Below are 72,089 nucleotides of genomic sequence, written 5' to 3'. Positions count from 1 at the left end.
CCTTCCATGAGGACATTAATTAGAATGCTAAAATAATGAGACTCCATGCTATAAACAAATCTGAGTTTAGTGAGTTGGAACAAAAATCCTACACTATTTCAACAAAAGATTGGCAGTAAACAGATCAATCCAGAGAAATGAGAGCAGACTATAAACCCCCTTCCCTCCTTTTATCCAAAGATGCTCATGATCTGCAACTTTGGAATACACCTTGCCATCTTCTCTTCCTATGACTTGGTCCCTGCTTACCTCTTTAGGCTTATCTGCAGAGTTTATCTGCTCACTTAAACATAGAATATAACTTCTTTAGCCCAGTGGTGGTCCACTTCCCTTCCTTAGGTGGAACTAAAGGGATTGTCCTGTGTTTTCTTTACAGCCACTGGATTTGCTTTTTCAATTCCATGGGCTTTCAGTGACATGGCAATAAGGCAAATGGAGAAGAAAGTGGGAAAACAGTATGAAATACAACATTAATCTGCACCAATTTCAGCAGTAGAGACCATTTTCTGAACAAGGGCTGTGTTCTGGGCTAGTGGGCTAGATGAGTGATACAAAAATGGGACACCTGCCCATGATACTGAGCTCAGTGGTAAACAGCTCATTTTCTGTGAAACTCTTCCTTATTCTCTCACCTCCAGTTCTGGAATTTCTGTACTATCCTCTTAAAGAGGAATTCTTCTCCAAAACCGAAACCTTTTCAGTGAAAATTTGTCTTTGTAACAAACGGTTAATTGTTGAAAGGTTTGAAATTTTAAAGTTGAAAAATGGATATGCATTTGGGATCTATGCTTATTATTGCTGAAATGTCTGTGTGGCAATATAGCAATTCTATTTGAGTCTGGTGCCTGCCTCTCCAGGTATAAACATTCAAAAGCCACAGAGGCAACCACAAAAGGCAAAGAGCAAACTAACAGCAGGTATATGCTGCTGTTTTCCATAAAAATTTGCACTGAGATTGCATGGAAATAAAAAAGAGAAGCTCAATCTGTAAGGGGTATTTTGCTTTCAGTCTCCTTACTCAATATACTATAGCCCAAAATGGAGTCACTACATTTTTGATTACTATTTTGTCTTCTCTGGTTATCTCTGCATTGCCTGATATATTGTTTTTGCATGGCCTGGATTTTTGTAGGGGTCGGGGCTGCAGGGTTGGCTTCTGTGCAAAGCTGCTAGAAGCTTCTTCCATGCCCAGCAGAGCCCATCTCTGGTGCTCCAAAGATGGACATTCCGCTGGCCATGGTAATAAAAAAAAACCCAAAAAGTTGGTTCACACTTTTAAATGTGGTCAGAGAAGAGTGGAGTGAGAACACGGCAGGCACCAAGGTCAGTGCAGAAGTTGGAACAGGAGATGCCCATGGAGATCCATGGGGATGCAGGGATCTGCCTGCAGCCTGTGGAGGAGCCCCACACTGGAGCAGGGGGTGCCTGAGAGGAGGCTGTGAGCCCATGGGAGACCTGTGGAGGGAGGGGCCCTGCTCCTATACTGGAGCAGCCTGGCCTTGAAGGACTGCACTGCATGGAAGAGTCACCCATGCTGCAGCAGCTTGGGCATGGATTGTATTGCCCATGGGATGGAGTCACACTGCAGCAGGTCACAGGGAGCTGTTGCTCATGAGATGGACTCACATTGGGGAAGTTCATGGAGAACTGTCTCCCATAGGAGGGACCCCATAGTGGAGCAGGGGAAGGACTCCTCTCCCTGAGCAGCAGAAGTCATGGGGTATGAAGTGACCATAACTCCCATGCCCTGTCTCCTCATGCTGCTGGGGTAAGAGGTAGCGCTGAAAGGAAGGAAGATGTTTTTTAAGGGCTTAATGTAATTTTCATTATCTTGCTCTAATTTTATTAGTAATAAATTAGTTTAATATCTGTAAGTTAAGACTATTTTGCCCATGATAGTATTTGATGAGTGATCTCTCCCAGTCTTTATCTCAACCCACGAACCCTTTGTTACATTTGTGATATATCAAAGGGGAGTCAGTGAGCAGCTTTGGTGGGTGCCTGGCATGAGGCCAGCATGAACCCACAATACCTGACAATGCAGTCATTATTGTTTTTAGACAGTACATATTGACAATTAGGGGCATGGTTTTATGGTACACTTGGCAGTGTGAGGTTCACAGTTGCACCGAATGATGTTAAGGATCTTGTCCAACCTAAATGGTTCTGTGATCCTCATAATCCTGTCAGTCAGTGAAGGCCAGAGAGAACAAAGAGGTTGCAATGGATTAAGATGGTTGAACGGGTAGAATAAATAAGCAGAAAATGGGTTGGAGAAGGGGCTGATGGGACTGAATACCGGGAAACAAAGAGTGAAGTTTGATAAGTGCAGCATTTTTTACCATGTTGAGAAAGATCAAGGAAGAAGACAGGGAGAGAGGAAACCTACTTGCAGAGCACCAAAAGCAAAGCATTAGTTCTACCTTATTTAGCCCACATACAGAAATCTGTGGAAACTACATGGTGCAATGTCACACAAATACCTGCAAACATAGTGAAGCATTTTCAGATTTGTTTGGGAAAAAACTCCTGATGACCAAAGTGATAGTTTGTCTTTCTCCAAATTAAGCAAAACAATGGCTATATCTGTAAAATCAGAGTTCTGATTAAGAGCTTTGTGGTTGGGGCCCATGTGTTACAGAACAGGGTGCCCTGTACTGCATGGGAGTTTTAAATCATAATTATAGTGGTTATTTTTTTTCATTATTTGATGTTAAAATAAACTTGCAGTCCACTTCCTTATCTTTTAGACAGCATAAGATCCATAAATCCTCCCTTTTCTGCCTCACTCTCTAACATCTGTATAAGGATGCCTGTGTTCTGTCAGTTCTCCAAAGGCATTGAACATGCTCCAACACTGAACATGCTCCAAGCAGGGCAATTGAGTCCAGCAACTCTGGCACACCCAGATGAGGGGATGCTCTGTGAGTGATGGTATAATTATTTGCCTCTGTTTTCAAACTGCAGCTTCCTGAACTGCTGCATGATGAAGTGGAGCACCTGGAAGTGCTCAGGATAGGCAGGTGCCTGAACAATACTGATCTAAACACTAAGGAAGGGGGTGGCAGTTAAGCACATTCAGAAGTAAGAGTGGATTTAGACACACCCCGATGGAGAGACACAGGGCTGCCTAATACTGAAGACAGATTTACTTCCTTCCTTACTCTCTTGCCTTACTCCTTGAATCATGTACATTGGGTCAGACAGGAAGTGATCAGCACAATGGGCAGCAAAAAAACCAACTGGAATATTTACCTGCATTCCAATATTGAAGTATGCAAATCCTGATAAGGTTCTTTTCAGCATGGGAGTCAGTGCTGCTAAAATTATGGCTCCCAACTAAAAGTCCAGCTTTGTATGCAGAGGAGCTACAAACACGATTCCCTAATCCAACATCTTAACCTTAAAATGAACAAAATTTCTGCAAAATGGAGTTTCTTCCATTTAGTACAATGATAGAGGCCTATTTGTGTTGTTCACTAGAAAGCAGTGAAGTTTGGAAAAAATCATATGTGTGGAAGCCGCCCAGCAGTGAACTCATTAAAACTCTTCAGATTTGTCTTTTTGGAGTTGAGACATGTTCTTATTGTGTATAATAATCTGCAAGCACACACACCAGACTGTGTTGGCACTGAAGTACCTGGGATTTTTGTTTTGCTGCTTGGTTGTTTTACTGTGGTTACTTTATTAATGGATCCATACCACGTGCAACATATGTGCATATGTTGCACCTTGAAAGATCGTAGCTGGAGGGAGTGACATTTAATTATAAAATTAGTTTTGATTGCTATTATTGATATGTCTCCCAGCACATATGTTTAAAAGAAGGTGCTCTTGAGAATCCTGGTAGATTGGGAAAGAAATCAACTAGTTTATAGGCATGCATTACATTTTTTTAACTTTTTTAGGAGCTCAGATAGCCAACAGATTTGCAAACTCAAACTCTGTTAAAGTGCTCTAACGCATATATTTTCATCCAATGGCTAAAATTGCATATTGAAAAGTATTTTTAAAAGAATCTCTAAGGAAAAAAGGTCCTCATATTCTGTCTTATTTCCTCATCCATGAAAGAAGCTGGTTAGTGTTCTCACATATACCAGGCCATTTTTAACTAGCATTTGCACATGTGCAGCCAGCAATTACAGAAAGTTGCAGGACATCCAGAGACACATAAGAAAGCCTCTGCCTCTTCTAGTAAAGCAGAAATGGACTCCAACAAACAAATATTTATTCAGATCTGTGAGTCACAGATGCTTTAACTTCAGGTTACAGCTTCATCTTCAAGCCTGTAAAGTTCATCCAGTTCATATTTGCCAACTGCAGCACTGCTGTGTGTGCTCTTTTGCTTTGCTCCAAAAGCAGAATGACTTTGATTCCAATTGATTCAATGTCATAGGAATCGTTTATGTAGAGAATTTGATTAAGTACATTTAAGAACTTATTTAATTTTTCCAATATATGACATAAAGACAAAGAGCAAGATTTCGCCTCTTTGTTGTTTCTGTGCCTAATCTGAATTTGACATATTCTTGTACTCAGGGACTGATCCAACACCTGCTGAAGTTAGTGGAAGGATTGTTTTCCTTTTTCCATAATAGATTTTCTCAAATTACTTTATTTGTGATGTGCTAATGTAAAATAATTTCTCTTGTTAAAAAAACAAGAAAATTACTGTATATAGAAAAAAATTCTTTAAATGTGACAAAATTTAAAATTCTTAAATCCAGTTTTTTCCAAGGCATTAAATATACACAATCTTCAAAAAATTAGTAGTTTAAAATATTCAGATGGTTCAGAAGACATGGCTGTGTTCACAGGGTATAATTTTTGGTGATGTGGTACAAGAGTTGCTGTCTATGGGGTGTAATGATCTGTGACCACAGACAAACTGACCCCAGGATCATCAGCCAGCCACAAACACAGCACTGGGATTTAAATGTGGCTTCCAAAACCACAGACCTCCACCCAGTGAGCTAAAACAGCAACTCTCCTAGATCAGCCAATAGAGGTCTGATGAGCAAACAAATGAGGAGATGCATCTTGTTTTCACTGCAGCACATGTGTACTTCAGTGATCACATCATTAGCAGGTACCAGAAGGTTAAGCAAAATAAAAGCTTCTCACACAGATCTATATTTGACAGCAGCCTTGGGATATGCTTGGTCTCTTTTGAAATAGATGAGCATTCTTCTTGGCTAATGGCTCCTCTGGAGTCTCTTCTCAGCCCTGCCTAATTCATAATGCTTCAGTGTTTCCCGTCTCTGTAACTAGAGGTGGAGTGCTGTGATAGAGCCAAATAAACAGGAAAGTAATGGGTGTACTGTAGAAAACTGAAAATGCAAAAGGCAAAGTAGCAAGTCTGCTAAATCCATGACTCTTATGTGATGGAAGAAGAATAAAAAAAGAAAACTAAAGAGGGGAGAAAGGGTATAATTTTCTGTATCACACAGCATTATCAGCTCCAACAAAGAACTCCTCCCCTGACAGGTTTCCATAAGAGCATATTAAAATTGGACAAAGCAAAATGCTTCATCTGGGTAGCATTCAACAAGAGCCTTTGTCATTCCTGTCAACTCACTTGTGGAGGTATTACAATAAAGTTACCCAAAGACAATATTTACAAATATTCAACATCAACATTAAATATGAAGTGAGAAGGAAGGTGAAAAACAAATCACATTTGGTGGAAACACAGAAAAACAAAAAGCAAATTATGCTATGATATTGTAGAAATGTGACTGGCTGGAAATTAAAAAAAAATTTAAAAGTGCATTTACATTCTCTCTTGATGTTTACATTAAAAGTCTAATCCCAAAGGATTTGGAATGAGTTTGTTAATCTTGTTCAATTAGCTCTGTTCTGAGTTTTGTTATGAGACATGTTCCTTAGATACATTTTTTCAGAAAGCTTTCAAGTAATTTCAGGGAAAAACATAAAATCAACAAGTAAGAGTCAGATCTTCAATGGGTATGAAATCAGAACTCTATTAATCCTGTCATTCTGGATCAGAAGAACTACTCTTAAAAAGATAAAAACAACTCCAATTTTTTTTCTCCATGCATCCAGTCTTCTGACTGCCTGTTAAACTGTTATCTGACCATTAGACATTCAATGGCTACTTAAGCATCTAAATTCAAGAAAAATTTAATCTCAAGTCAGTTCTGGCAATCACAAACCTAGGACTACCAAAACCTATCTCATTTGGAGCCTGTACTTCCATTGCTAATGTTGCCATGGAACTGAAACCGTTTTCCTGGGTCTGTACATATCTGCCTGAAATCTGGCAGCAGTAGACTTGAGTTCCTCTTTCAAAGCTCAACTCCTTCAGGACTCATAAAATGCACATTCCTCCACTTCTCCCAAAATACACTTTGATTTGGTAGATGGTCATACTTATCAACACTTGCCCATTCCCCCCTTCCCACACATTCCCAAGCTAGCTGAAAGAGTAACTCCTGTTTTACTCAAGAGGCCAGTCATAAAGCTCTGGGTGATTTTAGCATTTTTCATCCCTCCTTCATCAGAAGTTTCTTCCCACTCTGTAAACAGCCAGGCTGGGGTGTATTTCGGGGTTATCTGTGTGTCACTATGGCAGAGCCTGGCGCTAAAGTTTTGCATTACCACAGCATCCTGGAGCTGAGGTTTTAATCACCATTCAGGTAGGGGCAGGGACTAGACTTTGAATCCAATCATCATGCACAACACAAGGATACTGAGAAGTGACACAGATCTCTACTAAAATCCTGTTCTTATCTGATGTTTTGGGAAGGACTGATCTGTTCACATTATCCACGAGGATTAAATATCAACCAGAAAAGTCTTGAGAATTTATAGCTTTGCCTACAGTTTATATTTAGAGTCAAGTTATTTATTCCAGTAACAATAATTTTTTTCTGGCAAATGGAGTTTAAAAAGGCTATTTTTGCTGATTTTAACCTCTATAAAAATAGTCAATGTATTAATTTGTTTTGGATTTTGTTTTTGAACAAAAGTCTCTACATCAATCACTGAAAAATATGGAATAATATTTTATATACATAATGTAACATAATGTGTGTATACTGTAACAAAATAGTTCTCTAAAACATTGGATACATGAGGAGCAAAGGCAGAATTATTCTTGCATAGAAACATAAGTTTTCCAACTGAAATAGTTTGGACCATACTTTGTTTCTGGGTTAGCAGAGGAAATAGCAACAAAAACATTCCTTTAGAAATTGGGAATGATACCTGAGAAGTTCCAGGAATTTGCTATCAAATACATTCAGTACCTTCTAAAAGAAATTAATGACATAAATCTCAGATCAAAAGTCTTTCTCCCTCAGGAATGGTCCCTGTCTATTCTTAAAAGATGATTATTTCTGCTAAATTCTGCTTTTCTACCTGTTAAACCACAAAATTGTGACTATAAAACTCTTCACTAATGCCTCTACAATGAGACACGGTAATTCAATGCCATGAAAGGTTTGATATCACTGATGGTTTCCTATCCCTACAAAGAGGTTTAGAATTTTTGCAGTTGATGGAAGTTTTTTTCCCCTTTAATGAGCATCATGTTTATGATGTCCTTCTGCCAGCTCCAGGGATGAAACAGCTGCAGATTAATGTCAATCTCTCCATCAGAGGTGCTGGAGTAATATTAAAAGAAGCTGTCTCCTATTCAGCACTGTAAATGAAGTTACATTGTGGAACTGCTGGGCCTTTTCCATATCTTGACTGCCTGGAGTTCCCCCCAGTCTTGTGGTGAGGGCACAAGGCAATTGCCAAGGAGCTAATGATCTTGGATACAAGGGGAGGGGCCAGTTAAAATAACAAAAAAAAAAAAAAGGAAGTGTTCAATTAACACCTATTTAGCTTTCATAATAATTCTCAGGCATAATTATACTGCTTGGTGATAGATGTATGTGTCTCGTTAACAGCGTTACATATATTTATGTATGTTTTGGCAAGAGAGATAGAATCCTAGAATTTTTCATAATGACAAGCTTGCAGTTTTGCAGTTGTTAACTTCACCCTACATTCTTGTGATGGCACTTCATTCCAATATATTCATACTTCTTCTCCTACAAATAACTCGGTTGGAAATACGAGATTGTTTTGAAACCAACTGTTATTTTCTGTTGAAAATAAACATCTCTTTGTGTTTCTCAGTAGGAGACTTGCTTTGAACTTACTCATGGTTTTCAAACTATTCCTTCAGAGTGCCTCAGGTCCAAGCTTTCTTTGCCTGCAGCTTGATCCTCAAAAAATGGAGCACTTTACAAGCTACACTGAAAACAAGCAGTTTCAGACTCCTAATGCAACTGCTACAGTACAGCATGTTTTCCCTGCAAATCCACACATGCTCAGATGCAATGACCTCTTCACAGAGCTGAGCAGATGCTAAAATGTCCCTATGATGCTCTTACAATGATTTCCGAATTCTGTTCCCTGTGGCTTCAACAAGCCCCTCATGTAACAATCAACCATGAGAGGAAACTTTCAGGGCAAATTTTGGCATAAAACACTGATGTCAAAGAAAGAAATATCCTTGCTGTAATTTTTTCATAAAGGTCCTATAATTGGTCAGATGTAATGTGATCAGTAAGAATTTCATTTACTCGGCCTTCTTAAGGAATTTGGACCCTGAGTAAGCTCTTCCCTCTTAATGTTCTAGGATGGGCTTCTTACCTCTTATGCTAGCATTTCTGGGGCACATAGTTTAGCAGTAACATGGTGGTTTGGGGACAACAGTTGGATTTGATGATCTTAAAGGACTTGACCAACGTTAGTGATTTTTTGATTCTTTTCTCAATGGACATTTCAGTTCATCACCTAGCACAAGCTGTTTCTCACTCCCAATGCACTCCTCAAGTGACTGAAAGCAAGGCCTTAAGTTCTTCAGGAAGGATGTTAAAAACACTGCAGTGTCCATACTCAATACAGCGCAATTATTCTAGTGGGTCCTCAGTAAATGGGAACACAGGGTCAAGTGTCCAAGGATGTGAGGTATTCCAGCAGCAATTCCCAAATTATGTGAGAAGAGAGAAGAGAAACAAGCAGAAAATTCCACCCCATGGTGGCACATAGACAGGTCTAGTAGAAGGCAGCAGCAACCATTACACTCTGTTACACTTCTCCCACTCCTCACTGTAAAGTCAGTGTGCTTCCATGCTGCAGAAGTGAGTTGGAGCCAGGGTTCTGCTGCTTCAAGAAGGCCAAACTGTCCTCTTTGAGAATAGTACAGCTTTGTCTTTTCACTCACACATGGCCCTTGGCAGGTGAAAGCCTGCCAACTAGCAGTGTTACAGCTGCAGGGCAAACAGGGAAAGCAAGAGTTCCCACATGCAAACTGAGTGTGGCTGTTGTCTCTTTTGCAGGGTAGAAGAACCTCGAGAGATTGGAGAGATGGACAGAGTACTGTCACAAATTCAACAGAGACAAGTGCAGGGTCCTGCCCCTGGTGTGGAATAACCCCACATACCAGTACAGGCTGGGGGCTGATCTGCTGGAAAGCAGCTCTGCAGAGCTGAGACTCCTGGTGGACAATACCCTGTCCATGAGATAGCAGTGTGTCCTTGGGGCCAGGAAGGGTGATAGTGTCCTGGGGAGCATTAGGAAGAGCAGTGCCAGCAGGTCAAAGGAGGTGATCCTGCCCCTCTACTTAGTCCTAGTGAGACCACATCTGCACTGCTGTGTCCAGTTCTGGGCTCCTCAGGACTATAGAGACATGGAATTTCTGGAGTGGTTTAAACTAAGAGCAACAAAGATGACTGGGGGACTGGAGCATCTCTCTTATATGGAAAAGCTGCAAGGGTTGGGCCTGTTCAGCCTCAGGAAGAGACAACTGAGAGAGGATCCCATTAATGTCTGTGAGTATCTGAAGGGATGGTGTCAAGAGCCTGGAGCCAGGCTCTGGTCAGTGGCAACAAACAGTAGGGGAAGAGGCAATGGGCAGAAATTGATGAACAGGAAGTTCCCCCTGAATGTGAAGAAGAGCTTCTTTACTGTGCAGCTGAATGAGCACTAGAACAGATTGCCCAGAGAAGTGGGAGAGTGACCCTCACTGGAGATATTCAGGAACCATCTGGATAGCAATCCTGTGCCATATGCTCTAGGGTGATGTTGCTTGAGCAGTGAGGTTGGACCGGAGGGCCAACTGTGGTCGCTTTCAAACACCCAGTCTGTGATTTTTTGTTTCAGAGGACTGCTGTTTGACAGGATCTTTTAGAAGAATCACCTGGGCTTTCACAGAGGGCTGGCAGACAAATTGTTCCTGTAAGGTGTTGGCAGGGAATTTCTAACCAGACTGCTAAAACTACTCTCATAACTCTTTGCTCTTCTACCATGTTAACAGAACTTTTGTGTTTATTTCATGAAAAATGGTATTGTTCTTACAGAATAAGTACTAAGGGTTTTACAGTCTGCCATTTAATAGGATTTTGCAATACTTGATTATAAGATATGTTAATAAATAATGAGAGGAAATTTAAACTAGTGAAATTTGAAAATTGCAAAACTACAATGACATAGCTGGAAGATACTCAATCGTTAACACTGCAGGAGTAGCACATTGTAAAATACATTGCATAATCTCAACTTTTTGTTAGTCCAAAACAAATATCCCACAATTACGCAGCAATAAAGAACCATATAATATAAACTTTGTCTAATACAGCTTCTGAAAAGATAATTCATATATTGTCTGACGATGTGATGACAGCTGTAGCTCTCTATTTGCACATAGTTGTCTAGAACACTTTGTTTTAAGGAAGAAGGGTGGGTGGTGAAATTACCTTTGTTTAGTCATACTGATTTCCACATGATCTTCAAGATACTCACCCCTCATTAAGCTGAGAACAAGAAGGCTCATTATGTGGTGAAATCTTAGTTTAGAAACTTTGGGATTATTTTCTTCACATTTTCAACTCATATGACTGTGATAAACACTATTCACTAAAGATGTAGCATTAAAGCTTTCACAGATGGACTCGTGTTAGTAATACAGCATGAGAAACTGGCCAGAAAACACAAAAATAGACTGAGAAACCTTTTAAATTTAAGCTGTCTAATAAAGGGCTCTTTTGTTTAAAAGTAGCGTATTTATATTAAAAATATTTCAATGTATGCCACACTGATTTTAATGACACTTTTTTCAAATGTGTCCATGTCCACTTCTCCAGTATTATGGCTCTCTCCTTCTCATTCCTATAGTTCCCCCCAAATCTTGAATCTGTCTTTTTTAATTAATTGACTGAATTCAGATAATAGGGGTTCACAGAGACTAGCTCTCCCAGCTGTATATATAACTCCTTCTGTCTATATAAAATGGATCTTATTAGTTTCCCTTTTCTCTAGAGGAATGCCGACAGTGGAGGGAAGGTTATATGTATCAGACCATGTCTGGATGTCGCTCTACTGTTGATGACAAAGCTGTCAGCTTCTCCCCTCTGCTTCAAGCAAAGCCCCACCACCACCACTGTAGGATTATGAATTTTCCTCCTTCCCTGAGAATCTTTAGTAGGCTAAACATCTCAAAGTTCAAGTTTGACCTATGTTTTGTTTTCTAAAATATGGATTCATTGATTCCTTGAAATACTGCTTAAGAGACTGACTCTATCACATCCTCAATAAAACTCCTTTGACTGAAAGTTGCTATAATTCTTATAAAGTGTTGAATAAAAGTTGGAACTGGTTTGAATTTATCATTGTCAGTTCCTGAAGGTTGGCCAGAAAGAGTCTCTTTGTCCCACCAAGGGCATTGAGAAAGTGCACTCCAGTACTGATAAAGAGGTGAGAAATACAAAATGTAGGGAGATAATAATGAAAAGTACTGGGATGAGCAAGATATCCCAGATTAGAAAAAAAAAAAATTGGGTTTTATTATTTTAAGTTATTCAATTTTGCAATAATGAGCAAGGACATAGAGGCATTCTCCATGTCTGTGAAGCAGGATAGACTCAGTCAGAACTAGGGGTAGGACACACGAGTACCTGAGGCAATGTTCCAGCTGTGGGAATGAATGACAACTGCTTCCTATGGCAGAAAAGTGGGTATGTGAGGCTGAATATCCTCAGGCCCCAGAAATATGTGCTGCATATGAATTCTGCAGCAAGAAGATCAGTTAGCAGAGAGGCAGACAGAATATCTAGATCTGCTCATTTTCTTCTCCTACAGGCGAGGAAACCAGGGACCTTTGTGCTGAAAGGAACAGAGTAATGCTTAATGGTACAAAAATGGTGTAGGAGGAGAAAAATGTGAAATGAAAAAGCCAAAACTCCCCTTCATTCCCTTTAACAGGAGCTGGTTTTAGGGGAAGGAAGCAAGCCAACTGCCTGGAAAAAAAATACAAAAAAAAAAAACCCAAAAAATCCCGTGAGATTTCTTAATGATAAAATTAAGAAGCAATACATGTTGCCCAACATGCATGTAGAAGGAAACAGAAGCCATGCCATGTCCTTTGCCCTTGGGGGAAGGCGGGTATACATCGCAGTCTTGCTTTGTCTTCATTTTTACCCTTAGATGTTTTCTCACTCTTAGAAGAGGTACAAAGAGTAGAAGTTAGAACTTTTCTCCCCGTGAAGGGAGGACAAGCCTAACATGATATAACTTTTTGCTTTTGTTCAGTAGTAGTCATGTGCTTCATGCAACCAACTTGTCTTGTACCTTCACTGCATTTTGAATAAGTGTTGTGTGTTGGAACTACTCTCCTGCACTTTTCTTCTGTACAGTTTGGCTTCTATGATCTTTTTTTTTTTTAAAAAAAAAAGGATAAAATAAATCTTCTCTCCCTGACTGGCTATTAGAGGGCTGAATGTTTTTCAAAAGGAAAAGTTGAAATAACAGTCATAATGACAGAGTGATACAGAATGTGGGAGAAAGTTTATTTTGGTATGCAAAACTGGGCCATAGAATTACAAGTTAGAGGGATTAAAAATGATTTTACCAAAAATGGTTTATCTTTGCCAGCAGATAATATAAGCTAGAGGTTTCTTTTAACTGTCACTCCAGTTAAATCTAATGTGCAGGTTTCTATCATCTTTGTGTTTATTCTGCCTCTTACTCTTTCAGCAATTCCTCCTTCTCTCACTTTCTCTGATTTCTGCATTCTCTTGGCTTTCTGCTATATGCCTGCTACATTCTCATCCTGCTTTGCTGATCAGATCCTGCAGTCATATCCCTACTTCTTACTTCTCCTTACTTGTATTGATCTACCAGGTTCATTTTTATGCAAAATCTATCAGCAATTTAACCTATGTACAAACAGTTCCCATATTTTTTTATTTCTTCCTCAAATTCTAATCCCTATATCCAGTCAGATTTATATATTTTATTTTGCCTTTAAAATCACCCGATTCAGGGACAAGGTGAGAGAAATCACAGAAAAAAAAATCAGTTGGATCTTACTTTCCTTTTTTTAGAATATATGGAGTCCAGGAGCACAGTTCAGATGTATGCAGATCTCAAGATTCTGAAATAGAAAGGAAAGCTACTTGCCAAAGGAAGTGGCAGGCAAGTTTTTGAAACATATCTGAGCATGCCCATGTCAATCTCAGAACTGATGCAAAAGTATGAACAATAAGATTCCTTCAGCTAAGTGAGCTAGTTTCTCTTCTCAAAAGATGCTCAACTCAAAAAGACATTTTCATCTTGATGAAGGAGCAGGAAACCAGTTACGAAAAAATCTGATCTGAAGGTTGTTTGGTAGAGTTTTGTCTGTTTGATTTTCAGTGGGCCATGTCAAGAATGAGACCAGCCCGATGCTAAGAACTGTCATCTCTTACATTTTATCTATATAAGATATTTATCCAACTGTATTTCATCAAGGTTTTTTTTCTGTTGCTTTCTTAATGAACATGCTTCTTTGCAAACTATTTCAGCTGCTAATACTGCCATGATGCCATCCATTGTACCTACAGCCAGCTTACATTCCTGATTCAAAGTGAAGTGACTGATACAAAATTGATTTTTTAAGCCAAACAGATTTACAATCCCATGTTTATGACTAGAAGGAAGACCAAGGGCACAAGACAGAGAATTGGGTTTGGATGCCATCTCTTCTAGCACATCTTTGTGCCACACAGTTTAGTAGAGAGCAACTATTTCTTTCTTCATTATCCCTAAACATAACAGTTTCCTCAGGGTATAGACTCCATGACTTTTTGTACAATATAGTTTTCAAAAACTTTGATTCTGCCTAATAATTAATTCTGGTGGCCAGTGGTTAGTTTTGCTGTTGGAGATAAACTGGCAAATTTTTCATCATCTTCACAATGTCAGATGTGCTGGTTTTAATACCAGCAGGAAATTAAACTCTAAATCATCCATTCCCTTTCGCCCACCCCTTCTGATAAAGGAGGGACAAAAAGGGGTGACTATGGGTTGAGATAACTATTTACTTATAAGCACAAAACAAGGGAATAAGAGCAGAGAAGAAGAGTCAGAGTGTTAGACACTGTGAAAAAGGTAGTTTGGGACTGCACAGTAGCAAGATGGTAGCCTTGCTCTGGATATCCTCAGATATCATTAGTCTTTTGTTAGTGAAATTTTGGCCTTCTCCATGTATGTTCTATCTTCTTATCAGCTTTCACAGACATGGTGGCATGACATGACAGGAAAGGGAAAAATCTGCAGTCCTTGCTCCCACCACACACACTATTGGGAAGAGCTGAACCATCTTCTGCTGGAGTCACTGGCAAACTTTGCTACCTGGGGTAGTGCCAGATCAGATACATGGAGGTGAGCTTAATTGAAAGCCATTTAATTTAAAGGATGGGATAGAACAAGAAAGAACACCTCTGGTTATTAAAGCATCTGCACAAAAAAAAGAAAACTCAGCTGGTACTATAAATCAAATGGCAAATAAGGAAAATGTGTGTTTTAATTGCAGGAAAACCAAAATCATCCTGTTGCAATAGTAGCAAACTGATTGCACTTGCACTTAGATTTTCTGATGGCACATTCTTTTCAATATAAACTCTGTTCATGTTTCTGCAGCTTGCACAAACCTAGGTGTCAAGGGTAGGAGTGGAACAAGCCTCAGTTCTCACTGTACAGCTTATGGGTAGGTAGAGACACACAGAGCTATTTTCTTTGTGTTTATCAGACCATGCTTTCATTTGGCATCATTTACAGACATGCTTCCCAAAGTGTTGCTTGCAGAACACTCAGTGGTGGTCCATGAAGAATTAGCTCATCACATAGTGCACATTTTGCTGCCTTTTCCTTTCTTCTCCTTTCTAGTAAGACAGCTAAGTCTGGATTCAGTGCTTTGCTAGCGCTCCTTCTCAGGGTAAGAAAATACTGTACTACTTGCTGGAATGTTACAGGTTTCTGAATGCATTGGTTTGAAAAAGTTTATCAGTTCTTCTACAGGCATCTCCTGAAAGCTAACAGCTGGCCCTCCTTAGCTATCTGGCAAGCACCTGGTGCACAGCAATATGAAGTTATAATACTTATGTTCTTTTTTTAAAACATGACAAGGAGGCAATACAAAAACAAATCACAGTAATGTACAATTATTCCAGCCTTGGTTTGTGCACAGTCAGCATGCTGAGATCTTCCAAGCCAAGAGGATTTTTTCCTTGCTTTTAAAGAAAGATTTATTCATAAGGGTGAAGAGGGCAAATTCCCAACATTTCAGCCCTCAGCTGGCTTTTGTCAAGGGTTTCTTATGCACACACATGGTGAATCTTGGCTAAGGTGCAGGGGAAAAAAGTTATGAAGTAAATTCTATGGATTAATATATACTCTCTGTAGTAATGTTAAGGTTTGCCAAACTTTTCATGGATGAGGAATGTGAAAGCTTAGGAATATATGCAGATCCAAATATACTTTTACATGCACAGATAAATAGCATAGTCTTTGTTTTTCTACCATGACTTTACCATTGTATTATCTTACTTTGCCATTAATCCCACTACATAAAGTCAGTAACCCTTTCAACTACACAGCTGCAATAAAAGTAGCAAAATCTCAAAATCTGGCCTTCTGTGACCCGAGAACTACAGAGCTCACACCCGTTCCTCCCCCACCCTATCTGTAGGGTAAGATCCATGCTTATCAGATGAGGCTCTCCTTCACTCTAACTTTAGAAAACATCCCAGAGAGTGCACTCATGATGTTTAAAAATCATTCAGATTAATTTCTACTTCCATTTTTGAATTTTTTCTGCATGAATAACACACACTTCAGAGCTGGCTTCTACCTAGCAATTCTGGGGACTTGCTCAGCCTATGCAAGGTTTAGAGATGAAGTGATACCCCTACACTCAGGTAAGATGCACACTATTCCAAAGCAGATGGTGGATTCGAGTCTGTATTCCTTGAAATTATGCATTTTACATTCTATCTTTAAAAATAAATTAATAATATTAGACATTTTGCATTGCATAGTGTTAGACATTTTGCATACCAAAATCACTGTCCACAGCAGCCACAGTCCTGAGAGCAGGGGCTGAGATTTGTAACTCTTCCAGTTAGGTATCCAAACCACCACTTTTGTTTTCCCTTGGGCCTCTTACATGGCTCTTCTACACCTGGCTGTGCAGTTGTAGATCCTTGCCAATGATTTTTGACAATGCTCTTCTGCACATACAGAAAGCTTTATTTGGGAGTCTACAGAAAGTGTGATAAAGGGCTTGAATCCCCTCTGGACAAGGATGAAAGTAACTCTGAGGCTCCTACTTCTTGTAAGGGTTATCTAAAAAATAATAGTATGTAAAAAACCTAAACATTTACATAAGCAGCACTTTCTGCCAAAACTTCAGCCTCTTCTCTTCTTCCTAGACAGCAAAAGGAACAAACTCTGTGCTCTGTAGCTCTTCTGAGCCCTTTGTTTCTTCTTCTTCTAGGAAGCAGGCTCTAGCCCTCAATACTTGGGATGTCAAGATTCAGTTTTCCTTTTACCATTGAAAACAGGTGAACATGCTCTGCTTCTATGCAATCTCATCTTTATAAAGACATTGTCAGTAGAAAGTAGAAAGAAAGAATTATCAGCCACTTTCTTACATGTAGATACTTATTCTGTCTAAGTAGCTCTTTAAATAAACAAGTTACCTTCTACTTTCTGGAATTTTCCCTTTTGCCTTTTTAACCCAGCTGTTGTTGTACCATGTGGTGCATGAACTATTGTTTCAGTATTTCAGTACCTCACATTCTTAGTGAGGAAGTATGAGATTTTTATTAATATAAAGGTGAGAAATTTTGAATATATATATATATATATATATATATATATATATATATATATATAAGCAACACTCTGAACTACTAGTTACAACTAATTTAATACATATTGTCTTGAAGGCACATAATTTATATGAAAATAGAGAGAAAAACATGTGCTGCAGTTTTAAGAACCAGTATTTTCTGACTGGCAGACTCCAAAGACTGTTTTATCATTGAAAAGGACATATCACAACAATAATAAAATAAACAAAACTATAGTTAAAATGTAATTGGAGAAATTTTGTTTAACAAATACAATTGTAGGAATTTGGAGTAGAAACTAATGTCTAGTGTCACTGGTTCACTGGTTTTACAGTAAATAAACAGCATTTTTTAGCTTAAGAAAACAAAGGCCCTTAAAGAAGAAGTAAATTTTTTACCCAAATCACATATTTTACTTATAGCATCCTTTTCAGTTTAATGACTCTTATTGGTTCTATTTCTTTTGTAAATGCAGCTGGCAGAAATAAAAGTATTCACACTTAAAGTGTGTTCCACAGTATGACATCTTCAGCATATGCTAAAGTAGAGATTTTCAAAGACTCTGAGTTAAAATTATCTTTTCTATTTGCATAGCTTCATTCAGCTGAGATTCTACTCTTTCTGATGGATTTTCTCCTTTTTCTAACCTTGCCCTCTCTGTTACATGCTCATACACCTTTTGAAGAAGAGGATAAAGCTTGTAAGTATTTCTAAAGTTCCTTCACTTGCTGAAGAAAAGCAACCCTTCTTTAAACGGTTTGTGCTGTTTTTGGTTGGGATAGAGTTAATTTCTTCATTGTTTCTGGTATGGGGCTATGTTTTGGATTTGTACTGGAAACAGAGCTGATTATATATGGTTGTTTTTATTATTGATCAGCATCAAGGCCTTCTCTGCTTCTCAGCCCAGCAAGCAGGTGGGCCTGCACAAGGGAACACAGCTGGGACAGCTGGCCACAACTGACCAAAGGATATTCTATACTGCTTGGTGTCATGCTGAGCATTTATAACCGGGAGAAGAAGGAGGAAGGGCAGGTGTTGGGAGTGCTGGTGTTTGTCTTCACAAGTCACTGTTACGCAAAACGGAGCTCTGCTTCCCTGGATCATTGTGGAGTCTCCCTCACCAGAGATATTCAAGAGCCCTCTGGACACAGTCCTGTGCCATGTGCTCTGGGATGATTGTGCTAGAGCAGGGAGGTCAGACCAGATGACCCAGTGTGGTCCATCTTGCCTATCCTGTGACTCTTGACTAGCTCTATATCTCTATAGCAGTACATGCACCTAAATGGCATTATTCCAGAGGAGAGTGCTTTAGAAAGTATCACTACATGAACCTCTGTGAAAAAGCTATTAGCATCCATGAATACTAGGACACTCGCTTAGGAGAGGAAAAAGATCAGAAAATAAGAAAAAAAATCAGAAAATATGATCTCCTGGGAGAAGCAGGGAGAAAGTTATGCAATAAAATCAGCAAGGTTCAATAAAATCAGCATCCACAGAGCATGAGTAACAAACTGTAAAGATGACACAAAAGAGAGATCGTGTTTGAGGGCAAATTGATAACCTAGTCTTGAGAGTAGGGAATTATCTGACTCAAAAAATGTATGGGCCACCATAAATCTCTTGAAAACACCTGAGGAAGAGATAAAGATAAAAAGAAAGATAAAAGCATAAAGATAAAAAAGAAATTAAAATACCTTTTATGGAGGAATAAAAAGCTGAAAAGAGCCAACTAAGTTGAAAACTTATGCTTATATCAATGATTGCAGACCATAGTTAAAACATTTTCTTGTCATGGAAAATAACAAATGGATAGAAATAGAAGGAAAGATAATTTTTTAAATGTAGCTTCTTTTTTTCCTGAAACATTCCTCACATTTTTTTTCAGAGGACCTACAAATAATAGAAGATGAGTGGATATTCAGGTTGAGTTTATTCCTACAAAAGAGTAGAAGAATTACATGCCTAGGTGACTAAATGGTGGCAACCGTAACTTCAATAGAAGCTGAGTGAAGAGCGTTTTTATTTTTCATTAGAAGTATGTCACCCCATTGGTCTTATGAAGAAACTTCATGCTTTAGAAAGAAAAGAACTTAAACAGGTAAGGAATTTGACACTTTCCAGAGGGAAGGATCTTTCACTGCTGTGCATTCTCCAGTCAGGCTGTTCCAGCAATAAAACAGATACTTCCCACCTATGACTCCTGAGTTGCCATAGGAATTACATTTAGACCTTTAGCTGGAGCTTTGTCAAACAAACAAGGCTTCTTCAGTGTGATGGTTTCATGATATGGCTTATGGGAGACAGTGAAACAAACTCTGGAGATGGAAATGTCACAATGTCATCATCAAGTCCAGCTCTGGGGCCCATGTAGACTTGTTTAGCAAGGAAATAAAAGTATTGTAGGGCTGCCAAAGACATCTTCTGTTCCTGAGCCACCCTTGGAGCATTCCTTGCCCTCAGCTTACTGGTCTATACTGTTCCCAGGCATTAGATTTTGGTATATAGCTCCAGGTGACTACATTGGGGTTAGAATAATGGATAAAACAGATGCACTCACTTAAAACTAGTGTGCTTATTTTGCTTTTGGACATACCCAAAATAATCAAACAGATATGTAGAAGAGGAATATTTTCCACTACCTGTGAGGGGAAAAATCCTTCAGGAGATGGCCAATGACAAACATTTTTCCATGTCTGATATATCAGCAGGATTCTGGCAGTGCCCATAGGAAAAAACCCCACATGTCTGTGCACATTCAACACACCCATAGGAAGACACTGTTTTTTTGCAGACTGCCATCACAGTTATGTTTGGCACGTATGTTTTTCATTAGAAAATAAAAAATGTTGGTGGTATACGGCACACTAAACAGTACACTTTCTACTGGGAGGAGAATGAGATGAGAATGACTACAAGATCATGCAGCTATGGGAAAAGCTGGAGATTTTGGGTAAAGCTAAACAAGTAAAACCAATTCTGTATAATGAAAATAGCAAGAGAAGTTTATATGGCAAGATCTGCAGGTAAATCATAGTAAGTATGAAGAATTTACCAACACATCTGATGCTGTAAACAAGGAGGCAATACATAGACTCTTTCAAGAATGATGCAAAAAAAATGGGGACAAAATAAAACCCAGGTTCAAGGATCCTACAGTGCCAAAACAGATGTAGACATAATAATATTTTACAGAACATGGAATGTTACTTAAATGATGCAGATTATTTATTCACCCTCTATATGTACATTAGCACATGCCTCTCTGTGTTCTGTCTTATGTTCTAGTACAACAGTATGATCAAGTATAGACTCAGCTGCCACGGCTGCTAATGAAAGGGAATTTCAATACATTCACTTAAAGAGGAGACTTCGGATGTTACCTGGGTGAAAAAATCTCCCGTTGTTATTCAAGCTCCTGGTTGGCTGAAAATATCATTGCCTCAGCATTGCCAATATCTACAAAATGCTGTAAAACAGCACTCCAAGGCTGTAGCCGCAGATGTATGGACTGCAAATTGGCCAAAACCTCAAAGAGTTTTGGGCTTACAGACATATTTTCAAACTTTTTTGACAAAAAAGTGCAGTGGAGCAAGTCCAGTGCTAGATTTCACAGACAAAATCAAATAAACCTGTCCTGCCTCAGATGAAAAGAGGATTCAAAATGATGGAGTTAGAGCTCAGGATGAAATCCCACAGAAAATAAAAAAAGCCATAAGGACTGCCAAGTTGAGAAAACACACTCTCAATTGCTATTATCTATTTAGAACTCTTTATGTTGTTCACCATTACATGTTTTCATGATGTTTTTGTAAAGGCCTATCAAATGTGTAAGGAATGCAACTACTACAATTGTTTCCCAGTGAAACACAAGGCAATATGTTAAAGAAAGAGGAAAAATTCATCTGGATGAAAAAAATAATTTTCACATTATTGTTACTAATATGAAAAAAACCCCAAAAAACCAAAACCAACAGCAAAAAAGTCCAAACAGGAAAAAACCCACCAAATTAGAATAAATTAACATCTCTGATGTCAAAGTCACAGGGGACTTGGAGAATTAGAGATTAAGGCAAAACTTGTTTTAACTGGGCTCTCAGGCACCGCATGATTGCATGAAAAGGAAGATGTCTGCCTCTCTCCTAGGCTGTAAATGGCTATGATGACACATTGACTATCTGTAGATATACAGATATATCTGGTTATTACCCTGTGGACACATACTCTGTTTGCGTGGTAGACACTTTCTCAAAGAAATAAGGAAAACACAATTTCCTAGTTTAATTGAGAGTTTCTCAGCCTGTCCATACCCATTGTGCAATGACATAAAGGCCCACCAAACCATGGCACCACAATGAAATGTGGACTTGGTGCCTCCTGGTGAGAGTGATGTAATTTTTCCTGCTGTAATCACAGCTTAGAGCACCTCATTACATCTGAACTGTGGATTCCATAACCGCTTTCAAACTCCCACACTCCATCCTCATCTACTTTCCATGCTGGTGAAACATACACATCAGCTTCTCCATGTTTTGGTTCCTCCTGGAGAAAAATCAATGTGTGAAGGCCAGATAGAAACCATGACTAGAAAATTGGAAGACTGAGACATGGCACTAAGTAGAAAACTTCAATTATCAGCTCTGTTTCATTCTCAGATCCAGATAAAAGGACAAAACAGAGAAAATGAAAAATTCTCTAGAGGATTGATGTGCCTTAGCATTGTCTTTCCAAAAACTGCAGACCAATTCATAGATCATGAGAAAGAAGGGAGAGAGACAAGACAGAAAGAGAGAAAAAGAAACAAGTTTGTTGAGAAATAAGAAATTAGGCATAATCATGTTCTTTTTGTCACGGTCCAAACAATACTGGGCTCAGATGAAGGAGAAACTAACAACACTGAATATTGTTGCTCAGATACTAACATTTGACATAATCCCATTACAATTGCCCAGAGACTGCCAACAGCTTGTGCTGTATTTATTCAGTTGTTCATAATATTAACCCTAAATTTCTTTAAACTTCTACATCAGAAATAGGTGTGATAAAAATAATGAAATGTCATTACACAAAAAATAGTATACTAGGAAAAATGCATGGTGACATTCTGAAAGAAGCTGATCTTCCTTCTATCCTTTCCTATATTCTGTAAGATTGTGTCCTTCTGGATGAATGTCTAAATGATACGTAAAATAACTTAAGTGTCATGTTGAATTTTAAGAAAAGTAGGTTTTTTGTGTCTAGCTTGTGATGGATGAACCAAAAAGAACCAAGGATTTACACACTGAGTTTGAATAGCTTTTGTGATGCTAAGTCTAAGCATTTAAAAAATGCCTTTTCTTCCTCCCTCTGTTCTCCTTCATCCTCATGACATAGGTTCCTTCTTATTAAAAAATTTCTGGGTTTTGCTTTCAAATGTAGCTTTTACAGCTTTGGTACAACATTGGGAGGAAGACAAATCATTCAGGAACAAAGAACTACTCTTTTTCTGACCGTAGCATGGTTCATTCCATGGAAAAAAAAACTTGGTCAATTGACTGTCATTCCTCTGTGATTTTCTGTAGATATCTCCTTTGGTCACAGTTCAGATTTTTCTTCTTGGCCAGAGGCACATAGGGAAACATACCCTGAACACTAATTCTGATGAAGAGTTCCATCCCTCAACACCAAAAGACAGGCTTCCATCCATATGGGTGGATACATCATCAAGACAGATTTCAAGTACATAATGGAGCACCGGTGTAAAGCACATGCACTTATATAAATATATTAAAACTGAATTAAAATTCAGTTTAGATCTGTCCTTTACTGTCTCCCTGAAAGCTTGTCTTCTTCAGGGTACAAATGGAAAAAGGAAACAACAAAAGATGTCTCAAAAGAACATCAATTGTAAATATTGATAATTTTACTTATTTATTTAAATGCATAGATGTTACAAAATAGATCAAAATGATGTACAGTTTCATAGCATTAGAAGTTGAAACAGGGATACAAATTTATATCTCAGGTAGAGCATATACATATAGCATCATATGACAACATGAATGAAATGATACATTGGTAAGTTCACTGCAACACGTGTTAGACAACAAGGTTTCTTCTCCAAAAAAACAGATACAACCCCACCCACACAATTATCAAAAAGAAACCTGAACAAGAAAACTGAAAATATATGATGAGAGGGCAGGAAAGAGCATTTCACTCTACAAACACTGAACACTTTTTTTTTTACATGGGTTCAGATTAAAAAGCATAGAAATATATTTATTTTCCAATCCCCAGAATCTTTAATCCTCAGAAAAATATGTCCTTGTTGCAGATGGAAAAAAGCATGTGTAGATGGTTTGCTTCTTAAATGAACCCTGCCTTTAAGCACCATTTCAATTACATGAAACAAAGCTGTTTAACTCCTAAGAGCTATTGATTCCAACATTACCATTCACTCTTAAGGAAGAATTTCATTACTTTAAATGTCGCATCTAAGATAATTCCTGACTTACAGGATGGTCTATTGAAGCTGTAGTGAGTTAGCAGCATGATGAAAAACCAGTGATTTGAATGACAATTGCTGTTGTGAGCTAAACATATAACCTGAGAGATATTCCCTCTCTTTCCTGCTGGCCAAAAGAAGCCTAAGTATCATTTATATGCACTTTCAATATGAAAGAGCATGTAAATTTTAAAGAATTTATTAAAGGATTTAAAAGAATTTACAATCTTATTACTCAATGATAACATGCCAAAATCTTCTTTCACTCTGAATTTTGTCTTTTGGTAGAAGGAGATAATGAATTGCAACCATTTCAATCTGGATTTCTCACAGATCACACTCAGGGGAACTCAACAGAATGTGGACAACAATCAAAGCTTCCTATTTGTTCCACTGACTTCTGTGAATTTAAAAATGTATTGCCTTTTAATTATTTTCTAACAAAAAAATAACTCTGCCCTGAGGGTGAGTTGGGAAATGAAGGCCAAGCAGAAAGTAAGTATTGAAATTACCAATAGTAACCAATCTCATTCATTGTTTCTTGAATCAACTAGATAGGCTGTTGCCCATCTGTTGAATTAATCAGATGGGTAACTGCTATTTTTTCTTAATTTTTCCAACTATTTTCTATTGAAAGAAAGCAGTTGGAGAGGGTTATGGCTACTTCAGGCTTCTATTGATAGAGTTTCAACATTCTCCTTACAAATTTAAACAAGAAGGTTTGTACACTTTAAGACCACCAGACCAATTATGTATGATCTGAGAACTGGAGCATACAAATTTTCAATTCTGCAGTTTTAAAAAGCACCACAAAAATTTTTTGTGCTTGTATTCCAAGATCATCTCACTCTAGAACAGGAAAGCAAGAGTTTTGTCTTAAAAACTTAGCAGTAATGGGCAGATTGCAGTAATTCAGGCCCTTAAAATTTTACTGGGGTTCATCATAGTATAGTATCTGAGTAATAAGGCTTCCCACACCCTGATTTTAAGAACTATATCTGACTTAACACTTCTAAAAATTCTTCTGGCATCCAAATAACTCTGTTTTACCTCATACTCATAAAACTCTGTACATTAGGTAGTCATCAGATAATAAAACTCTACTTGAATTCTGTACTTACAAAACATATAAAACTAAGAAATAGTGGAGTTCTGCACTGCACCTCTTTTCTCAAAGGAAACACACAAAATCATGTGTCTCTAAAATCAAGGCTGAAAACTTTAGATTTGCGTGTGTTCTCAAAAAATCCCAGAACCTCTTAGATTCCTATGTAATGAGTAGAGGCATTCTCAACCACAAGAGGGCATCCACGCTTGCAACCTGATCCTCAGGGAGGATGTATAAACATTTTTATCTATCACCTATCATACACCTATCCACAGATACAGACATGGAAATAGACACAAATGTATTTCTTTCCGTGCAGCCACAGTACTTTTGCTCTGGGAGGGTTCCTCTTTCCAAGCCCCATGGTATTTCCCAATATTATGAGGGGATGGCAAATTAAGTCTAATTTTGCTGTTCACAAAGCTCTCATGGAGCCCAGTTATTCATTCCTGCAGAGGTTATATTGAAACTCCTCTGGTTTTCTCTGAGACGTGATCAAACTCACCTCAGATTCAGAGGGAAAAAAAGAATAGACCTCAAAGAATAGATCCCAAGGGTAAGAGTGCAAGGTCAAGCCCAGATTTTCTGAAGTCATTTATTTTTCAGAGAGATGATCTGGAATCACTAATACTTGCTCAGCATCAATCTGAAGTCATGACTCTCAGAGGTCTTACTCTCCCCATAATTTGTTCCGCAAGCACTTGCCTGTTGTGAGGAGGGGAGGGTACTGTTTTTTTGGTTTTGAACTGGAATACATTTTCTTCTCTGATGCACATAAAACTCTTATTAGAGCCTGAAACAACCATGAAAAGGAACTCTGAAAGCAAATATGACCTAGCTGCAAGTTATATGTTTAGCTGAAAAAGATCTCACAAACACTGGAGTGTATATGGCAATATTTCCACAAAAAATAATCTGTAACTTCAGCACCAGAACACAGAGGTTAGCACCAAAAGGTATCAATGGCTACCCATCACCTTAGATATTTAAATGAGGCAAAAAGTCACAAGCAGATATTATTAAAACAGCTGCACTCAATAATTAATTATATCAATTTTGTTATATTTTTACTCTTATGCCTCTCACAGTATTTTGACGAAAATAATTTTTGCCTTATTTTAGCTTGTGCATACTTTTACAATTTTATATTTAGAACAGAAGTCTGAGCTAATTTCTCTATCTTTAAAGGCACACCCATCTGCTGAGAAGAAATTAGTATTCAAGGCCATGAGAATAGCAACTGGAGGTGGTTTGCCTCAGCATGGCCTTGAACTCATCAAGCTCAGCATGCATTAGAGCTGCCACAGACATCTGAAGTCTTCTGCATAATTCAGTGCTTTTCTTTGTAGCAGCACTTGGTGTCAGGTAGTCAGTCAGGAAGCACTGGCACTGGCAATCAAAGTAGAGCTTTACTGGCATTGTCATTACCTGGCCCAAGAGCAAAAAGATAATAAAAACTGGGGCATTTCAAATAGGCAATACAGAAAGGCCTTCCACTTAAAAGTGGAAATTTCATGTGGCAATCAAATATCTGATGATCTGTAAACCTCTCTGTTAAATGAAACATATTCAGCTAATGCTTGAGTGCTTGTGGCTGGTTTTATCAGGAGCTGCTCATATGAAATAGCTTATTTCCAGATCATGTTTTGCTGCTGTCAATTACAGTGTGATTACAATAGTTAATCCCTAGCACCATTATGGGATGTTGTGAAAAAACCTGCATACCTGTTTCTTAAAAGCAAAGTTTTATATATTCACAGAAAACAAAATATTCCACAAAATCAAGGTATTTGTAGCAACTTAAAAAGTAACAGATACGATAACATATATACCCGTGATAATAATTTCAGCTGAATTACAGAATTATAAATTAATTTACAATGTCTAGTCCTGTTTGGAAAGTGTACCATACAACATACAAATTGCAAGTTTCAAAGTGCATAGTCATTTATTGTTAGACCTACCGTTGTAGGTTTCATGGCTTAACCTGAACTTTTTCTTATGTTCTGCTTCCTATTTATATTTCAAAAATAAAAATACTGAAAATGGCTAGATGCACTGCTTTAACTGTTGTGTCTTTACCTCTATAGAAGATTTCTTATGCAAAACAAAAATGCATTTTTCACCTGCATCTTTGTCAACAACTGTGCTGGCTGAGGGGCTAGTCACCCACCAAGTAGTTTTATCTCACTCATTTACTTCAGTGTGTACACAGACCATGCAAAGAGGTTGTCTTTCACTCCCAAAACAGGACTGGCTTTTACTCTGCCAAAGTATTTGACTGATTGAGTACTCTTCAAGTCCAAACTCCTTTGAAAACAAAAGGAAAAATGTTTATATTGTACCTGTTAGGATAAAAGTTAGTAGAATATTGCAGAGAGTTATCCTTTTACAACATGGACACATCTAAAGGCAATATGCCTGTCTAGTTCTTGTCCTGTCAGATACAGAAGCGTCACTAACCAGAAATTTCTGAAGAGCCACAGATCAGCTGCTGACATTCTCTGAGGGATCAGAGTACAGACAGATAGAGAAGGGCTGCTACATTTCATACCCTGTACAGCCTGTCCCAGATATCTTGCTGGAGAAAAAGAATAACTAACATGAAGAATTCAAATTCTCATCTTTCTTTTTATATCACCGGCATGTTACTTCATACTCTGGTGACAGACTATCTCCAATGCCCTAAAAAGACTGAATTAGTGACTTAAAGATACATACATATGTAGCTCTAGTGAAATTATCCTCTGTTGTTCAACTTGCTCTACTCAGTATTGCTTTTCAAAGTTCATAAATTTCAGAGGTCTAAATGAAGCAGTGCAAGTAGACTAAACACTTATATTGAAAGTGGAGTGCATCCTGCCCTGTAACATAAAGCCAAAATTCAAGACTATTTCAATGACCTAGTAACAGGGGCAGACATTTGATCTCTTCCATTTAATAATCTGTTTTTCAAGAAAAGTACCTGTATAATATTTTGGTTTTAATGTCTCTATTAGGCACTCATAAGACATTCAGGTTTTGGCAGAAAGTTTTTGGCAGATTTGGTTTTTAATTATGCACAGATATTTTCAGGAAACAGTGCAATATATTTTTAATGGACACTGGTAATTGCTTTAGAAATTTGAAATTTTTGTAAAAAATCTACATAAATTTTAAAGATCCCTAAGGTCTTTTATTTAGAAATCTTCCTACCTGTTTTAGGTCTGATGTCTCCTGATTCTCAACTGAATTTCAGTCAGAGGGCTAACATATATACTGGTAAACCTATAGTGTAAAAACCACTATGGATGTTATGTATGGATGTATATTGCTTTGTAGCAACATATTTCTTCCTGTAAAAGAATGAATATATTCCTGCAAAGCACCATTATAGAACTGTGACTGTGTTCAGAAATACAGGAAGGTAGAGTCAAGCTGTGCTGTTATACCAGTATTTTTACAGTGATGTAGCCTTCTTTTCACATAAGACTTTAGGCATGTGAATTAACAGCCACTGCATCTTAGTCAGTGTGGTTCCTCATTCTCTTTAATACTCCTGTCTGCACACAGACATGTGATAGCAGCAGCCATGTGCTGAACTCTTGAAACACCATAAATGAATTGATGCTGTGCATGAGGTAGGTAATATCCTGCAGTTTCTCTTGCACATATGTTTTCCTCTGCTCAGTGTCCCACTGACATTGCAGGTGAAAGCACAGGTGTAAACAGGAGGAACCATTGGGAGTGTGAGGACAATTTGTTCCTTTGCATGTCACACTCCATTTTTGAAGCACAGTATTAAACAATGACCCTTCTCTTGCTAGAGTTATTACTTTTAAAAGGAAGTAATAGTCTGTCTTCTGATGTGCTTTTACTATAATCTAATCTTCAGGAAGCTACACTTGCTAAGATTAAAATGAGTTTGCTCTCCTTCAGCAAAATGTTAATCTGAAAGGGATAATGTGAGTTGTAAATCCCGAAGTGTTAAAACCAAATTATACTGTACTTTGAAAGCTAATTATACAAAAGCATACAAAAAGAAAATATCAGAGTATTATTACAATATCTCTCTATATATAATATGTGCAAAATTCAATACACAAGGTTCTTGTTACTCATCTGTGGGTTTTCTTTAAAATAATGTTAACCTTAACTTATTTAAACCAGTATAAGTAGTTTGATGTTACTCCTGGGAAACAAAGATTGTCGATACAAGAACCTCCATAGCTTGGAGGACAAGCTGAACATGGAACTCCAACTTTATATGGTGCTTCTCCAATCCAATTCCCCCTGAAAATAAAAAAATTAAATAGAATGCTTAATAATTTCAGAGTGGAAGAAAAAAAATCATCAACCATACATGCTTTGAGTGATTAAAGTTAATGTCTCCACTGATGTCCCATAAATGCTCTGTTACTAAAAGCATGACATTAGTTTATTGCTGTAGTTTACTGATAAACATGGATCTAGCAATTCCCAAGAAAGAGCGGAATTATGACCATGTGAATCCAGGCTAGTAATATCCATTCCTCATCCTTTAGTCTCAGTGGTGAAGTCTCAGTCTTCTTGGTTTTGCTACAACCAAGTGATTTTTGGTTCTCTGATCTCATGAGAGAGAATTTTTTACTGGGGATCTATATTTATGAAAAATAGCAAAATGAACAATTGTGCAAGGTTTTCCTTGAGCACGTTTTTCTCTGGCAGTTCTCTTAAAAGCTTGTGCTTTGCAGATGGATAAACAAACTGAGTGAAACCTTACTCTTAGGTTGCACCAGCCTAGGTTCACATGGTGAAGCTCTGAGACTGAATTCATGATTAGAGAAAAAGGAAGAAAAAAACTATTAAAAGGAACTGGATTGGGGCATTTCCAGAGGTCTCACAGATGCAAATGAGAGCAGAAGTAGGGTGCTTGGTGAAGAGAGGTGTGCAATAGACCCTAGGGAGAAAGGGATACAAAGTCTGGAGAGTGATCATGTGAAAAGAGGTAACTCTGAAACATCTAGGAACATCTGAAAAACACATCCAGACTTAAAGGGGTTTAACTAAACCACAGACTTTTAGAGAATCATGTAACACTCATGATGTAGGCAGAAAGTTAAAATTAGATTTTTATTTAAATGTTATGTCTCACAGAGCAGAGAACTTTCCTTTAGTTTGCATGTGACGTGGAATAGCAGTGAGTAATGCAATTATTTATGAAACATTTTGTCATTCCCCACCTCCCAGCCAATAACACTGGATCAAAAGCCTTAGTCTGGGTTGTGCCTTGGAAGAAAATAGGAATCTCAAATAATTTGCTCATTCCTACTTCTCTTCCAAATGTGTACAGCAGATTAAGTGCTCAGGAAATATATTTAGTCTGATAACAGATATGGAAATTCAGAATTTGCTCAAAACTGCTTTCTGCTTCATTTTCTATGCAACACATGGTGGATTTGTGTGAGACCACTAGATATTCTGGGGACTTTCTAAACTGCAATCATGCTCCTTAACTGTAGGGGGTTTACACTCATTTCAGAAGCATAAATATTTTTCCATGTTACAGCATGGCATCAGGGAAAATTACTGGAGTTCTAAATCCTAAATCTTTGCCAAATTCCAATCTTAGTAACTCAGATTGGGGCTGTCATATTCACTCCCTCTTTAGAGGAGCTTCTGGTGTGCTGGTTACTCAGAAGGACACAGACTTTACTGAGTGGCAAAGAGACTTCTGTGTGTGCCCAAGGACCCTAAGCCTCAACTCAATTAAATCTAGAAATACAAAATTAATCCAGGGAAGATCATTCAATATAATTTTTGTGACTCTGCAAGAAGTAGATGTGAAAATCATGATTCCACTTCCTGTGACTGAGAGGTCTGCTCAGTATCTCACATAGAGAAAGAGGTTGCAACTTCAAGCTTTGGTTAGCTGTTCAAGAAGCTGTGGGATTTTTAGATTCAGAAAATATAAAATGTCATTAATTCATTGCTAGCTGATACACAAACACTAAATTAGTTTCCAAAAATGCCTTATGTATAAATCCATTTTATTCCAATATATGAAAATGAGATAAGTATTCCAGAAAGCTTATAATTTTAATTTTTTTTCAAATTAGGATAGATTAAAAAATTGTCTTAGAATCTTTGATTTCATCTTGTCCATGTTGTGGAGCTATAAGTCAGATAGAGTCTTTGCTGCCTATTCTTTGCTCCCTCACATTCACTTCTTACCATCCTTTTCCAGTAAATATTAAAGACAAAAGGACAGAGAAATCTCCTTGATTTCAAAAGGTGGTTTTTCCCCAAGTAAATTTTCTTACAAAATCCTATCTCTTTTTCAGTTGCAAAACCTTTAAAAATTCTTTTTACTCATGTAACGGGTACAGTAATGACATATTCTTGCATATTCTTTACCGCAAATGGACCTGTGCCACTAAGAGATTATGGAAAACATGCTCAGTTAATCACACTCAGGTTCCTATACAGAACTGTGTCTTTGCCCAATGCACAGAGAGAGCAAGCAGCCACTTACACTGTCTGTGCAGCTTTTGCAACAGTGGTGAAAACCAGACTGCAAAATGAAACTCTCCCAGAGCCACACTTTACTGATTCATTCTGCACCCAAAGGCAAGCTTGGGATGATGTCTAGGAAATGCTGGTAGAAAATTAATTTCTGCATTTCAACCTAACACTGACATATGCAAGTTATGGGATATATAGCCACCTATGGGTGTCTGTGAGCTGTATTTTAACAGACCCTAATATGGAAGGCAAGATGAGATAGATTTGCACCCATGGAGTTTAGGCTGATGGACTTTATGTGAAAGCAATGCTAGCATGGTCATAAGCAAAGGTATCCTTGGGCAACTACATGCATCAAAGAACGAATTACAAAATGCTTTGGGTTGGAAGGAACCTTACGGACAAACTAGTTCCAACCCCATTGCCATAGGAAGGGAACCTCTCACTAGACCAGGGTGCTCAGAACCCCGTCCTGTCTGGTGTTGAATGCTTCCATGGATAGGGAGTCCACAACCTCTCTGGGTACTGTGCCAGTGCCTCACCACCCTCACAGCAAAGGATTCTTCCTAATGTCTAATCCAAACCTACCCACCTTAAGCTAAGGCCATTCCCTCTTGTCCTATCTCTACATGCCCTTGTGAAAAGTCCCTCTCCAGCTTTCTTGTATTGGTACCCCTTTAGGTACCAATAGGTTCATACAAGATCTCCCTGGAGCCTTCTCCTTTCCAGTCTGAACAGCCCCAACTCACTCAGCCTGCTTTCATAAATGAGCTACTCTAGCCCTGATCAACTTGGTGGCTCTGCTCTGGACCTGCTCTAACAGGCCCATGTCTTTCTTGTGCTAATAAAGACAGAATTGGAAGCAGCTCTCCAGATGGAGAGCAAAGTAGAGGAAAAGAACTGCCTGCTGGGCACATCTCTCTTGATGCAGCCCAGCCTATGGTTGGGTTTTGGGGCTGCATGAATGCCCTGATAAGTCATATTGAGTTTTTCATCTACAAACACCCACAAGTCCTTTCATCTACAAACACCCACAAATCCATCTCCTCAAAACAATTTGTTCTCTACCCAGCCTCTACCTGTGCTTGGATTAACCCAATCCAGGTGTGTTTGGCCTGACTGAATTTCATAAGATTTGCACAGGCCCACCTGTCAGTAACTCAAGAGCCTGATCTATGGTGGGATTGCTTACCTGAGGAAGTCTAGTCCACCATGCCTATCTATAAAAGAGTGAAGAAATAAAGAATTCAAAGTAAAGTGAAGTCAGCACAAAGAAGGAAGAAAATACTACTAATAATAAAAACAGCAATAACAGAAAACCAGTTTTTTGTTTTGTTCCACACACATCAAGTTGGTTCCTTTTCCTCCTTGTACACTGGAGTCACACATTTCCATACGTTCACATGGAAAGCTTGAACAAAAGAGCAGCCCACAGAAAAAGCACAAAGAGAGGTCATGCTGCCGAAAAAGGAGTAAGCAGTCCTATGAGAGGACCAAAACATGCACAAAGTATAAAAATAAACAAAAATAAAAGAGAGCAACTCACTTTGGGGCATAGTTGCATACCAAGTAAACAGCTCGCCGCCAAACAGATCCCCAGACGTTCATATTGTGGCACGTGTGGATTGCGCAGCCTATACGATTGGAAGTGGCCCAAACCATCTGAATAAATATTTATTATTGGTGAAGTCCAAATTGAAAAGGAATACACATATACATATATTTATAGATATACACATACACTTATTTGAGAGAGAGAGGGGTATAAATACATCATAGGAAAGTTTAGCTTTGGACATGAGGTTTTGAATAGAGGAAATTTATATAACCTGTGTGTAATGGGTGCACATGGGTCCATAACATCGCATCGGGCACCTAGGGTTGCAGTCTTGAGGATAAGGGAAAGCATAATCCTTCACCTCATCATACCATGGCTTTACCAGCTGGAGAATCGATCGATATCTGGAAAGAAAAGAAAGAAAAAAACATCATTTTAGATTTTGCTTCACATCACCAGAGTCACAGTATTAAGCAATAATATTCTTGAGTCAAATGAACACTGACAGGTAGAGATATATTCTATAGATATAGATGTAGAATACTGGAGGACACCTGCATCTATCCAAGATCTGGTTTGCTCAAAGGCTGACAAAATAATTGCTTTGTAGGCTAACCTCTTACCTTCCAGTTCTTACAGACAGGTTCTGGCCCAAAAATCTCAGAAGATAGGAAGGACCATGGTCCCAAATGCATGTAGCAGCCCAAGCCTCAGCAGATTTGGCAAGAGTTTCATCCCAAACCTGACAAAATAAAGTATCCTTAACAGTAGAACAGAAAAAAAGCATATAATGATCATAGTGCTAGAACAAAAGAAGCAAGTACCTTAACTCACAAATATACCATCATGATATATCACATCAGGAAATAAGAAGAGAACTGTGGAGCAGCATGTACAGAATCCAGTGGGATTTGCCCTATCGCTGGACAGAATTCCCTCCCATATCATTAGAGGAAGCCAAGTATTCTGATCTCTCCCTTTTTTTCTGAAAAGCCCTTCACCAAACAGGCATTCTCCTACCATTTTCCCTTCTGTGCTGATGAGATCCATGTGTGGAGAGGAGTGAAATGTTGGCTGGGACTCAGACAGAAAGTGAAGGAGAGCAACACAGGGAATAACAATCCAGCATAGGTATTACATACCCCACAAACCCCCAACACATTTGGAACAGGACCTCAGGAGTATCTATAGCCAGAGCCAATGTGTGTGGCAGCTCTTCATATTTGAGGTCACAAGGTCAAGAAAGGGATTCCACAAAGGCAAAGACTATGGATAGTTTCCAGGTACAGTATATATTTCACTACTTTATTCTGCACAGGAACTGGCATTGCTCACTGCCTGATATAAAAAAGATAACAGCTCTGTAAGAACAGACAATTTGACTTCTTAAGTTCTCCAATGTTTGAAACATGACAAGTGAACTTAAACACTGTCTCTTTTATATGCTTTCCCTGCTCAATTACATGCTTGATTTGTAACTCTGCTGTTTTCTCCACAGCAAAACAGGTTTGTCTCAGAAATAATGGAGATATTGGCAACAGAAACTACTGCACCACTGGAACTCCTGATAAAGATATCTCACTGTTACATTACAAGAGCACACAAATCCTAGTATATCTTAGTGTTTAAGGGATACCCAAGTAGGCTGTAGATTCTGGAATTACATGTATATTTGGAATACCCTTCTTGGAGTGTTTAGGTGCAGAATAGTTGTAGTGAATTGAAGTAGAAAGGCAGAGCAGAACAGAGTAAAGTTGTTTATATAGACCATCAGTGCTTTTTAAACACAAACACAAACTCATATATCTTGAGTGGTTATGAAATAAAGAGTATGCTCTCTGAGGCATGAGATAAGAGGCAAAGTCAGAAATTAACTTATCAAAAGGTAAAGTGGGCCACATCACAAATATTTTCTGTACTATGAGCTAATAATAATTTTTAACACTGAATTCAGTTTTAATTTCACAAACCTGAAGAGTGAAAAGACTGATCATTGACTAGGACAATAATTCATGCCCTGACTCTTATATTTTGTGACATTTCTCTTAGTGAGAATGACAAAATTTAGTAAATGTTATGAAATTTCTAGACCACTGAACCACGCTTTTTCAAATACAGAGTGGATAAGGTACCTCCTCGATTAATGATGAAGAAGCACAACAGAGACCAGTAAATTCTCCTTAACAGAAATCATTTCCCACTCAAGTGGAACCACCTTAGGGATGGTAAAATGGATGGTGCATAAAGAAGAGAAGGCCTATTTTAGACCTGTTCAGAAAATTTCCAGGATGAAGTCAAATCAGACTGCTAGTACAAGGACAAAAGACAGAAGTCCTAAGAAGAAGTATGCTCCAAAGGAATACTCTTCAAGCCAGGGAACTGGCTTCAAGGCTAACTTGGTTAGACTTCAGACCTGAAAAATTATGAGCATTTCTTGGAGGAATTGGAGATAAAAAATCCAAAACCCAGGATATGCTCTAGGGCCCAAGGCGAAGAAAACTGTGCATAGACATTTCTTCTGCTTTGTGTCTCTGCCATTAAGTTTACTAGCTGCATGTGGCCGGTGTATAAAAACCCCTTTATAATCCCTGTGGTACAGCAGTGGTCCCAAAAAGAGAGCTTAAAGAGTAGGTACAAACATAAAAGAGTGTCTGGGGAGTGTGTCTGAGAGACTGGGGCCACAGCCAGTGTTTGGAGCCTGCCCAGGCCCAGGGGAGCAGAGGAGCTCACAGATCCAGCATGTGGGGCCAAACACAGCTGCCTGGTGTGCATCCATAAGGGGCTGCTCTGCCAGCACTGTGACACCCCATAAACACCCTCCTTTGCTGGGATTAATCACACTTCTGGCACGAGTGCTCCTGCCAGGAGGCTGAACATGAGGTTTGCGTGCTTGCTCCCAAGTGCCCTGTCTGCACTCCCACAGTAATCTAAACGCGCTCTGTGTTCGTACAAAGAGCGCCAACATCTCAACTTCCACCCAGCACATTTTTGTGTGCTATTTGCCTCGCAAAATAGCATGTTAGGTGTTTGAAAAAAATGTGAAGAATGGACTAGGTTTTCACTATTAACACTAAGCAAGGCACAGTTCCTGCCTTGGACAGCGAGGGCATTTCTAGTTCACTTTTGTTTCTCAGCTTCGTTTCTGGTTATCAGGAATCAGCTGCAGCACTGCATTGGTAAAGCTTTGAGTTGTGGTTTCTAACTCAGTTAAAGTGTTGTGAGTTTGTCATGTATAGTGCACTCTGCGTTCCATTATCTGTTCACTCTTGATCCCTCTCTGGACAAATTTTTGGCAAACATAAAAAAATAGAAACAAGGAGAAGGAAAAATAACTACTGACTCAGGGATAAGGGGGAGGGGTGCATATGCAGAATCTTTAAATTTCCTCCATTCCTTCATTAGCAGGCTGGTGAAAAGTCTCTACACAGTCCCTTACAGCTATGTAAATCACTTGTGTTTCATGGGAGAAGTTGATTGCCTCACCTTCCTTATTTACTTCATTTTTTCAGATGAAAAAGTGGTCTCAGTCCTTCTAGGAATAGCTCTAGATGATCACCAGCAGAAGAGAATACATAAGGCAGATCTTACAGAGTCTTTCAGCACCTGAAGTGAACCTACAAAATAGCTGGAAAGAGACTTTTTGCACTGGGATCAAGTGATAGAACAAGAGAGAACTGGCTTAAAGCTGAAGGAGGCTAGGTTTAGATTGGATATTAAGAAGAAATTATTTGGTGTGAGGCTGGTGAGGCAATGAAACAGGTTGCCCAGATAAGTTGTGGATGCGCTATCCCTGGGAGTGTTCAAAGCTGGATGAAGCTGTGAGCAAACCAGTCTAGTTCCTGCCCATGGCAGCGGGGTTGGAACTGGATGATCTTTAAGATTCTGTCTAACCCAAACCATTCTATGCTTCTATAAAAAGGCAAACAATTAATAAAGGCTGAAAGTGAAAAATATTATCTCATTGTGAACCAAACTATTATAAGAGACTGACATTAGTTCACCTTTTCAAAAAAAGTCTGATCCTGAGTCCACAGTTGTACTAACTTTTATCAGAGTTCAGACCCCCTGTTTTGGGCATCTAAGAGAACAGAGCAAAGACATTTGGATTTTAAAGCCGTGTGGTTTCATTATGTGTACATAGATAAATAGCATACCAAGAAATACAAATATATCCTAGAAAGAGAAACTGAAGTAACTTGAAAGTGAGAGGGACAGTTTCTGTACAAGGAGAAATTAAAAAGCTCAAGTTAATCAGCAAAAAATTTAAAAGAAACTGAGTGATAAAAAAAATTACAAACCGAAATATGGGCAATGCAGTGTTCCTATTAAACACATCCAAAAAAGCTGCCTGACATGAACACAAAATTGTAAAAGAGAAAAAGGAAAAATATTTCCATACTCAGTGGGTTAAGATCTAAGAAGGTGACTCATCCTGAAATGCTGATCATGCAAAGTCCCAGTGCCAAAATATGATCATCCACTCCCTGGGGACAGTTAATCTCCATTTGCTAGGTTGCAAGTAGTTGAGGAAGAAGTCACCTTCCATCCAGTATAAAGATGCCCCCCAAACTCCAGATCACTGATTTAGTTCACCATGGAAACCTCCCCACTTCTCAACTGGGTCAAACTGAGCCACAACAGAATTAAAGCCTGTCACCACACTGCCACCGACAACTTGAAATGAACATCCGTTGGTCAATTTATTTTTCTTTCTTGAGCCAAAGATTATTTTCCTAGAAAGCTCTCTGACTGTGCTCTCTGTACTGCTCCCTGCAAAACAACACTTCCAAACTACATCTCAAGGAACAGGGCACTGTTTCTACATGGGGAGTTTCAACATCTGAGACCACTTCATGAGGCAGTTCTGGAGTGTTCTCTGCAGTCACACAGCATGTGCTTGCTGAGAGTTAGGAGTAAAATCTTAGCACTAATAAAGTCAGCAGGAATTTTGCCAGTGAGCCAGAATTTAATCCTAGATTTTGCTTGTTTCCCTCTGTAAACAAATAGTAAAATATTTAATCCCCACAATGTGTAATAAGCAATACAGTGTAAAACAAAATCTCTTTCACGTTGAATGAAATTTCTCGAAACCCAAAAAGTGGGCTTCCTTAACCAAGGAAAGCCTTTTAATATTGTGGGTCACAGTTGCCTCATACATTTCCTTTTTATAGCTGTTTCTATAGCTGTCTCTCAGTTGCTCTTAGATAATTTCTGTGTAAAAAGGATGAAATTGTCCTTTTGTGCTTGGTTGGAACTGGAGGTCCTTGTCACAACCATGTTCTTATGTATTAAAACAATGGTGAAGCTGAATAAACATCCTGATGATGAAAAAGAAAAGAAAACAACTACAATATTATAATGATCTGTTCACGACATTTGTTGAAAAAACACTGGCTGTTCCCTTCCTACTTTGATACCTAGGTTTTAATTTGAGGAATTGCATACATAACAATTTTTAACTAAAACTTAGAAACATGGTTCTGCTCATTTTCATTGCAGGCAGAATTGTAGTCCTCAATCATTTAAATGGAGCAGCTTTTTCTTGACATTCTGCTCAAGAAATGTCTTAGGAGACAAACCCATCACTCAAATGACAATGACCTCTCCTCATCTCTTCAAGTAGTCTGAAACTCTTATTAATGGCAACAGATAGCAAGAATTTGTGATCTAAATGCAAAGGGAACAGAATACACAGCCATACACTGTATTCACTATGTTCCCATTCTGTGTGGTTATCTGTGGGTAAACTGGATGTTTACAGAACCACTTAAATTTACAGCCTTCATTGTCACAAAGAAAATATGAAAAAAGTTTGGTAAGTAGGAGTGCTCCTTCCCTCAAAGTGGACAGATTGTGAGATAGAAGATGTGGGCTAATTGTGGAGTCCATAAAGATATGCTTTTACCTAGTAGCCTAAGGACTGTGCTAATGATCATTGTAAAACACTCCAGCAATCCAAACCTTTGTTTTAATTCTTCTTTTGCCATCATGATCTTTAATCTTTCCCACCACATTTTTATTGCCAGTAACTGGGAAGCCCTCCTAACTTGAAAAAGAGCACAAGAGAACCTTAGCAGAGCATTGCTCTGGATATCAAATACCAGCAGCAGCCCTCAGTGCCTCACTGTTTGTGTTTGGACTGTTTGTTGTGGGGTTTTTTAAACGACATATCAGCTAAGATAACACTATGCATATTTCCCAATGGTAAAACAAGTACTTTAAGCAAAACATACACATCCTGGTCACTCATTACCTTCCTAGGAGTTCCCTTAGTCAGGGCTGCTGCCCATAGTACCAGGACAGCTGTGGTGTTACCAGACCTCAGCTGGCTGCCATCAACTCTACAGCTGAAGTGACAAACACTGGGTTGAGATGTGAACATAAATCCAGAGCAAACAGGTAAAGTTCACTGTTTTAACCACTCCTTTCTGCAAAAGCTTCTTTACACAAGTCTAGTTACATAAAGAGATGGCAAATGAAATACTGGGATACACAATTTGAAGAGAGTTGCATGGTAGCACTTCTATATTTTGAAGCAATAAAAAGTGGCAATTTTTTTTCCAGTCTTGGCATCTTCTTTTTCATTTATATATGTTTACTGTGGATTCATATTAGTGATATTCAGATTGTTATTTCACACAAACAGATCTCTAGCGATTCTTAGGCATCTCAGAAAGATGGCCAGTACGACCTTCTTTTAGCAATGATCAATTAAAAATTAGCCTTTCCACCTCAAACATATTATTTTACTCTCCAGTAGCTCCCTGCTTCTCTTTGTTTGCCTAGTTGAAGATCAAAAGCTCTCACTTCCAGAATGGCAGCAAGCGAGAGAGAAGTAAACCTTGACTCAAGCAATTTTTTCCTGTGATAAAAACACTGTGAAGCCAAGGGATGAAATCCAACATGTCCAGTCCATCTGTGCAGCTGCATTCCACAGCTGCTCGTGCAAGTCCCAGGGTGGATTAGCAGATGTAGGCTGCTACCCTGCAACACACAGGTCCTGTCCTCACGGGTCACCCAGCCTCGCACCGCTCACACTCGCGCGTGCAGCGCCCGTCTCAAATCCCACAGCGGCACACATTTGCTCCCCTTCTCTTTCATATAGTGAGACATGCAGCATTTTCAAGTTTAGAAACTTTCTGTAGGACTCCCACCACGTCCACTACCCCAAATCTGGCAGAAAGCTTAGTAAAACAACCCAACAGCCCTTCTGCCTGCATGCTTTCACAGCAGAATGACTGACAGAGCCTCGTCTTCTTGCTCCCACTTTTTTCAATACATACGGTGTAATGAAAACATATGAGCTCATTGGAACTTACACAGAGATGTGGCAAACTTTATATATTTATTTAGGCTCTGAGATCATTTGAACCTTAGGCTCTCTCTCTCTCTAAGAATATGTTTTTGGTTTTTTTTATCTCAACGACCACCTGTTAGAAACTTTTGTATGTTTATTGTAATTGGTGCCTACGACACATGCAGGTACTTTCTCATGTGCATTAGGTAATAATTAGAAAGTTTATACAGAAAATTTCCAGTCTACCCTCTAGAGAAAAAATATCTGGATGGGAATGACAGCTCCATATGTCATTCTTCTGCAAATAAACAGAGGGTTAATACATCAAGCTGCTTGTCCAACAATCCACTGCAACTCAAAGTAAAACTGTGCAATGTTTTATAGTAAATTTACCCTCATATATCCAAACCTCCAAACATCTGAGTCACACTAACCTCCAAACCTCCAAACATCTGAAGGGCTCTGTATTAGAAGGTCTGGCTCAATCCAGGCATCACCAGACATATTCCCAAGAAACCTCACTGCCAGAAATACTTTTCTTATGAAAATTCAAGCCTGTGTTTTACATAGAAGATTATATTCCTGGGACTCTACATGGTGCAAACACAAAGTGCTATCATTTGAAGATTTACTATGTTACTAGTAATTTTTTTACTAGTCAATTTTTTTTTTCTAGTTACTAGAAATTTTTTGTTCTTTTAAAGGTTGTTTGAACTTCCTTTCATGTTTGGCATCAGGCTTTCAGACAATAAGAAATAAAGAAAATTGGTATGCTGTCAGATTTAATAACAATAAGCTTCTCTGATATGCTATTATTTGTTTAGCTTTTGGAAAAGTTAAATATCACAGCTATATATCTTAAAATATTCAGTGCTTTTCTAACCTACTGCAAGGACTATTTTAATTGGCAACAGCTTATCTTAGAAGTGGTAACAAAAAGGACCAAATTCTAGCTCCGTGTCACCCTCACAATTGGTCAGAAGTCTGAAAAGGAGCATGTCTGACCTATATCATTTTAAATATGATCAGAACAAATTGTATTTTCTTAGAAATACAAGACGGGAATGAAAATGTGTTTATTTTGTGGTGCTTCATTTCTCTTACATATAGAAAAAAATATATTCTGCTTTTCTTTGTTATTAACCACTGAAGATTTCCATCAAAAGGAAAAATGTTCTTAATTTCTTTAAAAGTTCTCAAAGAAAATACTATTTTCTAAGTAGCTCTAGCTGAAAGATATGACACCATGACTTAAAAGAAAACACTCAGAAGCTTCCTCTTTCTGCAGAATAAAGAATAAGAACAATAGTTCTTTATTCTCAGAAAAAGAAAGCTCAGTTTAAGATTCTTTCTCTTGATACAGATTAACAGACATCACTGACAGATAGATGTGCAAAACCAGTTAAATCTCAGTTTCATTTAAATAGACCTCAGACCCCATTCCAGGGCACCTGCAGATGCATTAATCCATGGAGGAGCCTGAGCTGAAGGTTCTGTGCACAAAAGCAAGCAAGGGGCTATCCTGGGGCTTCCATCTGTTGCTGCCTCTAGGATACACATTTTCACAGACCTGTGATAGACTATTTATCTTTTCAGGTAGAGAAAGAGGACAAAAACTTTGAGAGGTTTAAGGTTATTATCATCTCCATTCATGTATGAAACAAAATATTGTGTACTTTGGATCAAGATTCTTGTGAAAAATGCCCTGTCTCTGTTTTTAGCCAAGAAGTTCAAGAGGTGCTACATTTAATAATAAAGGAATGTCTAATTCCAAGGCCTCTGGGCAGGCTGCTTTTCTATCTGAGACTTTACTAAGTTGTTTTTTGTTTGTTTAAACTTCTAGAAGGTTTTCTGCTAATACTAAATTTAAATAATGTAAATATTCTTTTCTAAAACACCATCAAGATGGATATTTTAAAGTTGTTATGCATAAAAATTGGAACAGAGCTCTAGTACCAAAGCAAGTTTAACACAGTCACTCTTTTCCACAAAATTTTATCAAGACAGCATTTTTGGGGAAGTTCTTCAGATTCTTCAAGGAGTGCTTTCTAGGAAGGGCCTTTTCCATTCAACTCTTGAAGAGGTCTATCATTCACTCTGAACATAATAGATGGCTTTTGTACTTCTTATCAGTAATATCCACTGGGATTGGACCCTAGATAACACCAGTTACTGAGACTGAACAGGCTTTTCTAGCTTTCTGTCAATGAAACTGCAGGAAAAATGGGCAACACCCTACATGTCAGTGATAGCCAAGCAGTTCAGTGCTGCCTTACTCACACTGGTGCACTAGGAAATACGTAAGTGGCTGAACTCACCTGGGAGGCAAAAGAGAGCTAGGTAAGTCTATTATGCCAGAATCAGCAGAAAGTAAGCTTCATTTACTCCTGCTTTCTCTCGTCAGTGGCCATGTTGTGCCTCCACTGCAGAAAAAGGCTGAGTTGCTGTTGCTGTGAAACAAGTGCTTCCTTTCCAGGCTGTGATGCAGACAGACACCATTAACTGTAACCATGTGAGCCACATCAGTTCCCTACATATTGTTTTAATTTTCTGAGAGGATCGCTATTCCAGAATTCATTTGCCCATGATCCCCAGGCATTCCTGGTGCTGCGTTATGGTACTAGGCAGAACGGATATTAATTGTCTAAACAGAAAATTGAGTGGTAGGAGGCAGAAACTGGAACCAGTGAACTCATTCCACCATTGTACTCCTTTCATTTGTTATTACCTCACTTGTGAATTCCGAGCATAGAGCAAGCAAAAAGCCATGGCAGACTGGGGGCCCACACTGGAGAACCTCCAAGCATCTTGAGCTCTCATCTGTCAGAAGACTGAGGTGGAATTTACACCTGCATTTATTTTGTGCTCTAGCATGATGAAAAGCATATCAAGAACTTCACACCCCGACTCGTCATCTGGTTACTTTATTCAGGCTTCACTATGTATATAGGATTTAAGGGAACAGGGCTACTGAATGGAAAAAGTATGCTGCCAGTAACTTCTACAGTAAATTCTTCATTGCATTATGGCAGTTAGACATGCACAGTTAAAATGATGGCCCTAATCTTTGACATCCAAGGCTCTTGTTGACTAATTTAACTAAGGAACTGTAAATGGAGTGCAACTGTAACTTGATCCAATTCACAGAAGTATTGTAATGACACGCACATGCAAATTAAGGAAAGATAATATGCATCTTAATGCCAAGAAAACTGCCAGTAAATATGTAAAGGGTAATTTTTTGAAATGAAAAAGGACAGAAATTCTATTGGCAGTTTAAAAATGCATATAAAGATTAATTATCTGAGCTTTAGAGGGAAATATTTAGGTTAGACATTTGGAAATAATTTCTATTCCTAAGGTAAAATATTTGCCAAGAGATGTGACTGAGACAGCATCACTTTAAGTGTTCAAGAGTAGACAAGATGAAAACCATATGTATGTAATGCAGAAGGAAGTCCTGCAACAGGCCAGGGATAAAGTACATGGATTAAGAGACTCTATCCAACTCATTAGACATAAATCTTGAAGGAACTAGCCCTGCAATCCTTACTCACAGACATGTATGATTGCAGTGGGACCATGTAAATAAGCCAGGGCAAATGACTCAAGAACAAAATGTCCTTAAAGATTTAGAATGGTCTGTAAGAAACCACAATGAAAACAGTAAAAAAAAAAAAAAAAAAAAAAAAAAAAAAAAAAAAAAAAAAAGGTAAACAGGTTGAGAGGTTTATTTATGAGAAATGCTATTGAATTGGAGAGAAAAAACCTAACTCACTCTTTCCATGTCCATACAAAAGGCTTTTGGTACTAAGCAGAACTTTGGAAAACTTGAAGTAGGTTTTCTGGGTTTTTTCTGACTTTGTCTTACCCATCACTTACTGCATAATCTCAGTATATTTTTAAGATCACCTTGACAGCAAAAGAATTTTATCAAGACTTTTAAACTTAGATGTGAAATAATAAGGAAGTTATTTGCATTTGTGAGCACTTACTGGGTTATACCTTGCTTCTCTGACCTGACTTTGGAAGTTACCTGCAAATTTTCTGGGACAGGAAGTATCCAAATACATCACCTTGGCAAAGAGAGCCGTCCCTGGGCCACACAGAGCATACATATTTCCAGCATGACACACGTGGACTTCTTCACAGGACTACAGGAGCTTCTTTTTGAACACAGCTACTTTTCTTCTACAACAATAGGTCGTTTCCTTTGTTTAGTCTATTATGGTCTTTTATGTGGATTTACTAGATATTAATATACTGAAATTCTCCATTCTCTTCCAGTTCCTGTGCCATCAGCTCATGAGAAACATTAAATAACTCCTGGGTAGCCAAACTAACTCATTTCAGGCTAGTCTGGGAATCTTTTACTACTTTGAGTTCTACAAAGTGAGTTAAAATGACAAAATTTAACCAGGGGCAGACTTTCCCAAATATGAAAGTGCAGTTACTGAACAAAAAAGAATTGAAAGTCTGTCTGAATATCTTTGGTATATCAGCAGGCTCGAGTTTATCTAGAGCACTTTTTGCACTTAAAATCTTCAGCCAGCATTCCACAAACATGTTTTTGAGTATGCAATCCTGCTGCCTCTATTACACTTCAGACATGCTACTGCCAGTCCACTCATAACTATGTTGATCCATACTGGGCTCAGGACTCATCCTTGCAGATCCAGCAATGAAACTACTCATGACTGGCCTTTGCTATGGCTCTTCAACAACTTATTCAGATCACCTTAGAGAACTCTTAAATCAAACAGATTTTCCCATTTTGCATGGGAATGCCATGGAGGATGGTGCTCAGTGCTCATCAAGGCCCACTAATATAAGTTACTGCTTCTGCATGTAAAGATTTAAAGAGCATGTCTGTACACAAGCACCTGCTTGACCAGCTTTTGCACAAACACAGTGATGTGGGATACAACAAAGACCATACAGACTTTCAAGAAACTGGCCTCAAGTGGGAATGACTGTAGGAAAAGTAAAAATAACTTCTGATCCTCATAGGAACAGATATTTCGTGAATTAATATTTTGGAAGCCTAAAGATAGTGCCAATGCACATTAAAAGACTTTTTATGAGACTCAAATTTCAGTTTGCAATATCTTGAAAATATTTACTGGCCTACCAAATTGCTGAGATCTTCCAGAAAGGCAAAATAGGTCTCTATAATACAGAATTAGCATTCAGAAAAAGGGATTTCTTCATTCACATGCTTCCATTGGAACTACAGATGTTCATACTTTTCACACTAGACAGCTGCTGGCAACTCTACACCTAACTTTTTCTGAATCATGAATTTTATGGAATCTTTCTGCTTTTTCCACAAAAAACATGCAAAGACAAGCAGATGATTTTCACCCTTTGTCAGGCCAGATGTATGGTGTCATCTTTCTTTCTGCAGGTATGCCCTCAACTTTTAAAGCACAAGCAAAGACTTTGTCAGGATGAGGAAGAAAAAGGTCCAAATTTAAAAAAAAAGACTCACTAATTCTGCATTACAGTCCTGGAAGTTCTTGTTTTCTTTCATTTTCTTTCACATATATGCTGACTAGATTTGTACGTGTAGAAAAACTTCCAGTTGAAGGCATCAGTACCTCCAGAACCAAAAGCTGGTTGTAAAATCTAACAGCTGGTTGTTAAATCTAACACATTGGGTGCCAATGTCCCGACAGAAAAACTTACCAAAGTGTAACTGGCACAAGACACACCAGTTTCTTTCCCTGGGGACTGATGCAATGCCTCCCACCATGTTGACTCCCCAGCTGTCTGCTTTCGTGGGGGGCTGCACGCAACAACACGCTGGGGCGGCACTCAGACCCACCTCTTCCAAAGAGATCTAGAACGCTTCCCAGCTCTGCTTATCTGAACTTCCCCTGCCCAACCCATGTGCATTTAAAGCTGTTCTTCCACACCTCTCATCCAAAGTCCTACAGTACATAAACCTTCGAGACAGTAAGGGCAAAGAAAATAACACCCAAGGAGTCTGAAGTATCTGCAGCTGCACTGGACATGTGAGAAGCAGACTGTATCAAGGAGAGGAAAAGAATGTGTCAAGTAGAAAAGCCCCAAAAAAGGTTGGGTGTGGAGAACTGGAATCACAAGAACCAAACCATGAAACCAAACCCTGAAGGGGTTTTATTTCCACCCAGGAGGTGGAAATAAAAGCAAATGGAACTGCACAGAAGTGAGAATGTGATACAGTAATTAATAAGAACAGCTCCTAAAAGAATTAGGAAAAAACAGCAAAACACAATTTACTATGACAGTGAACATAGAAAGGATGAAAAAATATATTTTTCTAGTTCTTCAAAACTGCTTAGTTTTTCTCTGTTTCAACACACTTAAAAAGATTTCCACAATCTACTGCATCTGTAAGCAATTCCAGTTCTCTAACATGTGACATCCGTTTTAGTCATTGTTAGGGAAATTGGGATAGGCCATTTTTTTCACTATCCCAGAACTTTTCCATAGCATTCAGGAAAGGAACACACACTCTGTAAGGTTCTTTCAAGCACAAATACACATTGTCTGTTGTTATCGACAATGTGTTCATTGTCTTATTTATGAAAATAAGTATTGAGAAACATAACATCTTTTTTTATATAGCAGCAGCAACCTCATGTCCCTGTAAGACACAATAGATGCTGCACCACACACTGAAATTATTCAGAGACCAAAGAATGGACAAAACAAACTCAGTTACTGATAATGGTGTTTCCAGTCTCAGTATGGCTTACAGCACCCTGTCATCTTCCAGGCCTCCCTACCAAAATCCTTCTGTAGTCAGAGAAGTAAGAAGTTACACAGATGGTGCCAGGACCACAATGCAGATGGCAGAGCACACCCTGTGTGATGCTGCTCACTGAGCATTTTTCTGCTCTGTAGTTATATGGGACACACACAGAACTTAGACAATTTTAAAAGAGAATTGTTGGCAGAGGGGTGGCTGCCATTTGGGGATTCAAGCTCAAGTTGCACTCTGGTTCATTACCTACATAGCTTGAGGTGCTGATCTGAATTCTGCAGCATGAAGTCACAAAGTACTTTCAGACCAAATGTAAAAGAAAGCCTTCAGTCCTTGCACTTGAGGCTACTGTTGGGGCTGATGTTGCCAGGAACACAGGTACATCCCATGGCTGGCTGCTACTGGCAAAAGCAATAGTAAGAAAGGCAAGGAAAAGAACAGGAAAAGAACAGCTGTAAAGAGCATGACTTCAGTCTTGATTTTGTATCTATGTTGCAGTAAAGCTGCAGCAGAATACCCACCAAAAATACATAAAATCTTAGCATCAGTAAAATCCAGGAAGCTTGCTTTCTATTTGCAAGGGTTCCTTACTGAACAGGCTAAGAACACTGCACTTACAAATCCCTTGGGAATAGGAAAGGGTGCTGGCTTCACTTAAGCAAACTGCAGGAGCACATTTCTAAAACACACAAGCCAAGGAAGGGTATGGTAGGCTGCCATTCCCTCAGACATTACAACAAAATTTATTTACACAGAGTCAAAGGAAACATCAGTGGAGAGCACAGCAATGAAAGTGATGACTGAGCTTGACTTCTGACCACTCTGTCTCTGACCTTTCCACTTAACCAGAATTGAAACTCAGCCTATGGTCTTCATCCTGCAATATTCTGAGACCACTCACCATTCTGAGGTGCTGCTGGGATATGCTGAACAGATTATATGATGAAATTCAGATTTAGGTAACATCTGTGATAGAAAGATGTCCAAATTGTTAGTCATTAGCTGCTACAAAGGAGGAGCTGTTATTACTGATATCCCCATTTTATGTCAAGCTGACGGTGTCCTGTTTCTCAAACCTACTAACTGTCTGCTGTCATATGAGAAACTGTGTCTTTAGCATTTATTATGGTGCTGACACAACTTGTCTGTGCTTTCAAAACACCGTGAATACCTCAATTACAATGTAAAAAAAAAATGTTGGACAACCTATGTTTAATATTAGAGGCCCACATTATGCATGTATGCAAAGTTGGAACACGAAGTAGCAAATACTGCTTCAGGCAGTAGTGCTAAAGCAGCATGAGATCACAGTGAATGTCTAACTTCTACCATACCTGCAGGAACAGAAATTTCCCATAAGTATTTTCCAATAAGGAGAAAATGTGCCTGCCACATACTTTTTTTGAGCGCATTGAAATCCTACACACTAGATAAACCTTAAAAAGCAGCATTGCATTTGATGGAAAGATAAAGGTATTAGGTGAACACAGAAAACATGCAGTAAGAAAAACACATGAAGAGGAGACAGATGAATTACTTTGCAAACAGTCTTACCATATTGCTTCCATACATAATATGTGTGAAATAAATAAGAAAGGTTCATTGTGTGTCTTTTTGCCCACATCAAGGCAATGACTTTCAGTGTACTCCACAAAAACTATGGGGGTAATGATGAGCACTTTAACACTTTGGGTTGCCTGTGATCACATACAATTCCTCAGGCCAACAAGCAGTTAACTCACCACTTCATTTATTTAATTGGGACTACACATGGAAATGAAAATTGAACAGGGCAAGTAAGAGGTTCAGAGTTCAGCATTCAGCTTTTGCTTGCTGAAGTTAATGCAGCTTGAAAAACATAAGGACAGAACATTTTAGTAAGCAATAATAGATTTTAAAAAATTTATTTAGTTAACTAAACTATTACAATTTGTTTAAGAAAATCAGGTCACTGATTTACAGTTTGTTTTACTCTGAAATAAACAGTTCACTTACCATGTATTCCATGTTGGAAGCAGGTGGGAAAACTTTGCCTCTGACTTGATTATGATAATCAAGAATGGCAATCATGTCATTCTGTGAAATGTAGCGCTTCCGCCTGGCTTTGGGAATTTTTGCAGAGTCCAGATGAGCTGCCAAAGCTGTCTTGATGTCAGTGAAATTATTGTCTGACAAGAATAGGTCAGTGGAGTTGGGTAACACTAATGCACTTGTTTCACAGAGAATGGAAAATAAGAGAGAACAACTGATTGCAGCAATTACTGTCATTTTGGGGCCAAAGGAGACAGATCGACCACAGAGGTACTCTGCTTTAAGTCAGGGCAGTAGAAAGCAAATCTGTAGAAGAGAAGATACCAAAGATGTGATTCTGTACATCTGTGTAGCAAGACAAAGTGAACAAGCAGGCTGTCAGAAAAATCATTCTGTCAGCTCAATCATAAAAACAAACCAGGCAGAACACGTGTTGCTGAGCAATTTTCAGTAGCTGTATTAAGTGATGATGGTCTTACTACAGCACACCAGATGAGGTATCCTAATGAAGTACATGGTCAGAGCTGGTAGTATTCCTGAAATAGTGACAGTGCAATCACACCCAATCAGTCCATAAACCACACCACAGATCTTAAACAGGGAGACTGCAAGGAACCTCACATCATGTTTTCTACAGAAAATTAAAAATACATCCTAGGCTATGCCTACCCCATAGGCATGGAGTGTTTTGACACAATGTGGCAGACATAAACCAGTAGGTAGAAGAAAACATAGCATGAAAGCAGGACATCTTAGAAATAGCATTCAAATCTTAAGTTCACCAAGTGTGATGAGCATTGATAAAACTGCATGCAAAGAAACTTATGGAACTGAATGGCTTACCTCTGGATAATACCAAGAAAAAAAGAACAGAGTCTATTGTTCTCCCAGTATATATAGCACTCTCCTATGTGATGATATGAACCTTTGTGAAGAAGTGTCTCTTATTACAACCCCCCAAAGAACAAAACCGTGCTGGTTGTGAAGCTTCTGGCCAGAGGAGCCGCTGACAGCCTTTATACGTTCCGGGCTGTGCAGCAGCGCGGGCAGTGTCGCGGCGGGTCCCGCTCGGCCGGGGCGGGCGGGAGGGGCCGTGCGAGCCCACGGCAGCCATTGGGTGGCACCCGGAGGGTGGGCGCTGGGGGGGCTCGGTCACACCCCCGCCTGATGCAGCGCAGAGAGGCAGCCTGAGAGACTCTCTACTCGGCGTTTCCTACCTTTTTTTTCTTTTTTTTTTTTTTCCCCCTCCGCGGCTGGTTTTCTCCTCATTTCCCGAGCATCATGCTGGCTCGGGAAGCGCTGTTTCTCGCAGCTCCACGAGCCCCACGGCGCAGCGCGGAGCGCAGAGTTTGCAAACCTGCGTTTGTTGTCCCGGTCCCAGGACTCCGTGCACCGCCGTGGCCCGGCCCGGGCCGGCAGCGCGGTGTCCCGGGCCCCGGCGGGCAGCCCGGGCCCCGCTCCATCCATGGCCGGCACGGCTGCTGCCCAGGCCGGGCCCCCTCCGCTCGCCCCCTTCTCCTCCTCCCTCGCCCTCTGCCCTCCGAGGCACGGGCAGAGCTCCGGGCGGCCGTGGCCGTCCCAAAGCTGTTACCTGAACGTCTGCCAGTGGGAAGCTACGGGAGCGGCGGGACCGAAAGCTCCCGGCGGTGCCAGGGCGACATCTGTTTCCCATTAGCTAGCCTATAGCTGGAATTCTTTAAGCACAGAATGGTCCAGCCACTCACACGGCGGAGCTGAGGGCACAACACCGAGGCCATGACGAAAGCGAGCGGAGAAGCAGCAGCAGCAGCAGCCAGCAGTTGTGCACTGGGGCAGCGTATGGGAGCTGCACAATGTCAGGCTGACCCCCACCAGGGCTGGGCGACCTGGGGCAGCCTGTGAAATGGGGCACTTAAAAGTGCCATTACACCGCTTTGTGACATCATAAAGGAGCTAGGAGAGAGAGACACGACAAGTTAGATGTTACACCAAAACTTAGGAGCGCTCAAAAGTTTCAGTAGCTCTGTTAGAGAAGCAATATGGGATTTAAGTATTAGGGAAGCGCAGTCCAGTAGTTGGAGCGCAGGGCTGGAAGCCAACACTCACGCTCTCCTTTTGGCTCTGCTGCTCACTTGCTGTGTGGCCTAACCCAAACCATTTAATCTCTGCGTGCAATCTCTACAACAGTATAATAGGCTTCTACAGACATGTCGTAAGGATCAAATGACTAGTGTTTGATAGTGTACTTTGTGATGAAAGGTGTTAAGTATAAAATATCATAATTACGTTACGTTACTGTATGTATGCCCAGCCTGTCCAAAACTGCTACTTAAGCTGCAGGTATTCCTTTGCATGATTATACAGGAAACTTGAAGACATAATTTGTCCTTGCAAGACTAGATGTTGGATGATTCCTTTCATTCAATTTTCTTTCTTCTAAAATGAAGTTCATATTTGTTCATGATAATGTCAGGAACTGTCTTCCCATTGTTTGAATACAATAAAAATTCTCAGCTCCTTTGAATTGCCGCAGGTCCTTTGATTTCATCTGAGCTGCAATAAGTTATCAAAGGGAAGACACCAACTTAACATGTCAGGAAGTTCAGAGGGTAGATTTTACTAGTTAGTCACATTTTAGAGTGCTATAATTATTTCCTCATACCTCATGGCAGTACTTGGAGGCTCTTAGGATACAAGGCACTATACATAACAGCAAGGATATATAACCAAATGTGAAATAGCCACAGCTTTCACGTCTGTAAAACTGAGCTGTACTTCCCTACAAACAGACCAGTTTATGAGAAAATTATTTTATTTCTCTTACCGTCTAATTATTTGTTTCTATGTCAACAAGCAGTCAGTGCAGCTACTCACCTAAATGTTTAAAAAAAAGGCAATGAGCAAAGCTAATAAGCATTATTGCAAAAAGTTATTGTGAATGTGAAAGGTTCTTGGGTGTGAGAGTATCTCACCCCAAGTGTGTTGTACTGCTCAGTTGTCAAGAGGGAGTTGCAAATAATGAAGACATGATAGTAACTCTCAGGCTTGGCAAGTCGGATAGCAAAGACAATCACATGCACATGTGCGTTCAGTTTTCTTCTGGAAGAGTTAATCACTAGAGATGGAATGAAATTTAGCAAACAAGACTAATGAAGCCACCCTGAAGTTTTCATGAAGGTCTGTGCCAAGGAGAGGAATGTCTAAAATGAAGAGGAATGAAGAAAAAAAACATCAAAGACATCTGCAAGGAGAAAATTAAGAAGTGGATGGAACCATGTGCAACATACACAAAAAGAACTATTTCCTGACTCTTCAGCCATCTCCTAAAATACAAAGCAAACAATCAGACCTGTGATAAAAGACCATTATGGGCCAGAGACAAGAGCATTAGTAAGATTTGGAATGAGTCAAAATATCTGTAAACCGAATTAAGAAAAGAATGTGCCAGCCAAGATGCCCACAAAATGGTTACTGAGCAGTCTGGAAAAAAAATAAAGGGCAATAATTCTTGTACTTAATGTCGGCAAATGTTACCAGTGAGAAAAGTTATATAATCAAGAATGAAAAAGAATGTAGGAGAAACTAAGAAAGAAAAATAACTCAGTTTATCTTCTGAAAGACTCAGTTCTAGGAAATGGTCTAGATTTCAAGGTTTCACTAGAAAATATTTATATTTTCACAGAACTAGTGTTCGTGTGTAGGAAGAAAAGGAGAAATGGCAATATAATATATTAGCATAAGATCTAGATTTTGTCTGGGCCATAAGCCTATGACAAAGGCTTGAGTGTACAAAGGTGTGGGTCAAAATGAACAGGATATAAATTTATTAAATGTAGCATCTTTACCTTCACTGCACAATAAAAATGATGACTCACAATAGTCATGGTTCTTTGGCAGTGTATTCCTTTCATTAAGACTATAAATCCGTAATTTCTGAGTAATGGGTGATTACCCATTGCTCAACAAAGTGGGATGAACTTCATCATGTTGAGTGACATTTATTTTAGTAAATGAATTAAGAATTTATAAATGCTGAATTGTAATTTAAGAATAACATATTTATAGCAAAATAATTTTATGTAGATTGCTAATATTAGGCAGTTAAGCTTGAAATATTTATTACAATTTATTTTACTTCTGAATAACTTGACAATACCTGCCTGGGATTTGAGATACTTTTGATATTATATCTGTAGTGGCAGACAATAATTCATACAGTTGAAGTCTAAAATGCATGTGGTTTTTTTTTTCCTGTCCTGTATATCCAAGCACAGTAAAGTTTAGAAAACCTCACGCATTCATATTTTTCAAATCACATCAGACACATACCCTGGAAGGTTGCTTGAATAACTCTGAACATCACTGATTGTGTTGACTATATCTGTCAATTACACTGGAGGTTTAAGCACACAGATTATACATAGAGAGCACTTTTGGTGGCTTCATCTTCAACTGAATCCTACCCACTATTTCAAACTGTACTAAAGACAAAACTTCAAACAAAGAAGATAAAATAAGTATGACATGGGCAATCATATTCTCAGCATTATACTTTTTTTCCAGACAAGGAAAAATATAACTTTCACCAAACATAAACATTAATATCCTTAATATACTGTGTGGCCAATGGCATAGGATTGGGTGGCAACAATGACAAAACTGGCATATGGAAGACTCATGAAACAATTTCACAGAATTGTTATGGTTGGAAGGGACCTCTGGAGATGACCTAGTCCAACCCCCCTGACAAGGCAGGGTCACCTGGAGCAGGTGACACGGGAACAGTCCAGATGGGCTTCGAATGTCTCCAGAGAGGGAGACTCCACCGCTACTGGGCAGCCTGTTCCAGTGCTCTGCCACCCTCAGGTAATGAAATTCTACCTCATGCTGAGGTGGAACTTCTTGTGTTTTAGTTCATGGCTATTGCTCCTTATCCTATCACTGGGCACCACTGAAAAGAGTCTGACACCGTCCTCTTGACCCCCACCTTTGTGATATTTACATGCATTAATGGGGTGCCCTCTCAGTCTTCCTTCTGGACTAAACAGGCTCAGCTTCCACAGCCTATCCTCGTAAGAAAGATACTTCCAGTTTGCTCAGGTTTGTCTGTTGTTACTGGAAATATATCAATAGCCTAGAAAAGAATTAGTAGAAAATGAGGAACAATTATTTATAACGGGAGGAAATGCTAATTACATCTATCAAGAGCTCTGCTCTGCCAAGAAATTCCTGCTGAATAGAGTGGATGCTAAAGAGCTGTTGCCAGTCATAATATAACATTTCTTAGAAATGAGGTAATTAGCACACTTTGAGACACTGATAAAATCAGTATTCTTCTCACTGACACATCAGCAGAAACCACTGGTCACAGAGAAGGGAAGCAGAAGGGTTAAGAATTTAGTAGGCTAAGTGTATTTATCATTTCAGGCATCTATTTTCCAGAGTTTCCTTTGGTTATTCTGTCACATTTCAGTGCTCTGGACATTGCTTAGGAATCTTATCATAACCAGCATAAAGAAAACAGATGAATGCATCAATACTTAATTTTTTTGGATAGATAAATTATAAAACAAAATCTCCTTAAGCATCAGAGTAGTGTCTTCAGTGCTTGTCTTGTGTGATCATCATAATCAACCATAAGCTTTTTTTTTTTTGTTCTCTCATAGCTCTTTGATGATGTAGTATCTTTATATGGTGTTTTAAGCATCTCTATAATTGAAAATGAAGTTGAAAAATACAGTTTATATCAATACTAAAAAAATCAACATTTCTCACTCCAAGTGCAAAGTTCACGTTTCCTTTCTGCTGGATTGAGGCATCCTTTTTAGAACTTTGAAGAGTAGTGAAATGAAAAAGAATAATATTTTAGTGGGTGTTCAACATATCTCATCTGCCAATCAGGTTCTTACTCTAGCATTATGTCACTTTCAACACTTCTAATATTTCTTTTTCTATGTAAAGCAAAGATACATAGCAACTTGGCACTCATTTTGGAGAATGGGTGTGTATATTCTGCAGTATTTCTCCTGACCTTTAGAGTATTCATTTTAGGAGCATAGGATCATGGAATCATTTAGATTCTAAAAGACCTCTGAGATCATCAAATCCAACTGTTAAACCAGCACTGGCAAGTCCACCACTAAGCCAGGTCTGTAAGTGCCACATCTACATGTTTTTTAAATATCTCCAGCAGCCTGTTCTAAAGTTTGATAAACCATTCAGTGAAAAAATTTGTCTGAATATGCAACCTAAATTGGATAAGATATTATCCATCATCAATGAAGATATTGGAGTCATCAATGAAGATATTAGACAGAAGTGGCCCCAGCACTGAACCACGGGAACACCAGTTGTGACCAGACACCAACTGGATATTACTTCATTCACCAGTACTCTCTAGGCCCTGCCATCCAGCCAGTTTTTTTGCCCATCCAAGCCACAAGCCTCCAATTTCTCCAGAAGAATGCTGTGAGAAATGGTACCAAAACCTTTACTGATTTCTAAATAAACAATATCATCCTGTCCCATTTTTCAACTTCCAGTCAGCTGGGACCTCCCCAGTTAGCGAGGATTGCTGGTAAATGATGCAAAGTGGCTCAGAGAGCACTTGCCCCAACTCCCTCAGCACCTTTGGGTGGATCCCATCTGGCCCCATAGACCTGTGTCTATCTATGTGGTGTAGCAGTTCACTGACCATTTTCCCGTGGTTTATGGGGGCTTCATTCTGCTCCTCATCTCTGTCTCCCAGCTCAGGGGACTCAGTACCCAGAAAACAGCTGCAATGCTATTCTGGAATGAGGCAAAGAAGGCATTACAAGGGGATTTTCCTTAGCCCTCCTTTTGTTGCTTTATATTTATAGAAACATTTTTATTGTCTTTTATGATACTAGGCAGATTAAGTTCTAGCTGAGCTTTGGCCCTTCTAATTTTCTGTCTGCTTAACCTCACAATATCCTTGTAGTCCTCCTGAGTTGCCAGCCCCTTCTTTCAAAGGTCAGAACCTCTCCTTATTTTCCTGAGCTCCAGCCAAGCTCTCTGTCCAGTCAGGCTGGTCGTTTTCCCTGCTATCTCATCACTCCTCACATGAGGATGCCTGTTTCTGCGTTTTAGTATTTCCTCCTTGAAGAATGTCCAGTTTTCCTGGACTCCTTAGCCCTTCAGGACAGCCTCACAAGGGACTCTGTCAACAAGTCTCCTAAACAGGCCAAAGTCTGCCCTGTGGAAGTCCTAGGTGGCAGGGCTGCTGATCCCGCTCTTTATTTCTCTGATAGCTGAAAACTCTCATTTCATGACTGCTGTGCCCAAGATAGCCTCTGACTACAACATCACCCACCAATCCTTCTCTGTTCAAAAACAACAGGTCCAGTGGGGACCCTTCCCTGCTTGATTCGCTCACCAGCTGTGTAAGGACCATGTGTTACATACACTTCAGGAATCTAGAAGGATGTTCATCTTCTTCCTTCATACTCAAATCCTGTGAGAAAAACAGTCTTCTAAATTATGTTTGACCTGATTGTGCCCAAATGAACTTTACTTAAATAAACTAAATTTAAAACTGAAAAAGTTTCTAAGTATTCAAGAATACAGTTTAGTGACCAGCTCATTTTATTCAAAGCAGAAAATCTGACATCAGTTTCTGGATCAGTTGCTGTCCTTCTTTTTGACTCTGGGCTGTGTAAGTTTATTGCTTAAAATTTCAGGCAAGAGTCTAAATCTGCATCTTTAAACGCCCTTTTGTGTCTTTTTCTATCTCATCTCTTTGCACTAAACAAATAACCTTTTTAGGCCTGGAATAGAATAAAGTCCTGCCCGAGTATTGCAGTTTATTTTTTTTTTTTCTTGTGAGAGGTCTGCTTAGATATCTATTTATCACCTTCACAACATTTTTATGGTATTATGTTGTCACACAATCTGACACAAGTCTCCCACAGACCACTGTCTAAAGAAATGGAGGAATAATTTCTTTAAACATGAAATTTGAAGTGGTAAGTTATTAAATGCCTAGTAGCTAATAAGATAAATAATTAAATACAGTAAAACATCCTAAGAAATACAGCAGAAAAGTTGAGCATGAGTTTTATATCTTCATAAGGATGAATAAATCAATTTTTAAAAAAATATAAGCAGAAGATATTTTCCTTTTTATCTATGTACTCTTCGGCCAGAGGTATGAGAAGCATTTATTATTCCAGAAAAGTGAAATGGCATAAAGCAGTTATCATCCAGTACTACAGATATTTTAGGAAAACAGAACTCCTAGTGAGAAAGTGTTTTAAAATATATCAGTTTCTTATGAAAACTTAAAGAGAGGATGAAACATTTCAAGCATTTACAACAGATTGGAGATGCTCAAATTAAATATGTCATTTTTGAGGTTTTATGGAATCCCTAATTCAAGACTGAATTGTAGTAAGAATAAGAGACCCACAATAGAGAATGAGATTCTAGGAGAATGTGATTTTAACATAAACAAGAACTGTTAAAGTATGCAAAACTGAAGCTGAGAGACTAGATAGTTTGCAGAGTAGTTTCCAGGCTCTTCTTCTGTGTCTTCTGAGATCTTTTTCTAACATCTTTGGGGAGCTATAGACAGTCTTCTACAAACTTTAGAGTGACTGTTGCTGGGAAAGGGTAGCTATTTCTCAATTTTTCTTCTACCAAATCTATTAACTGCTAAACACTTACTCAGCTGTTTACACTAAAACAGGTATGCATCTTTTATCTTGGCTACCTTCTGATTTGGGAATGTCAAGCAGCTGCATCTGGGAAAGAGGAGGCCTTGTCCCTCTTTCTGGCAGGGCTCTGGAGGGAGCCTACAGGCTGACCTTGTGGGAGACCACGTCCTCACTTGCAGCAGCCATGCATTTGTCGAGGAGGAGATGTGGAACAAAGATCAGGGAGTGTCTGGGAAGATCACAAGGACTCAGCAGAGATGCTGAAACCCCAACTGCACAGAAGGTGAGGAAGCCCTATGGTGTTTGACTGGAAGTGAAGAAGCTGGGAAAAAGTTGGAGAAAATGGTAGACAGGTGTAGAAATGCACCAGTCGTATTTCAGCGATGAGACATGCCAAATCCTTCAACTGGGAAGAAACCTTTGATACAAGCTGGGCCTACTGGGATACTGGAAAGGAGCAGCTGTGCAGAAAAGGACCTGAGGCCTTAGTAGACCAAATTAATATAAGCTAGCAGCATGTCTTCACATCAAAGGCTGACAGCTTCCTGGGATGTATTAGCAGAAGCAATTATTCACTTGTACTTGACAGTTCTTAGGCCACATCTAGAACACTGTAATGCATCCAGTTTCCTCAGACACATCCTACCCCATAAAAGAGAGACACCAGTAAGATGGAGTGACTTCAGTTGAGGGCCATCAAGATGATCAGGGCCTGGAGCATTTGTTCTGAGAAGAGGATAAGAATAGGCCTTATTCAGACTGAAGCAGAGATGGGTTTGGGGAGACCAGTCTGGCAGCAGCTATGTGGAGGTAACTGAGCAGATGGAGCCACTATCTTCAGCAGTGCTCAGCAGAAGAACAAAAGAAAATGGATATAAATTGAAACAAGAAGTTCAGCCATAATAAACTTTTCCTTTATGTGGGCAGAACAGCAACAAAACAGGTTGCCCAGGGAGTTTGGATGATCTGTGTTATTGGAAGTTTATAAGACCCAACTGGCCAAATCGCCAAGGAGCCTGGTCTGAGCTTAGAGCTGACCATGCTTTGAGACTTCAGTCTCAGCGATTCTATGTTAGCAGCACGAAGCCAAATCAATTTCTTGGAAGAAAAGCAAGACAATACCACTACAGTAGTGAACTTGTAAAGAATAACCTCTCAGGAATATGCAGCATGAAGTCAAAAAGTGACAGTTTCAAAGAGATTGTAAAATAATAGAAAAATAAAGCAGGAAACAACTCTTGTTTTCAAGAAACAAAGGCTCCATGTAGCATGAAAGCTAGTACAGCCCTAAACTGTGTCCTGCTGTTGAACAGGCCTTTTGTTTCAGAAAGGTGTAGACTGCAGCTGTAAAGAAATAAGATTAGAACTACTCTAAGTATGAGGACAGCATTTGTGCTACCAGAAAGAACTGAATGCAGCAGCAACCAATGTCATTTGGTCTCCATTTGTTGAGAAGTATTGCAGAAATAGTTACCTCCTGAGATTGGAACAACCATTTGATGAAGGCCTTTTATATTATAAGTGAGATGCACAGGCACAGGTCATGGCTATAGATGAACTGCAGGAAAAACAAAAAAAAACTTAAAAATATCCCAAAATCCTGGAATGCAGTTAAAATTTAGTGAGAAAGATGATTCCTACTTACTGAATGTAAGGGTAAATCAAAATCTTAGAAAGTTTTATAGTAAAAATCAAGTGTTATTAAAAGCAAGTAATTAAAGGTAGCAAGTGAAAAGCAAAAATGGCAGATGGCATAGAAGAAATTCTACAAAAATGTCAATGTCAAACCTTTGTACCAACTCAGAAAAAATCACCATGAATAAATACTTGTTTAAGCAAATGATAAAGAAAAAGTAGGTAGGGAATCAGTATGGAGGGATAACTTCTCAAAAGATTTTCCTCTTTCATGATATACAGATGTAAGGCAAAAAGTTGACTTTTGTATTCCGTAACTTCAAGACTGAGAAGATCCAAATCCTTCCTTCCCCATTTTCCATGTCCATGGACCTACTCTTGCCATGCTGATACATTGACATAATTCCATTTCTGAGCTGACTTACATTGCAGTCTTCCAGCAGTGGAACAAGTTTACCCTCAGAAAGGGAGAGCAAAGTCCCTGACTCTACCCTGTCCTTTAAGAAAAACATTCATTGCTATTGAACTGTTACTGACACTCACCATTAGTGTTTATTTTGCTAAGGGAAGGTCAAAGATATTGACTTTGTCTGACTTTGAACTTCATCTCAACCCCATGACACTAGAACCCAGGGGAAAGATCCCTCCATCTACAGAAGGCTTCTTCCCATTTTAGGAAGAACTTGTTAACTCTCTTTGTACTTAGGTCAAGTTACTCTGATTTCTGACATGATTTCATGTTTTGGTTCCCAAAACCTTTGAAGAGCCTGCTATCCTGTGCTGTCAGGGCTATGCTTCAGATGGTAAAAATATTTGCTCACAATGTGTTATAGTTTAGTTTTGCCCATAGGCAAAGTAGTCAAATGACATTAAAAAGCATTGATTTGAAGTACTCTACATTTAAAACACCACTCCCATTTACTAGTTGTCTGTGAGAAGATAGAGATTACTTATCCATATAAAATTATATTTTGTGAAGTTGCTATCTAAGGGACTTTTTATAGAGGAAAAAGCAACTCTGCATGTTTGTTTGACTCCTGTGACTCAAATTTAACCTGGTGTGCTTGAAACAAAGATGGTGAGAAATGTGAATATTTATCTTTTACAGACTACTCTGTACCCTGTGATAAAGAGCAGATTAATGTAAATTGGGTATTTTTTCTTCACTCCCCCTCATTCCAAGGAGAGCTTAGAAATCAAAAAAAGTTTTCAATTTTTTGTCCAGTTCTGAGGTGGTGTTGTCCATGCTTAGGTCATTCTCACATGAGGATAAGATAAGCAATCACAGGCATTTCAGATGAGGAACCCCCCTGTGTACATGTGTGAAGGATGGCTGTCTGCAGCTTGTGCTATGTGTACTTGCCCCCCTTCTTTTCATCTGCTTCACATGGTTCAACAGCCACTGTGATGTGAAAAATATAACAATATTCAGCATGGTGTCAGAGTTACACTGGGAGAAATGAGACTCCTATTTTTCTTTTGCTGCTTATGGTTAAATATTGTCTTCTCTTACAAAGTGCTGCTATAAGAATTTCAGGCAAGTCTACCCTAATGACTTGGAGACAAAGAGAAAGCCACTAGCGTCAGATGATTTTTTAATACTGATTACCTCTGGAATTTTTGCCTCACATAAGTTTGTTTTTTGAGCATTGGCAGTTGAGGTGCAGATACATCATTCACTTTAGAATCTGGGTAGATCAACTTTTTTTCATTTCTTTTGTGTTTTCTATATAAACTGAAAAATACAGCCCCTGGATCAAATGTGATTCACAAAATGTTTTCTTAAGCAATATATAAAAGCCTTACTTTCAAGACAAAGGTGGCAAGTACACCATATAGACAGCAAACAACACATGGTGCTGCACTTGAAGAGTTCTTCCATATTAAAGAATTTTCATATCAGTTTCTATGTTTTTTTTTATTGATAAAAGAAATGTATCTCAATCCTGTGATATGCTTAAAAAACTTCAATGAACTATCTGAATTTTAGGCAAAATGTGAGGGAGTCACCGGCTTTTACAAATTTTGCAACGACTCAATACAAACATTCATCGGGCAAGAAGGATAAATGGCACTTTTTATTTGTCAGTGAACTACTGACTGGAAGAGTTCTGGGGAAACCATATTTTAGGAGGCAAAGAGGATGGGTAAAAGGTATTTTTTAGTGCTGAACAGAATGGTGGCAATGGTTTTATTAAGTTTGATCCTTACCTAAAACCTTGGACTTGAGCAAAAATATTTTATTGCTAATTTGTTTCAACTCATATTTTTGCACTTATTCCTTGAGACTAAAAGGGTTTAAGAGAAATAAATTTCAATTATTTATATCACCTGTATTATAATTATTGTCACTGGTTTTATGTCTTCATTTTGAAATTATTGCTGTCGTCAGCAGTTTTCCCCTAAATACATCTGCATTCAATTTAGAAAGAACTGGCAAAGACTAAAGGAGACACCTTCAACCCATGTCAATCTTCTATGTCCTGTTAGATTATTTACCCTTTTATGAATACAGGCAATACAATGGCCTCTTTGACCTCAAGCAAAGATCTCTGACAAAGATCTCTGGTAATACAACTAGACAAAATATCCTAAAAAAGAGGAATGGTGGTGTTGAGTTTGTTTTTACAGCAGGTTTGCCAAGTGATGCAAATGCAAATTGGAATTCCACATTCTGTATTAACAAAAGACAGAGCACAATATTATTCTTTGATGCCCTTATGAATGTTCTTTTCCAGCTGTATACAACAATTCTGATCTTTTGGTAAGAAAACTGCATTCCTTTCTTCATCAAAGTCCAAGTTCATAAAATAGAATCAATTCCGATGTTAAAATCCTTTTAATTTAGTAAAACAAAGTCATTGTTTTATCAAACCTTTTGATATAGTGCTAATCAGAGTGATTTCACAAAATTATTGTAAGCGCTCACATAAATTACTAAGTGGAGATAGAAATAGCTCATATGAAATCAATTAAGGTCCAGTGATTACACTGGGGTTTCATCTGGACTCTCTTCTTGCATTGTTGCTGTGTGTATTCTTTTCATTAATTTGCTAATAACTATTTTATACTGTATAATGACCCTAAACTAGGAAGATTATCTACTTTTTTATGAGCCATATTCACAAATGGCATCTCTCCACACTGAGATCTTGTTCAGTCTTTTAAGAGTCATGTCAAAGGGTATGTTCCAAATATTTTAACTCTTCAGGCAAATTATCTCACCTGCAATTTTGTTTGTTTGCAGTTTCAGTTAACTGAACACCACAGATGTTCACATCCCCTGAGCCACACTAAAAATTAGGGAAACTAAAATTCCTAAGTCAAAGTAAATGACAGCAACCAGATCTGCCAGTAAGTCAACTATTGCCCAACAGTTGCTTGCAGGTGCAAACTCCAAATGCAAATAGGAAGATGAGCATCCATTTTTCACATCTACTAACTCAAATATAAACCTGACAATACAACACCATTATCTTCAACTGATTTTTCATCAATGTGTGTCAAATACAGCTGTACCAGCAGTACAAACTACTTCTAGCAGATCACAGCAGGGAAAAAAATAAAGCTGCACCACAAAAACCCCTAAACCAAACCAAGCCAAAACAGAAAAATCCTAAACCAATAGATTAAAACCTAGAGCATTTCCTGTCAATTATCAGCAGAAATGTAAGAAGGCTGAGTACAACCATCTAAGTTAGGATACAGCTAAAACATTCAGGAAAAGAACTCCACTCCCCTACAGAGTCCTGTGTGATCTTTGCTGACTATACTTAGTCAAGTGCTCAGTTTCAGATCTTATAGGAAAATCTGATCCTCCAAAATGATGCTGGGTCTGTGATACTTACTGACTTGCAAGCACAAATGCAACTGATTAAACAACTGTTTTATGTTCCATTTAATCTTACTTTGAATTGTTTTTCATGCCTGGGTACTTTCTCTAGCAGAGAAGAGCATTATACTGGGAGTTATATGGTGACCATGTAGCTTCTTTTAGTTATTTTAAATTCAGGGCTGCAAGCTGCTGAGCAGCCCAATTTAGAGTCAAGGGTCTCATTTCTGAAATAGGCACAATACTGGTAGATTATGCTGTGTCAGCTTGAAGATGGTACATTTAAGGACATCTGAGGATGAGTGAAATCACTGCTGATGGGAATGATTAAACTCTGACTGTTGTGTTTATAATCACTGTGCTGTGCCCTCAGTGAATGGTGGTGTCATAAATATAATGGTATACAAGGTCAGATTTTACGAGTATTTTTCTTACAAGACTTTCCATTCCAAAACATCATTTAAAATTATGTGCAGATTCAGAAGAGTACCCCTAGATTTTCTGCATCTTTCTTTAGAGCTGTAAAAATAAAAATGCTGCAATACAGGTGCAGAAAAAGGTAGAAAGTTTTTGCAGTTTTTTGCTTATATGTGGTAACATTTTACTTTCCAAGACATGAGAAAGGTCCAGTTTTCTCCGAATAGTCTTCAATCAACACAAAGATTAAAAAGACAGTATAAAAACAAAGTATACCAACCCACAGACAGATAGTCTCTTCCTAACACAGGCCTCAGTCTTCATCACTCAGGATGTGATCTTGCATCCACCTCAACCTTGTAGGGCTATTTATCAGCCAGAGTAAATTAGGAATTCTAAAAGATTTTCCACCAAAAAATACTATTGTTTTCACCCACAAATTCAAAACATATTAACCTGAAAGTAGTTATTAACTTAACAGTGAGTTAATAACCAGTGCTAGCAGAATTTTTCCCTAACAACAGAGAAGACCATATATTAGTGATGCCACTGGGATCCACAGAAGTCTAACCATGTCTGTTCTTTAAATGTGACCATAATTTCATTCAAGGTGATTACATTAAGTTTAGATATGGTACAGGGTAAAGGAGATGGAGGACATTCATTCCCTTCTTCATGGTCAAATTAGCTGGATTTCTCTCTCAGAATTTTTAAATAAACTTATCAACCCTTACAAAACAGAAGCCCCGATCACTGTAAGTCTTATATCCTCTTAGCAAAAGTTTTGTTATTTAAAACTCTCAGAAAGTCATATTATGTTCACAGGACTGTTAAATGCAGTGTAGTGAGTGCTGGTACACAGAACAGTGTACTTGTTCATAAAGTGAATGTACTCAACTGTCCAGAAATCCTTGCCAGTTTTATATCTTGCCAAGAGAGATCACTTCAACAGATCATAATTTATATTAGCAGTTGGACAAATGAATGCAGTGTGATGCATGAATTGTCTTAAGAAGAAACACCAACCTCTTACTAAGATTACCTGGAAATACCCCATTTCATTCTAAAATGTTTCTAACTAGGTAATTTAAAATAATAAAAGGGTATTAGCAAGCTGAAAAAATAAATAAATGTAATTTGTGTCACACCAAGTTTCATACTCAAAATTATTTGTTCTGTTCTTTCATGTTTTCATCTCTCTTTGAACTGGAGGAAATCTGAGTTTTTCAGCAAACTGATCAGTTTACCATTTTGAAGGACAGTGCTGTGACACCTGTGGTAGCATTAGTAAGAAAGAGATCCTTTTGCTCTTGTTTTTGTACTTAGTTACAACTTTGCAGCTTCAAAAGCTGAAAATTACTTGACAAGATAAACACACTCTGCAATGAACTTAGCACGTGTGTTTTAAAATCTGGAAAAAGCCCCCATTATCCCAAACTAATACCAAGGATCGTATTCAGAAGTAAACCAAACCAGCATTAAGAAGAGTAAATAGTTTGCAAATGGCAGTACTACACTAACATTGGCAAGGGAAAACTGGAAGGAGATTTAACACATTCAAACTCCATCCTCATGGAGAAACTGAGAGGAAAAAGAAATCTGAAGTTCTTTATTTAAAGTTAGCTACTGAGCCCTGGGGAACTGGGGAACATCTCTTACCCATATCTGAGTGTATTTAACTGGTCCATCTTTTTTGTTTTTCATTTACTATCATGACTTCATCCCAAAATATCCACATCCTAACATAATGTTAGCTCCATATATAAAACCCTACTGGATAACAAAGTTGCTGTTAAAGTCTGCATCTCAGGTAAATTTTCTTGCTATTTTAGGAAAGCAGTGGAAAATCTAATATTTTATTTAAATAGTGCCAAAACTGCTGCTTACTATAATGACACAAAATAGGTTCCTCACAATCTCAAATTTGGAAAGGAAAAGATAGAACTGAATATGCCGTTCTATCTTTCATATCTTTCCGAGAAAATAAAATGCAGCAAAATGTTTTTCTTGTCAATAAACCAAGTAGAAATGATTCAGAATGCAAACACAGAATCAGACCTATGACTAAGGCACCATTTTTAAATTCAAAGAAAGATATTATTACAATTGAAACTTCATTGCTATTTTTCATCTGCACCGTACGCAACATTTTCCTGCAGAAGAAAAAAACATGGGATTGAAAACCCCTGAGAACTAACAAAATAACTGAATAACTAACCTTATCATCACTTGGGTCTTTTACTTGCCCCGCTACATTTTGCCTGAAGAACAAGACACATCTCTTTGACCTTGAAAACATAGAGGTCTAGATGTAGTTTTACTGTGAGGGAGGGATGAATAAGAAAGGATATCATGTATCAACACGTCAGTATGTCCACATGGGGTAGTTATTTGACTCAATTTCAGTGTTTATTTTATAAAAGAGCTTAGAAGAAGATTCACATAAGGTGTCAGTCTGGTGAGGCTCTTTCCCTTCCCTTCCCTTCCCTTCCCTTCCCTTCCCTTCCCTTCCCTTCCCTTCCCTTCCCTTCCCTTCCCTTCCCTTCCCTTCCCTTCCCTTCCCTTCCCTTCCCTTCCCTTCCCTTCCCTTCCCTTCCCTTCCCTTCCCTTCCCTTCCCTTCCCTTCCCTTCCCTTCCCTTCCCTTCCCTTCCCTTCCCTTCCCTTCCCTTCCCTTCCCTTCCCTTCCCTTCCCTTCCCTTCCCTTCCCTTCCCTTCCCTTCCCTTCCCTTCCCTTCCCTTCCCTTCCCTTCCCTTCCCTTCCCTTCCCTTCCCTTCCCTTCCCTTCCCTTCCCTTCCCTTCCCTTCCCTTCCCTTCCCTTCCCTGTCAATGAAGGGGCAGTAACCTTGTAGCCTTTCAGAAAGGGAAAGGGAACCTATGAGAAATGAGAAGGAATGTATGTAAAATTCACCTTCTTCTTGGTGTCCTGAGTCTCCCAGGATATTCAGTAGAGAAACCTAGTTTTTTTCAGACCTCACCTAATGGGCTTTTCACCCTGTGGTAATACAGATGACCCAACAGTCATATTCTTCTGTTCTGCTGATCCCTGGGGAGGATGAGACTCAGAAGCCCACCAGCCCTCCCCATCCCTATCCTTTGCTTTTCTGTTTGCACAGGACCACCAGCCAAGTGACTTGGAGGTCCAGTTCCCCACTGGGGATGATTCAGGTGTTGGACCACAGGGTGAATTGTGTCATGTACTCACACTCTGTCTGGTCACAGCACCAACTGAAGACAGTCAGAATTTTAGCAGAGATTTCTGCCAAGACGTTTTTCATTGGCGCATTTCTTCTACATTTTTTTATTATATATTAATCCAAAAGAGCCTTTTTCAAGAATGGTTCTTACTGCATTCTCACTATTTTAGCTATCACTAAAAGATATTTGCATATGCTAAAAAATCTAGCTTCAAACATTTTTATATCTCATAACTTTGGCTAAAGAACCTTATACTTTTGTTACTTAGGCTTAAGTATTTTCACATTGAAGTGCTGCTGTTATTTAATGTCTCTTTGGCACCTAACATGTTAAATAACATAAAATTAGTTGACATGAGATGACAATTAACAAAGTTAGGCCAGACAAAGAATAAGTGTAAGAATTAGATAGCATTTTTTTTTGTCCTCTGGATAATGTGGAAAAATTATGTACGTATGAAAGACATACAGTTGTTAATTAATATTTTACCCTCCCTTGTTCATGGATGGAATAATTATTTAAATCCAGACTGCTAGAAGTATGAAAAATCTCCTGTATCGTGTCTTAGGTTATGAGAAAGCCAATGACACAGAGATCAAATGGCAAGTTCTACCTTCTCTTTTTCTTGAGTGGGCTTTGGGCTTTGGAGAAGTGTCTGGAGAGCACTTGCATGTGCCATCTGGTGGCTGTCTAATGGAATTATTGTTTAGGAGGGAAAAGCAGGAAGCAAAATGGGCTCAAATGTTTTGCCATTCAAATCACGAATGTTCCTGAAAATTCCCTGCTTTAAAAAGAAAAATGAACTAGAAAAGAAGAATTTTGTTGCAAACTTCAGACTAGAGCAGACTGGAATAATGTTATCCAAGGTTATCATCTCTTGACAAACAAGAAAGGCAACTGAAAATATTTGGAATATACTTCTGTGTCTTCAAAGGTAGAGTTTGAGTTTTGATTTGTACTTATAGGAACTAGACTTGTGGATAAAGAGGATAAAGGAATAAGACCTCTAGTCCAGGATTGTCTCGGGGGCTGACTGAATTCCAGACATCTAGTTAAGGGATTGGGCAACATTTTCTCTCCAGTTATAATTTTCCCCTCACTTTTCTAAGTTCTGTTGAGCTTTTTTTAAAGAGTGAGTGAAAAGGAAGTTTTTGTATTTTGAGTTTTATTTGGAACTTTGGTCATAAGATCAACTCCAGGCTATCCCAGGCTTATGTATGTTTGGTTTGGCTCCATACTGACATGGGCACAGGCATTTTCATCATGCTCTGCACTAGCCACTCCAGACACATTATCAAAAATCTTCATTAAAGTCCAGAGTTGCCATCACTGCACAATATGACTCACTGAGGTATTTGGCAGCAGCTAGGACCTGCCACCAGACCTGACTTCTAAGTCAACCTCTACAAAAGCTCCTTGCAGTGCTCTAAGAAATGTTTGAGTTCATAAAATAAATCTGAGAAATTCTTTTTCAAAGCAGGCCATTTCTAGAATTTTTAATCTTTTTTTTTTCCCTAGGGTCTTATAGTACTACCCATGACATCAGACTCTGGGTGCATATATGAAGAGAATGTGTACCACATGGCATGGGTTTTTCAAGTGAAATAAAAGATTACAAATACTTATATGCTTACATCTTTATTTACTAGTACTCTAATGATGAACAGTGAGATGGGATTTTATGTCACCCCTTACTGAAAGGGGCTCTTTGGAGGAATTTATCTCTTCTCTACTACTACTCCCCTGAACTGTGGACCAATATAAATAACCTATCCTAAATCTAAGCATCTCACTTTTTGCCAGGAATTAGGTTTTCTGCATGCTGACTGACAGCCTCGCATCCTTACAAACTGGGGATGATGGAGAACTGGTGTCTGTCTCCAGCATGGCCCTGGCACATTTTATTCCTCCAGTTTAGCAGGAGTTCGCAGGAACAGCTCTGCTAATTTCCTTCTAAAATTCCATACACATCCTTGCACTCACCTGCTCTTCTATCCTCTGTGAGACAAGATTTTCTCATGCTCATGGTGTTCCCTATCAGAGATTCACCACTCTATGGGATATCCCCCACAATGATTTTCCATCTGGAAGATTCTCATTCTCCTCTTTGGGCACTCAGAGAGTGCTTTCAGTAGATGGGTGATCTCTCATTGGAGTGCAGATTTAGCAGTTAGTATGGGAGACATTTTGAAGCATTTTGACACAAAATTTGATACAGCATTGTGCTCTGTGCTCTGAACTCCCATGGGCCCTGTTGGATCAGGTTATTTGAATGGTAGCTCAGGAGTCAAACTCAAAAGAAATTTCATATTTATCTCTCCTAGACACCCATGAAATATCTAGTCTTAAAGCCAAGCTAGTTACTAAAGATATACATGGTTTTTAAAAGTTTTGAGAGTAGCTGTAATCAAGCCCATTACATACAACTCATTGAACTGCATCTTGAATCTAACTCTGGAAGGTTTCATCCACCCTTCATACATTTCTCTCTACATATCTTCTGTGCTGCTTCAAAATGAGAACAGGCATTGGATGTTTTCTCTGTAACATTTGGCTGTCTGTCAGAGTGAGAACAACATTAGGTGTAAATCACAAGAGCACTTGTTCCAGTTTAAATATTATTTTTGTAATGGGTCTTAGACTATTCCCTCATATATCAGCTGTTCCCATGCAGACCAGCACAAGAACATCTGTTTAAAAACAATCTGTTTATTTTATTACATCTCCCAAAGTTTTGCTTGTGAAAGCATACAACAATACTGGGAAAGGGAGAAGCTGCCTTCTTTCTTTGAGTTCACAAGTATGACTTAGTTTAATGAAACAAAGCCTGGCTGAATCAGCTCACACTGCCATTTTGTTCATGTGCTTTCTGAAAGCAAAGCAAATGAAAGAGAATCTAATATGCTATTTCTCAAAATTAGAAAGCCCAGGAAAAAAGTGTGGCTAAATAAACATTCTAATGAGCTACTTTTATGCTTTGCAATTACTTTTATATGATGAAGTAGGCTGGTTGTGTGTTCCAAAATAATACATAGAATATATGTTAATGCACATTGGCTTCCATGTTCTGTTTATTGCTGATATGTCCACAGTTTAAAAGCTGATAAATTGTAGGAGTAATCAATGCTGAAACGTTACTGGTACAATTCTGTAACTAATTATTGCCGCTCTGTAAAAAAAAAAAATTAGCATGCGCATTAATCTTCTTATGTGACAATTTTGAAATACTTGCTTAATTAAGCCATACAGCAGTCCCAAGAATTAATCCAGTAAATTCCTTTTCACCTTTCAGGAAGGGAGACTAAACTATGGGTAAGTTCATACTTACATGCCAAATATGTAATGTCCTCCACATAAGAGACTGTTCATGTCTCAGTTACAGAGAAAACAACCTAACATGTTGTTCAGCAACAAGTATCACCCCTTGCATGAGTCTATAAAGTGATTCCAAAAGGCTCAGGCTAAATCAATAGAGCAGGGAATGTTAAACACTTTTACTATTTCCCCAGTGTCTACAGTTATAAAAATAGATTATAGAAATATGCTGGTTGCAATGGAACCTAATTTTATTTTCAGGAAATGCTTTGGAAGAAAATAAATTCCATTACAATACAACATTAAATAATCATGTTTTCTGTATATATTTATTTGCTATTCCAATCAAATTATTACTTCCTTACAAGTGCAATTGGTATTCCTGTGTCCAGAGCACTTAGTGTAGCTGAGGTTCCAGACCAGAGGTTCTCTAGCTATGGTACACTTGCCTCAAGGAACCACAGATCTCCAGTCCCTGGGTGTGCATTGGAGCAGCAGCTGCAAATGTCTTTGCTGCTGGGTAAGGTCTCAAGTTCCCTACATTGCTGATACAGCACAGGAAGGACAGACCTGCTCGAGCAGATCCAGAACTATCTATGGAGATTATTAGAGGGATGGACCTCTCTTAGGAAGAAAGGCTCATAGAGCTGGGGTTATTCAGTCTGGAGAAGAAAAGGATCTGGGAGGACTTTACAGCAGCCTTTCAGGTACTTGAAGGGGGCTATAAGAAAATTAGGGACAAACATTTTATCAGAACCTCTTCCAGCAGGACTAGGGGTAATTGAAGGAGGGTTAATATGGATTAGATATAAGAAAGATGTTTTTAAAATAATTTCCCAAGGAGGTAGTAGATGCCCCATCCCTGGAAACTTTTGTGGCCAGGTTGGATGGGATTCTGAGCAACTTGATGTAATGGAAGGTGGCCATGATCATTGCAGGGGGCTTGCACTAGATGATCTTCAAAGGGTTCTCCCAACCCAAACCATTCTATGAGTCTGTACTTGGTGCAGTATTTGGACATAACTCTTCTCCAGGTCCTGAAGGAAGATGGCCATTTCCAGACCTAGACTTTTGGCTTAGGACCTGAAGGGGACCATCAGGGGATGAGTAAGGAAACAAGATGCAGAGGCAAGGGGATTGGCCATCACATAGAGTCAGAGTCCTGTCTCCTTTGGACAGGAGAAGGAAATAGGAGTTGGGAGTGAAAATAATGGCATGGAGCTGAATTCTTCTCACATTCAGGTCACTTAAATGACTTTTTAGTGGTCTTTACTGAGTGTGTTCTCTGCAATGGAAAAAAACATAACAGTAGATGGATGCTCAAGGACTCAGAAATACTAGATCATTTTGTTAATGTGCTAAAAAACATGACTGCTGTATCAGTCCAAAATAAACTATTTTTATTGAAAATGTATTTTCAGAACATATCTTTTGGTTAAAGTTTAGAAAAATACACATCACCCCCCTTTGTGGAATAAATATTTTTTGAGAAGGAATCCTCCCTAAACAAACAAGGATTATTTGAGACAGTTTCTGCAACTCAAGGCATATTTACATGCCAATTTTTGTGATGGGGAGTTAAATGGATTCTTTAGAAAAACACCTGGAAAGTCAGGGCAAAGGCACAAAACGTGAGTTGAGAGTTTTTACTGGTACTGCACAGACTGCTGGTGTGGACACTAAGTGCTGCAATTTTTAAGTTTAGTTGAAGGTGGAGAGTGTCTATAAATACCATATATGCACACTTTACTTACCTCATCACTTTTCCTTTTATCTTTTGGTAAAACCTTGCAGTGGGGTAGCACAGGGACCCAGTAATTTCTGACTCATCAGCATATGTCTTCTGGTAGATCACGATTACTCAAGAGGTTTGAACATGTTGACTGCCTCAGAAGAAGTGGCTCATGAGACCCCACCTGGAGCACTGCATCCAGCTCTGGGATCCTCAGCACAAGACATGGAGCTATTGGAGCAAGTCCGGAGGAGGCCACAAAGATGATCAGGGGGCCTGAGCACCTCTCCTAGCTCTCCTCTATTATTCTATGATTATTCAGTCATTGCCTTGGAAGGAAAAAGTCATTAGGAAAAAGCTGTTCATCCTGCCTTTTAGCCCTGAAAAGCCAAATGAGTAGCTAAGT

At 38.8% G+C, this 72,089-nt stretch overlaps 1 protein-coding gene across 1 annotated transcript; it reads right to left on the bottom strand.

Moving 5' to 3' along the window:
• Window positions 1-28,917: 28,917 nt before the first annotated feature.
• Window positions 28,918-49,138, bottom strand: PI15 (peptidase inhibitor 15). The gene is made up of 5 exons (XM_058818467.1): window positions 48,866-49,138; window positions 33,446-33,564; window positions 33,094-33,226; window positions 32,811-32,926; window positions 28,918-29,053 (listed from the first exon to the last, which is right to left on the bottom strand). Exons 1-5 carry the CDS (start codon window positions 49,136-49,138, stop codon window positions 28,918-28,920), a joined length of 777 nt encoding a protein of 258 aa, XP_058674450.1.
• Between the last annotated feature and the right edge of the window lie 22,951 nt (window positions 49,139-72,089).

This window comes from Ammospiza caudacuta, chromosome 1 (assembly GCF_027887145.1).
Source record: "Ammospiza caudacuta isolate bAmmCau1 chromosome 1, bAmmCau1.pri, whole genome shotgun sequence".
NCBI lineage: Eukaryota > Metazoa > Chordata > Aves > Passeriformes > Passerellidae > Ammospiza > Ammospiza caudacuta.
The sequence above is the reverse complement of the archived record's forward strand: the minus strand, read 5'-3'. Positions and strand labels throughout refer to the sequence as shown.

Bases quoted from the DNA above. Each gene is read 5' to 3' on its own strand.
- PI15 (XM_058818467.1), bottom strand. From the start codon at position 49,138: ATGACAGTAATTGCTGCAATCAGTTGTTCTCTCTTATTTTCCATTCTC. The intron at 33,565-48,865 runs GTAAGTGAACTG...TTATTTTGTCAG, and splicing joins CTTCCAACATGGAATACATG to GTTTGGGATGAAACTCTTGC. The intron at 29,054-32,810 runs GTGAGTTGCTCT...TTTTATTTTCAG, and splicing joins GTATGCAACTATGCCCCAAA to GGGGAATTGGATTGGAGAAG.